The following is a 72,089-nucleotide window of genomic DNA, read 5'->3' on the forward strand; positions in this document are numbered from 1 at the left end:
AGTAAGCAGAGTGAGCTTGGACCTGGTAAAAAAAAAATACACAAAATATAGTGAACTTAAGTAATTTGAAAAAATAAAACATAATTTTGAAACATATATGCATCTCCCCCAAAGTCAAACCGTTTCTTCCAAAGAGATGAAACAATGCAGTATGGATATAAATATTAAAGTAAAATGTTTCTGATAGCAAATTCAATGACTGTACTAAATTTAAATATTAAGAGCAACTTGGGCATGTAAATCTACTTTTTCAACTTTAATATTATAAAATGTTCATATAAGAAAGTATTTGTTTTAAAATTTTAGTACCTAGGTCTTCCTAGGTCGCCCAGTGGTAAAGAATCTGCCTGCCAATGCAGGGGACTCAGGTTCAATCCCTGCCCCAGAAAGATACCTCATGCCATGGAGCAACTAAGCCCATGTACCACAACAATTGAGCCTGTGCTCTAGAACCCATGAGCCACAACTATTGAGCCCATGTGCAACAAACCACTGAAGACCATGTGCCTAGAACCCATGCTCTCCAACAAGAGAAGCCACCACAATGAGGAGCCTGTGCACCACTATGAAGAGTAGCCCTTGCTCGCCACAACTAGTGAAAGCCTGTGTGCAGCAACGAAGACCCAAGGCAGCCAATAAATAAGAAAACAATAAATAAATAAATTTATTAAAAATATATTAACCTTAAAAAATAAAAAATAAAACATTTAACACCTGAATTTAATGACAGTATGCATATAAAACACACAATGGATTTTTAAGGCTTAGTTTGAATAAAGGATATAGATAGCCTCATTTTTTTTATGTAGACTGAATGTTGAAATAGTATTTTTGATATATTAGTTGAAATACATTTAAAATTTAATTCCACATTTTCTTTCTACTTTTCAATGTGGCAAATAAAAATTAATATATGTAGGTACATTATATTTCTATTGGAATTCAATTATCTAAATTTTGTTGCTACCCAAATTGCTCAACATCTAACATTGTGTTTTCCACATTCTAAGACTACACCTCCAATTCCAATATTTCTTCTTATATACTTTTTGCACTGCTGCTATAGGACCTTCTAGAGCACTTGAATTGATTGCTTTCTAAGCTGTCACAGTCACAGTGTGGGTTTTCACTCTCCTTATCCCACACGCATATGAAATGGTTTGTTCATAACATTTCACCTTCAAAATTTCAAAACTCATAATCTCTCTTTGCTTCCCTTTCCTTCCCCTCCCTTCCCTTCACTTTTATTCTTTCCCTTTTTCTTCCCTTCTCTTCATTCTTCTTCCTTCCTTCCCTCCTTCCCTCTCATTTTTCCTTTCCTTTCATCTTGCCTTCTCATTTTCTCTTACCCACCTTCCAATTATCATACCTGGAAAATCTTCAATGCCACTTGAGCCTATCTACACATCTGCTCCTAATGTTTTTACCCAAAAGGTATAATCTACCTGACAACTGTGCTTTTGCATTTGGGGAAAGCTCAGTGACTTTTTTTCTGAAATGACTTTGTATCTTTTTTCACACATACTCAAAACCTTATATCATCACTTGCAAATGATGTATACTTATATTCACACTTACAAAAAAATCACTACATTATACTCATTCATCTCAACTTAATTGATATTTATAGGATATCCCATCCAAAAATGACAGAATACACTTTCTTCTTAAGTGCATGCAGAATATTTTCCAGGATAGATCACATCTTAGGTCACAAATCAAACCTCAGCAAATTCAAGAAAATTGAAATCATATCAAGCATCTTCTCAGACCACAACACCATGAGACTAGATATCAATTACAGGAAAAAACTGCAAAAAATACAAACACATGGAGGCTAAACAATTCACTCTTAAACAACCAAATATGATTAAAGAAATCAAAGAGGAAATCAAAAAATATCTAGAAACAAATGACAATGAAAACACAACAACCCAAAACCTATGGGATGGAGAAAAAGCAGTTCTAAGAGGAAAGTTTATAGCAATAAAATTCTCCCTTAAGAAACAAACAAAAAAATATTGAATAAACAATGTAACCTTACACCTAAAACAATTAGAGAAAGAAGAGCAAAGAAACCCCAAAGTGAGCAGAAGGAAAGAAATCATAAAGATCAGATCAGAAATAAATGAAAAAGAAAGGATGGAAACAATAGCAAAAATTAATAAAACTGAAAGCTGGTTCTTTGAGAAGATAAACAATATTGATAAACCATTAGCCAGACTCATCAAGAAAAAAAAGGGAGAAGATGCAAATCAACAGAATTAGAAATGAAAAAGAAGTAACAATGCATACCACAGAAATACGAAAGATCATGAGAGACTACTACAAGCAACTATATGCCAATAAATTGGATAATGTAGAAGAAATAGATACATTCTTAGAAAAATAAAAATCTTCCAAGACTGAACCAGGAAGAAAGAGAAAATATGAACATATCAATCACAAGTACAGAAATTGAGGCTGTGAATAAAAATCTCCCAACAAACAAAAACCCAGGGCCAGATGGATTCACAGACGAATTCTATCAAACATTTAGAGAAGAGCTAACATCTATCTTTCTCAAACTCTTCCAAAATATTGCAGAAGGAGGAACACTCCCAAACTCATTCTATGAGGCCACCATCACCTTGATACCGAAACCAGGCAAAGATGTCACAAAAAAAAAAGAAAATTACAGACCAATATCACTGATGAATATTGATGCAAAAATCCTCAACAAAATACTAGCTAACAGAATCCAACAGCACATTAAAAAGTCATACACCATGATCAAGAGGGGTTTATCCCTGGGATGCAAGGATTCTTCAATATACACAAATCAATCAATGGGGTACATCATATCAACAAATTGAAGGATAAAAACCATATGACCATCTCAATAGATGTGGAAAAAGCTTCTGACAAAATCCAACATCATTTATGATAAAAGCTCTCCAGAAAATGGGCATAGAAGGAAATTACCTCAACATAATGAAAGCCATAGATGAGAAACCAGAAGCCAGCATAATTCTTTAGAACGATAGTGAAACACTGAAAGAATTCCCTCTAAGGACAGGAAGAAGACAAGTATGTCCACTCTCACCATTATTATTCAACAGAGTTTTGGAAGTTTTAGCCACAGCAATCAGAGAAGAAAAAGAAATAATAGGAATCCAATTTGTAAAAGAAGAAATAAAATTGTCACTCTTTGCAGATGACATGATATTATATATAGAAAAACCTAAGGACTCTACCAGAAAACTGCTAGCACTAATTGATGAATTCAGTAAAGTAGCAGGATACAAAAATAATGCACAGAAATCTCTTGCATTGCTATACACTAACAATGTAAGAGCAGCAAGAGACATTAAGGAAACTCTCCCAATTACCAATGCAACAAAAATAATAAAATAACTAGGAATAAACCTGCCTAAGGAGGCAAAAGGTCTGTATGCAGAAAACTCTAAGACACTGATGAAAGAAATCAAAGATGACACAAACAGATGGAGGGACATACCATGTTCCTGGATTGGAAGAATCAACATTGTGAAAATGACTGTACTACCCAAAGCAATTTACAGATTCAATGCAATCCCGATCAAATTACCAATGGCATTTTTCACAGAACTAGAGCAAGAAATTTTATGATTTGTATGGAAATGCAAAAAACCCTGAATAGACAAACAATTTTGAGAAGGAAAGATGGAGTTGGTGGAATCAGGTTTCCTGACTTCAAACTATACTACAAGGCCACAGTGATCAAGACAGTATGGTACTGGCACAAAAGTAGAAAGGAAGATCAGTGGAACAGAATAGAGAACTCAGAGGTAGCCCAAGCACATATGGGCACCTTATCTTTGACAAAGGAGGCAAGAATATACAATGGAAAAAAGGCAGCCTCTTCAATAAGTGGTGCTGGGAAAATTGGACAGCAACATATAAAAGAATGAAATTAGAACACTTCCTAACACCATACACAAAAATAAACTCCAAATGGATGAAAGACCTAAATGTAAGGCCAGACAGTATAAAACTCCTAGAGGAAAACAGGAAGAACACTCTGTGACATTCATCAAAGCAAGATCCTTTTGGACCCACCTCTCAGAATAATGGAAATAAAATCAAGAATATACAATTGGGACCTAATGAAACTTAAAAGCTTTTGCACAGTGAAAGAAACCATAAACAAGAGAAGGCAACCCTCAGAATGGGAGAAAATACTTGCCAATGAAGCAACAGATAAAGGATTAACCTCCAAAATATACAAGCAGCTTGTGCAGCTTAATACCGAAAAAGCAAATAACCCTATCCACAAATGGGCAGAAGACCTAAATAGACATTTCACCAAAGAAGACATACAGATTGCCAACAAACACATGAAAAAATGTTCAACATCACTAATCATCAGAGAAATGCAAGTGAAAGCCACAATGAAGTATCACCTCACACCAGTCAGAATGGCCATCATCAAAAAATCTGGAAACAATAAATATTGGAGAGGATTTGGAGAAAAGGGAACTCTCCTGCAATGTTAGTGGGAATGTAAGTTGGTATAGCCTCTATGGCAAACAGTTTTGAGATTCCTTAAAAAACTAAAAATGGAACTACCATATAATACAGTAATCCTACTGCTGGGCATATACCCAGAGAAAACCATAATCCAAAAGAAAAAAAAAAAAAAATGTACCGTAATGTTCATTGCTGCACTATTTACAATAGCCAGGACATGGAAGCAACCTAAATGCCCATCAACAAATGAATGGATGAAGAAGATGTGTCATATATATATACAATGGAATATTACTCAGCTATAAAAAGGAATGAAATGGAGCTATATGTAATGAGTGGATAGACCTAGAATCTGTCATATAGAGTGAAGTAAGCCAGAAAGAGAAAAACAAATATTGTATGCTAACTCATATATGGAATCAAAACCAAAACAAAACAAAACAAAAATGGTACTGATGAACCCAGTGACAAGACAAGAATAAAGATTCAGATGCAGAAAATGGACTGGAGAACATGAGGTTGGGGTGGTGGTGGGTGAAGGGGAAGCTGGGACAAAGTAAGAATGTAGCATAGACATATACATACTACCAACTGTAAAATAGATAGCCAGTGGGAATTTGCTATATAACAAAGGGAGATTAACTCAATGATGGGTGATGCCTTAGAGGGCCGGGCCAGGGAGGGTGGGGGGGAGTCACGGGAGGGAGGGAATATGGGAATATGTGTATAAATACAGCTGATTGACTTTGGTGCGCCTCAAAAACTGGTATGAGTGTAAAGAAATTAAATTCCAATAAAGAGCCAAAAAAATTAAAAATTAGTAAAAACATAAAATAGATAGCCAACAAGGACCTACTGTATAGCACAGAGAACTCTGCTCAATAGTCTCTAATAACTTAAATGAGAAAAGAATTTGAAAAAGAATAGACACATGTATATGTATAACTGAATCATTGTGCTGTACACCTGAAACTAACACAACATTGTTAATCAACTATACTCCAAAAAATGTACAATGAAAAAAAAATAAAAACATAAATAAAAAATAAAACAAACAAACAAAAACAAAAAAAGAAAGAAACTACTAGCAGTGTTGTTACTACTACAGTGTCATTGCTTACAGTGTGACCAACAAAGTAAAAATACATGTGTATACACTAACATGTTTATTGACATGTTACTACACATATTCATTTATGCCTCCAGCCATATGTATATTACACTATGTGAGTTCATTCTAATGTCTCTAACTCTAATCTGTCCTCACTCAGATCATTCTAGCCTCTTCCCCTTGATACCTCCTTCCCTTGATTATCTGATTATCTATAAACTCCCACTCCAGAAAACTTCACACCATCCACCTTCCTTTAACCTAACATTCATGTCCAATGTACAAATATAGTATCAGAATTATTAACTATTATTCCTGCACAACTTTATCAACTAGAATATATGTGCTTGTGTAGTTACTTGCCATTAGTCTCACAGACTACACTCATTTCCAAAGTTACTTAAGCCATGACCTGATTTCCCTACTCCCTTCAGTTACATTTATAACATGTTGAATTTTTTTCACATTTTGTATGATGTCTTGTGACATAATTGAATACATTGATTCATTGTTTTTTATGTAATGATGTAGGCTCATGTACCCACTATTAGAATATATTACACAATAGTTTCATCTCTAAGAACTCATGGATTTTTATTTATTCATAATTTATAATCAATTATTTTTTTCATTTTGATCAAGAATCATGATTCATTTTTGCAGGGGATGGGATTTTGTTACCAAACACACTGTAGATCATGATTTTTTTTCATGATTTTAATTCCAAAATCATTGACCGCTGTTGCCTTCATCATTCAGTAAATAGCTGCTTAGTATCAGATACTTACCAGATTGCAGTTGTAATCAAAGTTGTTAAACACCTCCTTAAAACAGGCCAAAGTATTTTAGATTATTAAGATGGATCCAATATAATTACATGAGTTCTTTAAAAATAGAAGAGAAAATCAGAAGCGAGAAGTCACAGAAAGACGGACTTTGGAAAAGGTCAGAGCAATGTAATGTGAGAAGAATTCAGCAAGCCATTGTTGACTTTGAAGAGGGAGGAAGGGGAGCACAAGCAAAGGAATTTAATGGCCTAAATGTCAAAAATGGCCCTGAGGTGACAGCCGGACAAAAAAATGGGGACCTTAGTCCTTAATTAAAGGGAATTGATTCTGTTGTGATTCTGGCAACAATCCAAAAGAATAGGAAATGAATTCTCCCCTAAAGCCTCTAGAAAAGTGCACAGATTCACCTACATCTTGATTTTAATAAGACAAGACTTAAAAATTTCTGACCAACAGAATTGTGAAATAATAAATTTAGTGATTTCAGCCACTGAATTTGTAGAATTTGTTAGAGCAGCAATAGGAAACTATTTCAGTTATGGAGAATTTTAGCCCCAATGTTATTTAAAAGTTTTGAAGTAACAAATGTAATTCCTATAACAAATATTCAGATATTTTGCAATGTATTTGCTTACTGTATACTCTTTCTTCTCTCTTATTGCCTGTGTTTACATTTTCTTACTAGTGAAGTAAATCTTCTAACATTTCTTTCATGAAGTCTGTTGATTTTAAGCTATCAGAAAATTGTACCTGCTCAGTTGTACTACATTTTTGCTGTTTTTTCTTCAGCATTTTGAAGATATTATTTTGTTGTCTATTTTCCTCTGTTTTCTTTTAGATAATCATATTTTCTCTTTAGAAGCTTTAATAATTCTTTTTTATAATTCTTGATGGTTTGCAATTTTACTAGATATGGTTAGGTGAAGATTTAATTTTATGTTCCTTGCTTTTCACTTAGTGTGTAATTTCAGGCTAAAAATTCATGATTATAATGGGGGAAACTCAGCTTCTCTTTATTTTATTTATTATTTATTTACTTATTTACTTATTTATTTAATTTATTTTTTTACATTTTTATTATATTATGTCTATCATCCCTTGCATTATTCTCTTCTTTTAAAACATGTATGGGATGCTGAAGTTATCATCTCTCAAATCTCTTTATAACATATGGTTCTTTCATAATTTTTATCTCTCTATTGTTCATTATGCATAGTTGATATTTTAGCCTTTCTTTTAAGGTTTAATACATTTTGAGTAATGGTAGTGTTCATTTATGGTATTTCTAATCTTTATTTCTTTATACAAACTATTCTTGTTTATTTCTACCTAATTGTATTGTATCATGTTTTTCTTCTTTAAAGCATACAACAACTGCTATTATCTGAGATCCCTACATATATTTTAAAGTTGGTTTTCAAGTTGCTCTGTGTTTTTTTAATTTCAGTAAAAATTTGCCTGTGCACATGGATGCTCAGAATAATGAGTACCTATTTCAGCATCACTCATAAAGAGGTCTGGTTAGGTAACCATCTTAGGGTTCTCCAGAAAAACAGAATACACACACACACACACACACACAAACACACACACACACTATGAGGAATTTTCTTAGGTAATTATGGAGGCTGAGAGGTCCCATGTAATTCATTACAAGTCTGAAGGCCTGAGAAGCAAAATAGCTAATTGTGAAAATCCCAGCCCAAGAGCAGAAGATGAGATGAGATGACACACTTCAAGCAGTGAAGCAGGAAAAAGGGGGTAAATCACTCATTTCTTCACATATGTTCTATTCAGGCTCTCAGTAGATTTGGTGATGCCCACTCACATTGGGGAGAACAATTTACGTTAATGATTGATTTCTGTATTGAATGGAAGCAGCAAGAATGGTGTCATTTTCTTGTTCTTGAGTTTAGCAGGAAGTCCTTCAGCTATTCATTGTTGGGTATTATGTTGGCTGTGGGTTTGTCATACATGGCCTTTACTATGTAAAGCTATATTCCCTCTATACTCACTTTAATGAGAGTTTTTTTCATAATTGGATTTTGAATTTTGTCAAGTGATTTTCTGCTTCTATTGAGATGATCAAGTGCCTTTATCCTTCATTTTGTTAATGTGGTATATCACATTGATGAATTTTTGAATATGAAACCTCCCTGTGTCCCTGGAATAAATATAACTTGATCATGACATATGATCTTTTTTTGTATTGTTGAATTTGGTTGCTAATATTTTATTAAGGATTTTTACATCTATATTCATCAGATATATTGGTCTATGGTTTTCTTTTCTGTAGTGTCTTTGTCTGGTTTTGATATCAGGGTAATGGTGGCCTTGTAGAATGAGTTTGGGAGTGTTTTCACCTCTTCAATTTTTTGAAATAGTCTTAGAAGGACAGGTATTAGCTCTTCTTTAAATGTTTGGTAGAATTCTCCACTGAAGCCTGGATTTTTGTTTGCAGGGAGTTTATTTGTTTTTGTTTTTTATTTTTGTTTTGCTTTGTTTTGTTTGTTTTCTAATAGATTCTACTTTACTTCCCATGATCAATCTGTTTAAAGTGTCTGCTTCTTCTTAATTCAGTCTTGGCAGGCTGAATGTTTCTAGATATTTGTCCATTTCTTCTAGGTTGTCCAATTTATTGGCATGTATCTATTCATAGTATTCTCATGATTTTTTGTATCTCTCTGATGTTGGTTGCTATTTCTCCTCTTTCACGTCTTATTTTGCTTATTTGGGTCCTCTCTTCCTCATGGTGAGCCTGGCTAAAGGTTTATCAATTTTGTTTATATTTTCAAAAAACCAACTCTTGCTTTCATTAACTTTATTCTATTGCTTTTTTATCTCTATTTTATTTAATTCTTCTCTGATCTTTATTATTTCCTTTCCTCTGCTGACTTTGGGCTCTGTTTATTCTTCCTTTTCTAATTCTTTTAGGTTGTAGGTTAGGTTGTTTACTTGAGATACTTCTTGTTTCTTGAAGAAGGCTTGCATTGTTATAAACTTTCCTCTTAGAAATACTGTTTCTGCATCCTATAAATTTTGTATATTTGTGCTTTTATTTTTATGTGTATTGAGGTATTTTCTGATTTCCTTTTTGTTTTCATCATTGACCCTTTGGTTTTTTAGTAGCATGTTGTTTAGTCTCTACCTGTTTGGTTTTTTCTCATTTTTCTTTATGTGATTGGTTTTGGATTTTGCCATTTTGGTTGAAAAATATGCTTGATATAATTTCTATCTTCATAAATTTGTTGAGGCTTGTTTTGTGGCCTGGTATGTGGTCTATCCAGGAGAATGTTCCAGCATGCTTGAAAAAAATGTGTATTCTGCTCTTTTTTGGACATAGTGTACTGTAGCTATTAAGTCCAACTGCTTTTCTGTGTCATTTACTACCTTTGTCACCTTATTGATTTTCCATTTGGATGATCTGTCTTTTGATGTCAATGGTATGGTAAATTCCCCACTATTATTATATTTTTGTCAATTTCCTTCTATTCTAAATGATAACCTTGCTGGGTAGATTATCCTAGGTTCCAAGTTGTTCCCTTTCAAGACTTTGAATAAATCATGCCATTTCCTTTTTACCTGCAAAATTTCTGCAGAGAAATCAGCTAATTCTTTTGTATATGACATTTTTTCTCTTGCTGCCTGTAGAATTATCTTTATCTCTAATTTTTGCTATTTAAATGATGATTTGTCTTGGTATGGGTCTGTTTGGGTTCATTTCACTTGGGGAAATTTGTGATTCTTTTGCCTGGATATGTTTCCTTTTTTAGGTTTGGTATATTTTCAGCCATTATTTCTTCAAGTATGTGTTCAATGCCTTCTCTCCCTCTTCTTATGGAACACTTATTTTGTGTATGTTGGCATGTTTTATGTTATCCCATAGATCTTACATGTTGTTTTCCTTTTTTTTCCCTTTCATTTGCTTTTCTCTCTGTTTTTTGACTGGGTGATTTCCATTATTCTATCTTCCAAATCACTTTTGTGTTCTTCTGTGTCGTTTAGGTGTAGTTCCTCTGCCTTTTCATTTTACTTGTCTCTGTGAATTTCAGAGAAAAGTTTTCTATTGTGGTCTTGAACAGGTTTTTTTTTATGTGAGAGCATCTCTATGTATGTGCTCAGTATATTTGGTGTGAGAGTTGGATTTGATATGAACAAGAGCCATGACTTTCCTCAGGGTATGCTGACCACTATCACCTTTATTGTTGCTGTGCTTTGTCAACATTGAAGGAGTTTTGTCCACATAGGATTTGGGACAGCACTTTCTCTCTTCTCTATGGCTTTTGCTATCCTGACAAGGGTTGGGTCTGTTCTCCCATTGCTGAAGTTGAAACCCTGAGTGTTGGGCTAAAACAGGTTCTGTTCACTTTAAGTATTTTTCCTTCTACCTGTACTAGGGCCTTTGCTGCCAAGGAGGTGAGTGCTCATGTGCTCCCAGGGGTCTGATATGCTGCTTGTGTAGGTATATGCAGCTCTTCTCAAGTACCACCAAGATCACATTTTTACCACTGTTGTGGTCATCCCATATCTAGTGCAAGATGGTGGTGTGGAGTTGCTGGGACATGCACATTTGCTAAGCTGGGACTGGGTGGTAGGATGTTGTGGTCATAGAAATTAAAGTGGCTGTGTTATGGTCTTAAGTCGGTGCTGTTTCTGGGGTACTGTTTGAGTGTCAAAACTCTTTACTGTTGCTTCACCTCAACTAAATCCCAGCCTCCTGAGCTTTCTCTGTGTCCCCAGATTGAGTCTTCTCTCAGGATCTGTCAGCCCAGATTCAGCACCTGGCTGTGGCAAAGAGGGGAAGGGACTGCAACATTTGCTCAGCTGGTAGTAGGGACATTACTGTGTTGTTCATAGGGTTTCTAGTGGCTGCACTGCCACCAGAGGTCTGGGCTGTCTCTGTGACTCTGTTTAGGTAAGCATCAATGATGACTGCCACCATCCCACCCCACACCCCAGGCGCCCTGAGAGTCTCTGTGTTGCTAGATCAAGTCTTTTCACAGGACACAGCTGGCCCAGATCTAAAGCCAAGCCATGGCATGGAGTGAGTGGGTCCACAGTGTTTGCCTGGCTCAGATTAGGGAGTGTGGCAAGGTGGCAGCTACTAGTTCAGAGGTATTTCTGCCATATCTGTTGGCAAGCCAGCACCCTTTTATTCCTTTCAAGCAGTGTCTAGACTTATCCAATCCTTATATATGTCTCAGCAGTTCTCCCAGCAGTCAGGGGGCTTGTCTTTTCCACCTAAGACCCCAGGGGTGAGATGCCCAGTCTGAGCTCAATCTGCTTACTCCTCAGAGTGAGAGTCTCTGCCCATGAACACTTCCTTCTCCTGCTAGACTCCTCCCAGGGGCACAGGTCTTGACCCAATGCCTTTTTTTCCCACCCTACAAGGTTAAGTGGGAACCTTTCTTGTAGCCTTGATTGTATAAGATTCTTCTATCAGTTTCTTGTTAGTTTTCCATAAGAATTGTTCCACATGTAGGTATATTTTTGATGTATTTATGGTGCAGGTGAGCTCTGTGTCCTCTTACTCCTCCATTTTGATCCCTCTCCTCTAGATCCACATTTCATTTATGTTAATAATCAACTTTCAGTAGTCACCTGATGAGTTATATTGGAAAAGTGTATAATAAGAGTTAGGACAATAAGAGGTCTTATTTGGTATATAGTGTTTAATTTTTGAATTTAGGGTTGGAAGTGAATTTGAATATTTCAGAGAAATACCATAAAGTCTATGAGAGAAGTGAAATGAAGATGGTACCAGAGGGCAGAAGGGAAAGATGAGCTATATATACCTTCACTGAAGACAGTATGCGTGATGGCAGACTTACATCTAAAAGATAAATGGAAAGAAAAGAACAAAATGGAGAAAAAATAAAAAAAAGAAACAAAAAATAAAGATCGATTCTCAATTAACAAGCAAGGAAGGTTGATAAAAGTTTTATTAGAAGCTCAAGGATGAAATCATCAAATAGAATGCATTTTAAATAAGGGGATTGCTTCCATTTGTATTAAGGAAAATATAAGGATATAGCAGAAAAGAGATACGACAACCGTTTTTTTTTTTTTTTTTTTTTTTTTTTTTTGAAACACCCAACAACCAAGGCAACCTTTCAAATACTGGCCTTAATATATATATATATATATATATATAGTAGAAAAATAATTAATCCCAAGAATTCTGAGGGAGGGAGAGAAGATGGCAGCAAAGTAGAGAGATGTGGAGTGCATCCCTCTCCACAGATGCATTGGGAATGCACGGAAGGACACAGTAATTCCCACAGAGAACCAGCTGAACACCAGCAGACGGCCTCAGACACCAGAAAGGACCGAGGGGAGCCCGATATAGCCAGTAGGGAGGCATCTATGAAGGCTCAAAGAGGGTGAAGTGGTGGAGCTGTGGCAGACAGGAGGGAGTGAGAAACATACGGAGGGTCCGCAGCGCAGCTCAGCATTCCCAGACCGAGACGTCAATCTGCGACTGAACGGAGGGTCCAGGAGGGGAACGTAGGAACCAGAGAGCTGGTTCAGGGTGAGAAACATTGTTGCCGGTAGGGTGACGGACCGAGAGGACAGGAGGGAGGAGGTCTGCAGAGAGGAGTGCCCGTCCCAGAGAGCTGCCTGGCCATGATGGCGGCTGGAGGCTGCAGGCTCACGGGCGGGGGGGAGGAGCCAAGCACATAGCCTCTCTCTCTCTTTCGGCGTCTCTGCAACAGGCAGTGGAGAGACGCCCTGTGGGCCAACTAAGGCGCTCAGGGATAAAAAGCACCCTCAGGCACTCGGGCGGGGCTAGATTAAAACCCCTTGCAACACCAGCAGCAGGGAGGCTGCTGAGAGAAAAAAAACAAAAAAACAAAAAAACAGCAAAAAAAAAAAAAAAACCGAGAGAGGCCCAACTCTAAGACTTTCTGTGTATGCCTGAGTCACCAGTGTCCCTCTGCAACAGGCACCTCCAAGCCTGACTGAAACAACAGTGCACCACTGCTGACTCACTCCCAGGAGAAGGAGCCACTATTGTACCCTCTCCCTCCCTACACACCGACGCTTACAGACAAACAATAAAGGAACCCCTGCTGGTCACAGAATAATGCAAAAAAACCCAAGGCAAGGAGAAGGACACTTACAGCTGAGACGCTAAGGAAACAGAAATAGTACTTTCAATACTTATTGAACTGGTCATTCTGGGATCAGTTCTGGATTTCTTTTTTTTTTTTTTCTCTCTCTCTCTCTTTGTTTTTTTTTTTTTTTTTCTTTATTAAATACGATCTTAGCCCTAAGGTATCTACAAGTTTTATAACATGATTTTTTAATGATATTTTTTATTCTTTTTTTTTTTTTGCCTTTTTATATACTTCTATATCTAGCTAAGTTTTTGGTAGTACGGACAACATATCTCTCATACTTTCCTTTCATCCCTATCTTTTATACACTTCTATTCCTTTCTTTTTATTTGCATATTTCCAACCACATTACACTCTTCTATTCCCCTTTCTTCCAGCCATTTTAAGTTTATTTTATCTTAACATACTTATAAGCAACACTATCGGTCTGCTCAGACTCCTTGCTCTCTTCTCCAGATGACGCACTGCCTTCTTATTTAATATTAGGCTTTTGCCTTTATCTTAGTTCTTAGTACAGTTGTCTAATTACATTCTGAGAATCTCCATTCTCTCTGGTGGTACTCTGGCTCTTTTCTATATTTGATCCTAGCTTACAAAATCTCCCTGGATTGATGTTTGTATGTGTAGGGTGTTATTTGTTGTTTGTTTGCGTTTGCTTTTGTCTCTGATTTCTTCTGTTTCAGTTGTCAATTTCTGTTGGATTTCTCTTTCAAAATCTGATAGCACACTGGGGTTCTGTCAGGTCTTTCTAGAGCCTTATGTCTTAATGGATTCAGTAATTGTGTGCCTTATACATGTATGTGTTTCCTAGACTTAATATTCATTTAATCCAATACTTGAACATTAGTCTGAGGCTTGGACAGTCTTCTATAAACACCTCTATCGCCAGGACAAGCAACCCCAAAAGTTTGGACAACCATGAGGAAACAAAGAAACACCATGCAGGCAAAGGAAGAGGAAAAACAACCCACAAGACCAAATAAATGTAGAGGAAATAGGAAAAATGCCTGGAAAAGAATTTAGAGTAATGATAGTAAAAATGATACAAAATCTTGATAACAAAATAGAAAGTACAAGAAACAGTTCATAAGAACTCAGAAAAACAAACAGCAATGGATAACAAAATAACTGAATTTAAAAATACTCTAGATGCTATAACCAGCAGAATGACTCAGGCAGAAGAACGGATAAGTGAGTTGGAAGATAGAATGGGGGAAATAAATGCCACAGAGCAGGAAAAACAAAAAAAGAATAAAAAAAATAGAAGACAGTCTCAGAGACCTCAGTGATAACAATAAGCATATCAACATTCGAATTATAGGCATCCCAGAAGAAGAAGAAAACAAGAAAGGGTCTGAGAAAATATTTGAAGAGGTTAGAGTGGAAAACTTCCCCAACATGGGAAAGGAAATAATTCACCAAGTCCAAGAAGCACAGAGAGTCCCATACAGAATAAACCCAAGGAGAAATACACCAAGACACATACTAATCAAACTAATGACAATTAAAAACAAAGAAAAAATATTAAAAGCAGCAAGAGAAAAGCAACAAACAACATATAAGGGAAAACCCATCAGGATAAGAGCTGACCTTTCTACAGAAACTCTGCAGGCCAGAAGGGAATGGCAGGATATACTGAAAGTCCTGAAAGAGAGAAACCTACAGCCAAGAATACTCTACCCAGCAAGAATCTCATTCAGATTTGAGGGACACATCAAAAGCTTTCCAGACAAGCAAAAGTTAAGAGAATTCAGCACCACCAAACCAGCCTTACAACAAGTGCTAAAGGAACTTCTCTAAGTAGGACACACAAGAAAAGGAAAACACCTACAAACACAAACTGAAAACAATTCAGAAAATGGTAATTGGAACACACATGTCAATAATCACTTTAAATGTAAATGGATTAAATGCTCCAACCAAAAGACACAGACTGGCTGAATGGATACAAAAACAAGACCCTTCTATATGCTGCCTACAAGAAACCCACTTCAGACCAAGGGATACATATAGACTGAAAGTGAAGGGATGGAAAAAGATATTCCATGCAAATGGAAGTCAAAAGAAAGCTGGAGTAGCAATACTCATATCAGACAAATTAGACTTGAGAGTAAAGACTATTAAAAGAGACAAGGAAGGACACTACATAATGATCAAGGGATCCATCCAAGAAGAACATATCACAATGGTAAATATCTATGCCCCCAACATAGGAGCACCTCAATACATAAGGCAAATGCTAAGAGCTATAAAAGGGGACATCGACAGGAACACAATAATAGTGGGAGACTTGAACACCCCACTTACATCAATGGACAGATCATCCAAAGAGAAAATAAATAAAGACACACAAGCTTTAATTGACACATTAGACCATCTCGACTTAATTGATATTTATAGGACATTCCATCCAAAAACTACAGACTACACTTTCTTCTCAAGTGCACATGGAACATTTTCCAGGATAGATCACATCTTGGGTCACAAATCAAACCTCAGCAAATTCAAGAAAATTGAAATCATATCAAGCATCTTCTCAGACCACAACACCATGAGACTAGATATCAATTACAGGGAAAAAACTGCAAAAAATACAAACATATGGAGGCTAAACAATTCACTCTTAAACAACCAAGGAATCACTACAGAAATCAAAGAGGAAATCAAAAAATATCTAGAAACAAATGACAACGAAAACACAACAACCCAAAACCTATGGGACGCAGCAAAAGCAGTTCTAAGAGGGAAGTTTATAGCAAAACAGTCCTACCTTAAGAAACAAGAAAATGATCGAATAAACAACCTAACCTTACACCTCAAACAACTAGAGAAAGAATAACAAAGAAACCCCAAAGTGAGCAGAAGGAAAGAAATCATAAAGATCAGAGCAGAAATAAATGAAAAAGAAAGGAAAGAAACCATAAGAAAAATAAATGAAATTAAAAGCTGGTTCTTTGAGAAGATTAACAAAATTGATAAACCATTAGCCAGACTCATCAAGAAAAAAAGGGAGAAGATGCAAATGAACAGAATTAGAAATGAAAAAGGAGAAGTAACAATGGACACCTCAGAAATACAAAACATCATGAGAGACTACTACAAGCAACTACATGCCAATCAATTAGATAACCTGGAAGAAAAGGATACATTCTTAGAAAATTACAATCTTCCAAGACTGAACCAGGAAGAAATAGAAACCATGAACAGACCAATCACAAGTATGGAAATTGAGGCAGTGATTAAAAATCTCCCAACACACAAAAGCCCAGGACCAGATGGGTTCACGGGCGAATTCTATCAAACATTTCGAGAAGAGTTAAAACCTATCCTTCTCAAACTCTTCCAAAATATTGCAGAAGGCGGAGCACTCCCAAACTCATTCTACGAGGCTACCATCACCCTGATACCAAAACCAGGCAAAGATGTCACAAAAAAAGAAAACTACAGACCAATATCACTGATGAATATAGATGCAAAAATCCTCAACAAAATACTAGCTAACAGACTGCAACAGCACATTAAAAAAATCATACACCATGATCAAGTGGGGTTTATCCCTGGGATGCAAGGGTTCTTCAATATATGCAAATCAATCAACGTGATACATCATATCAACAACTTGAAGGATAAAAACCATATGGTCATCTCAGTAGATGCAGAAAAAGCTTTTGACAAAGTTCAACATCCATTTATGATAAAAGCTCTCCAGAAAATGGGCATAGAAGGAAATTACCTCAACATAATAAAAGCCATATATGAAAAACCAAAAGCCAACATCGTTCTAAATGGGGAAAAACTGGAAGAATTCCCTCTAAGAGCAGGAACAAGACAAGGGTGTCCACTCTCACCACTATTATTGAACATAGTTTTGGAAGTTTTAGCCACAGCAATCAGAGAAGAAAAAGAAATAAAAGGAATCTACATTGGAAAAGAAGAAGTAAAATTGTCACTCTTTGCAGATGACATGATGTTACATATAGAAAACCCTAAAGACTCTACCAGAAAACTGCTAGCACTAAGTGATGAGTTTAGTAAAGTAGCAGGATACAAAATTAATGCTCAAAAATATCTTGCATTCCTATACACTAACCATGGAAGAGCAGAAAGAGAAATTAAGGAAACTCTCCCATTCACCATTGCAACCAAAAGAATAAAATACCTAGGAATAAACCTGCCTAAGGAGGCAAAAATCTGTATTCAGAAAACTTTAATACATTGCTGAAAGAAATCAAAGATGACACAAACAGATGGAGGGACATACCATGTTCCTGGATTGGAAGAAACAACATCGTGAAAATGACTGTACTACCCAAAGCAATTTACAGATACAATGCAATCCCGATCAAATTACCAATGGCATTTTTCACAGAACTAGAGCAAGAAATCTTACGATTTGTATCGAAATGCAAAAGATGCCGAATAGCGAAAGCAATCTTGAGAAGGAAAGATGGAGTTGGTGGAATCAGGCTTCCTGACTTCAAACTATACTACAAGGCCATAGTGATTAAGACAGTATGGTACTGGCACAAAAATAGAATAGACAATCAATGGAATACAATAGAGAACTCAGAAATAAGTGCAAACACATATGGGCACCTTATCTTTGACAAAGGACGCACGAGTATGCAATGGAAAAAAGACAGCCTCTTCAATAAGTGGTGCTGGGAAAATTGGATAGCTACATGGAAAAGAATGAAATTAGAACACTTCCTAACACCATACACAAAAAGAAACTCCAAATGGATTAAAGACCTACATGGAAGGCCAGACACTATAAAACTCCTAGAGGAAAACGTTGGCAGAACACTCTATGACATCCATCAAAGCAAGATCCTTTTGGACCCACCTCCTAGAATCATGGAAATAAAATCAAGAATCAACAAATGGGACCTCATGAAACTTAAAAGTTTTTGCACAGCAAAGGAAACCATAAACAAGACTAAAAGGCAACCCTCAGAATGGGAAAACATAATTGCCTATGAAACAATGGACAAAGGATTAACCTCTAAAATATACAAGCAGCTCATGCAGCTTAATACCGAAAAAGCAAATAACCCAATCCACAAATGGGCAGAAGACCTAAATAGACATTTCTCCAAAGAAGACATACAGATGGCCAGCAAACACATGAAAAGATGCTCAACATCACTCATCATCAGAGAAATGCAAGTGAAAGCCACAATGAGGTAACACCTCACACCAGTCAGAATGGCCATCATCACAAAATCTGGAAACCGCAAATGTTGGAGAGGGTGTGGAGAAAAGGGAACTCTCCTGCACTGTTGGTGGGACTGTAAGTTGGTATAGCCACTATGGAAAACAATTTGGAGGTTCCTTAAAAAACTACAAATAGAACTACCATATGATCCAGTCATCCCACTCCCGGGCATATACCCAAAGAAAACCATAATCCCAAAAGAAACTTGTACCTTAATGTTTATTGCAGCACTATTTACAATAGTCTGGACATGGAAGCAACCTAAATGCCCATCAACAAATGAATGAATACAGAAGATGTGGCATATATATACAATGGAATATTACTCAGCTATAAAAAGGGATGAGATGGAGCTATATGTAATGAGGTGGATAGAACTACAATCTGTCATACAGAGTGAAGTAAGTCAGAAAGAGAAGGACAAATATTGTATGCTAACTCACATATACGGAATCTAAAAATGGTACTGATGAACTCAGTGACAAGAACAAGGATGCAGATGCAGAGAATGGACTGGAGAACTCGAGGTATGGGAGGGGACGGGGGGTGAAGGGGAAACTGAGAAGAAGCAAGAGAGTAGCACAGACATATATATATATACTACCAGCTATAAAATAGTCAGTGGGAAGTTGTATAACAAAGGGAGTCCAACTCGAGGATGGAAGATGCCTTAGAGGACTGGGGCAGGGAGGGTGGGGGGGACTCGAGGTGGGGGAGTCAAGGAAGGGAGAGAATATGGGGATATGTGTATAAAAACAGATGATTGAAGCTGGTGTACCCCCAAAAAAATAAAAAAAAATTAAAAAAAAAAGAATTCTGAGATTGAGAGATTGACAATGTATTCAGGAAAAATAATCAATATGTATAAAGGCAAGGAAGCAAAGAATGTATTCTGAGAAATGTGAAACAATGACTGATATAGAAATCTCAGATTTTAAATATGGATAACATTATTGCAAACACTATTTATTATCATATTTTTATCTAAGAAAGTGTCATTCAAAATATGGACTTCTCATTACTAGAAAGCAGATTTTATTGTATTTTAACTGCCTTTTACTTGTTGATTTTCTTCTTTGCCATTTCTCCATTTCTTCTTTGTCCTTGTCCTTATCCTTCTTGTCCTGGTGGTCAGTGTGGTCCTCCTCCTTCTTCTTAGGGTTATTGTTTTTGTTATTATTCTTATTTACTCTTTCTCATTGATGTCATTTTAATTATGTTTGCATAATTAACTTTCTGATGGTAAAATGATAAATAAGCCCTATTTACTGAAATAGATAATTTAAGTTTAAGAATAAATAGTGAAAATAATTGGATATAGCATATCTTAGTAGAACAGAACAATAGCTTTGAAATCGTATTTATTACTGGTCATTGACTTACTAGTCAGTGTTATTGGCCTGTTTACCTCATTTTCCTAACCTCAATGGATAAAGTTTATACAGAGAAGATGTTTTGCATGCTGGTAGAGAACTGATGATAATAAATATAGAGCACATATAATATTATGACTATGCTTAATAGATATATTTTATGCAAAAATTAAGCTTACCTTATAATATAGCATAACAAAATAAAGTTAGTAGAGTGAACAAATAAAAAAATACTAAACAGCAAAAGCAAAATCTAATTTGAAAATACAATAAAGCAGTGAGATAACTAATGAAATTGCTATGCTTGCAAATATCTGGGAATTTATCTTAAAAATCAAAATTTTAAGTGAATAAATTGTTTCAGACTTTCACTATGTTCATTATGTACTCAATAAAATAGTCTCAACAAAGTAAAAAATTATGGTTAATTTTAACTTGATTCTAAACAATTCACAGCTTTTCATCTAATTCAAGCCAATTATGCTGATCATGTACTAAAGGCTTTCCAGTTATATACTATATTACTTTGAGGACATAGAGATATTACTTACAGAGCTCAATCTCATCCTTTGGTACACGTATTAAAATTATTCTACTCAAATAAAAACAAAATAAACTAATTGCCAGAAAGTATATGCTATAATGTGTCAGTAAATTCTAAAATTAATTTGCTCTTGCAAAACAGGAAATGGATTCTGTAAATGAGAAAACTTATAATAAAATTGTGCACCTTCTCCAAGTATTAAAAACTTGACAGAGATAGATAAACATCTGGCAAAATACCCAATGCATCACACATTTCTACTTAGGCTTCAAGTTAGGTGGATTCATAAGGTGTAAACAAAATGTTAATGCTGGGATTCCAAAACACCATGGCACTTAATGATTAATTGGGGTTAACAAAACTGGTGTCAGAAAAAAAAAAAAAAGGAGAGAACAAATATCTTTTCTTCAAACACAGTCTAGTAAATCTTTTAGACAGAATTTCCTTTGTGAAAAATTTATAAATTCCACACTCCCCTTTAAAACAGCAGGTGTCCCTTATATGATCTATAACTCTTGCATAATTGGGTGTTCCAGGATTCTTTGCAAATTTTTTAAAACAGGCATAATTTTTCAGGCATACATCTGCCCTAAGTGAAAAAAAAAATGATAAATCTTGGAACAATTATCTTTGAGAACTAAATTATGAGACATGCAATGAAAATAATTTCACTATAGAATCCTTGCCTCATGGTGTTGTGTCTGTGTGTGTTTGTGTAAAGGGAGCACAATCTTGCATTTTCATCCCTTGTTGAAAATAATGGGCATAGGTTAATTTTTTTCCAGTCTCTTATTCTTATGCTAATTTATCCATGATAGTAAAGAAAGTTCTGAATGTAAACTGGACAGTATGAAGTTACTGCTCTTGATATAATTTATTTATTTTTAAATTTTTTAAATTATGTTACCTTTTATTATTTTACAATATATTTCAAAAAATGCCATAACAGTTGCCTTAACTGCTCTATAAGACCTGGAATTGAAGAACACTAAGAATTAGAACACACAAATATCAAGCTGTAATGTGCTGAACCATTACTACCAAAAAGATGTTGTTTTTTTAAATAAGCAGATGTGTGGCAATGAAAAATAAAATACAAACTTGTTAAAACACAACAGTAAACTTTGTTTCAATGGCTATAGAAAGGAGGTGGTTTTGTTTTGTTTTGTTTTGTTTTGTTTTCCCAACACATCTGGTCTGGCAGCAAGTTGTATTATCCATTTAAAGCAATACATGCCCTGAAAGCTTATATCTTCAGTGGTGCACATCACCTGAATCAGAGCCCAGATGAAAATATCTTACTTTCCATACCCTCAACATCCCTCCCTCCGTAAGGTCACAATGTTCTTGAACTCAAGATTCTTGCTGGTGAAGTATTTTGCAATATTTTTTCTCCAGTGACACTGTATGCTTTTAGTTTTGTCTTAAAGAGAAGCGATGAAAATGCAAGGAAACCCTCCAGGGTCCAATTTTCACTTCACATTCTCCAAGAAGTAAAATAGCAGCTCTACAGGTTGGTGAAGAAAGTTTACAATTTCCTCCTATTAGTTTTTAATCATATTAGCATTAAAATTTATCTGGAATTGGGTTGGATTTCCCAAAGACAATGTTTAGTTGCCAAATATTTCAGAAACTTAATAAAGCATGACATATATGTAATTAGCTCTTATCTACTAAAACTATATATGTATATATATATATATTTATTTATCTTACCTTTGCTGAAGTCTTTTTTTTTTTTTTTTCCTAGCTGAACATGAGAAACAAGTTTAAGTGGATGGATGAATGCTGGCTTTATTTCTTTATAAGCAATAATTTGAGCCTTTTTTCTTTTCATTCAATATGACTGCTTGTCCATAATAAATTCACAAAAGGCAATACAAGGAAACACCTACTGAATAGGCATCTGCCACACAATTCATGTTTCAAAGTTAGACTCTAGAGAATAGCACTACCACATTTTAGGCATTCCATTTTTGCTTTCTTTTTTTCAAGTCTGTCAGTTCTTTACTACTATTTTTTTTCTTCCTAGCAGAGGATACTGTGTAATCACAAAGTAAAGCCTAGAGACCGTTTAGAGTAACTCCAAATATTAGGTGGACATAATTCTCAAGAGCTGATATAAACCAAACTGAACAGCAGTCAACTAGAACCACATTTGGTCACATTCAAATAGTCTCCAGTAACACTTTGCTGACACACGTTTCCTTCTCGACTGATTTTGTGTTAATCTTTCAAAAATTATAATAAATAAGATTGCCAAGTTTTCATAGATTTGTATTTTTAGGGGACTATTACGTTCCAATGAATACATTTTAATTCACAAAATGTCATTAATAACATCCTTTCTGTAAACATGGTTGGCAAAATAAAAAAGGCACAAAAGAGGAATAATGAAAATTTCTTTCAAATTTCAATGAAGAGTACCAAAGCAAGTATCTTTCACGAGAAAAGGCAGAGAAAAGTTTTCAGTAATTCATGAGCAACTTGAGCTTAAAAAAACAAAACAAACAAAACTTCTCTTCAGATAGATCCTGAGGCTTTAGAAAATGTTTTCCTAATCACATGCTTCGTGTAAAATAAAATGTAAAGCTGCACAAATACATGTTTGGTTAAAACTGGACCCATGTTTTTTAAAACGTGAGGCAATTAAAGGAAAACAAAACCAAAATACTTTCACAAACAAAGCAACTCCACCTGTTGCCTCTGTCCTTTTTACCAGTGAGTGGGGTAAAATGTCCAATAAAATGTAAAATGCAGCATTTTCAATCATGTAATCTAGAAATTTTTCATGATAACTTTTTTGCAAATTGCACTTGACAGTTCACCACAACAATGGAAAACTGGCCCCTTGTTTGTTTATACAGTCCTTGAGCCCCATACTGAAGTCACCAGTAAAACGATCTGGATAAAAAGTTTGCCGCTGTGCTCAGCCAGCTAGCTCCACCCTCCGAGTGTGAGCCCACCCAGGACACTGCTTTGTCCTGCTCCTTTGTGGGACTCTCGTCCTCAGGCAGGTAATTGGGCAGCTCTGTATTCTGTTCTACTTCCACAGGCGTGTCTTAGAACAGGAACAGCATCTATCCTCCACTTTCGCTTTTCACAACATGCTGAGCCTTCTTAACCTTGGTTGATGCTATCACTGATGCCAAAGCCTCGGCTTTCAGGTCTGAATGGATTCATACCACACATCTTTGAAAGGCCATTTGAAAAGTAAAGCTAATAACGCCTTTAATTTTTAAGAAAGCCTTTTCATACAGGTTTCTCCAAGACGTATCAACAAAAGCATCTATATGCAAAACCACTGCTTTGGCACCTTTGTTTGTGGTTCCTAGAAAAAACTGAGCTTTCCTTCGTCATGAATTCTCTTCATTGAAACTATAACCATCTGTCATATTGGAAGACTGAAAAATATCATAGGTTTCAGAGGCCAGCAATTTTGTTTCTCCAGGAGTTGTAGTCTTCTGTATAACATTTTGCAAGTTTAACATCATACCCAGCTCTGCTTTCACCTTTTCTCTATTAGCATGGCACTCAGCCAAGTATTGAAGTGTGAGCAAAGCCGAGTGGATGACAAGGGGGTTGGGATGGTCCATAAATAAAATAAGGCCGGGCAGACAGCCCTGACCCTGGACGATGGCTCTGCGGTTTAATGGATCTGCTGCTAGATCTCGGAGCTGGTTAACTACCGAGAGAGCATCAGGTTTTTCATTCATGGTGGAGGAGGATGAATTCACCTTCTATGCCATATACGTGAACAAAATCTCCTTAAATTCACTCCAGCGCTCTAGGAATCCAGAGCCTGTTGCAGCGTCAGGCTCACACCAATAGATGAGGTAGAGGAACCCAGGAGATGAGGAGCTTGTCCCTCCATTCACAGACATGGCCTCAATGATGAAAAACTACCAGGCTGACTTTACGAGCCAAAAAATGAGGACGCTGGCTGGGAAAGGCTCTACAGACTCTGCCCCATGACCTAGTCACCTCCACCAGTTCTGCCCTCCCCATTCTTGATATAATGTAAAATAACCACTCTTTAAAACTTCAGTTTTACATAAAGCTATAATGTAAACCCCGGACAATTTCTATAACAAATAGCACATATCGCATGATTACTGAGTCATTCCCTGCTTATTATTTTCCTTCCATCATTATTATGTTGTTATAGCCATTGTTTGTGGCCTGTATTTTCCCACAAAGTGTAGTTTCAAAATAGAAAAAAAAAAAAACTTATTCCAAGTTACTGTTTAGAAATTAAATAATGTATTTATCAAATTTCAATTATTTGAAGGAAACAAAGCATTAATTTATTTGCTTCCTTATTTAGTCAAACTAATTTGTTAAACAGCTGCTATAGAACAGCTGTACATACACATAAACTTCTCACAGAAAAAGAGTCTGGTGTAGCCAAAATGTATTAAATGATAAAATAATTAGACACTAAGATAGGTGCCACTGAGGTGAGTGCTTTGGAGGAGAGTCTTACATAGTTCTAAGGCTTCCTTCAAGAAATAGTATTGAGCCAGGAACTTTAAAAAAAAAAGAATAAGAAATATTGAGAACTATGGGGAGAGATGAAGTTATTCTAAGCATATCCTATGAGGCAAATTCTGAGGCATAATGGAAACTGGAATTGAAAATTACTGTTTAAAGCACAGGTAGTAGAGAGGCACATATGCGTATTGGAGTAAGAAAATGGAAAGTATTCACATCATATTGGAGAACACAGGCCATGCAAAGTATGCTGTACTTTATGCAAAGATAAGAACGAATGCAGTGCAGGGTTTCAAGGAAAGGAATCATATGATCAGTTTTGCATTTTAACAATTTCACTTCTTCTGGTTAGCATGGTTTACAGAAACTTCAAAGTTAATGCATAGAGTAATTTGTAGGCTATAACAGAGACCATGGAAAAGAAAAATAAGAGACTGATTATATTTAGGAAACAAAATAAAGAGTGTGATTGTGGTTTAGAATATAAAGAATGAGAGAAGAATGTGTCCAGGTTGACTCATAGGACTATGGATATAATGATTGTATAGATTGTAGTACAGAAAAATAATTCAAGAAATTTTAAGGGAAGAGCAATTGTAAAATAAGCAAAATGAGTTGGAGGTTTTAATTAAGGAGTGATGCTACACTAATGAGACAGTTAACCTAAACAGCATACTCATTTGTTTGGAAAGGTCTCTTTTCAGCAAATAGAATGTGTAACCTATCCAGTTGGAAATATAAATTAAGGCAACATCCTTAAAGGATGCCTCTTTTGTAACTATCTAACTTCGAGGGCCAGAGCCTATAAAGAAATTATAAATTGATATACACTAGACAACATATTGAGATTCCATTAAATGGGACTGTATATAAGACATGAATTATTAAGAAAAGTAATGAATACACAATATCAGAGACAAAAAGGAACTTAACATTTCATCTAGAGTGAAGTATAAAATATAATGGAAGAATGCTATGAAATATTTTACAATACAATTTTAAGCTTAGAATAAATTAAAAAAGTATTATATAAACTACTGAAAATGACCAGCCAAAATAGTAATCCAAAATTCTGTAATATACTTTATTTTTTTATTTTTTATTGGAATATAATTGCTTTACACTCTTGTACCAGTTTTTGAGGTACACCAAATTTGTAATATGCTTTAAAAAATTCAAGTTTAAATTATTATCCTCTACTTCAAAAAAGAAACACCATCTTCCCAAATTATTGTAAAAATAAGCAAATATAGTAACAACACATATCCCTATTTGCACACAATGTTACTTAGATTAAAAAAGGAATTAATATGAATGATAATATTATGTTGAAACCAAAAAAACAATAGGCAAGGAATCAATGGAATAGAAAAATTACAGATCAATCTCCCTTATGAGCATAAATGAAAAAAATCTTTATCTAAATAGAAGAAAACTTAATCCTGCAGTATTTCACACACACACACACACACACACACACACACACACACACACACAGATGAATCATATATACATCTATTAGTACTGAAAAAATGTAAGTCAGTACTCATGAAAGAAAAAAAAAATGTCATTCATAGAGGAAGGCTTACTTCCACGAAGACTTAATTTTGTTCACTGATAAGCAAGCTGGCTGAAAACTGTCAGAGAACAGTGTACCCTGGAGCAGACCAAAAACAATTACCAAGGAAGTCAATTGCAGTTTTTTATGGGTTTTCTATGAAACTTTACAATTTCTACTCTTTCTGAAGCTAGTATGTTTATCTCTGGGTAAGAAATCCTGTTGTACATCTTTTTGCATCACCAGCTTTGTTAAACCAGTGCTGCCCATCTCCCTTATTTTAATTACTCAGGTCCATCTCACTCCTAGAGGAGTCGTATTGTCTCCAACAGCTTGTCTTTTGTTCATGCAGTACTACAAGTTGAATGTCAGTTTATAATCATAACTATGTTGAAAATTTTAAGCACTATGGTGAAAATTTTCACCTATGTTGAAAACTTTAAGCATCATAACTATGTTGAAATGGTGGAAGAAGGCAAAACAAACTAACAAACAAACAAAAACACAAAGGAAAATACTAATGTCATAGCAAATAATTGGAAAACATCTTTTATTCAGTTTCCAGTTGTACTAGGTCTAATCAAGAAAATGAGCCTGGGTACAATAGCAGTGAATTTTTTCTCTTGATTGATTTTCCACTTTTACTGATGTGTTGAAGCAGAAACTATTATACATTACACTTTACCTTGGCTAACCAATACATAATCAAAAGCAGTATGGTTATCTAAGTGTATTCTAATCAACAAATGGGTGCTGTTTTTTAAGTACCTAAAACTAGAGCTGTTTCATTTACTATTTGGGATATAGTCATGGATAAATTGCAGGTCAACACATTAGTCTTGGGTAGAAATCTTTCTATGACATGATATTCAGTGTCTTCAATTATATCTGGTACCTTACCACAACAGATTGTTAATAAAAGTGAAGGACTTGTTTTGAATATTTGGAAAGCCTAGATGATCATGACAAAAATAAATGTCTGGTATCAGTTACATTATGAATTTAATTGGCTTTGTCATGGAAGCAAAATTGACTTTAAAGTTTGAGAGAAATAATGAAATGATGCCTGGATGGCTTTATAAAAATTTTTCACCCATATCTTCCATCATTAATCCCAGGACCTTTTTTGTTGTTTCTGACAATCTCTGAGTCCCTCCAAGGTTCTAGGATGTATGAGAAATATAAGAATTCACTGTATTTTGGGTTCTTATATTCACTTCAGACATAAGTTACAGATGATACACATTAGAGGTTTTAGAGCCAGATGACAAATTCAGTAGTTACAATATTGGCAATTGATGATTTTATATTAGGAAGATTAAAGGCTTCAGGGAAAACAAAGTTGCAAAGAGAAAGTCGATGAAAGACAAGCAAAGACATTTTAACAGTCAAATATTTTGAGCCAATATAAGGAAAAAAAATCACAAGGTTTAAGAGAAAGAGTAAAAGACAAATAATTAAATATAAGCCTTTTGTCCCAATTGGGGATATGATTCCAAGATCTTGGGGGGAATCTGCTTATACCTGATGTCATATTTTGATCTGTAAAATCTAGAGACAGCTATATTTTAATTTCATTTATTTATTCATGTATTTATATATGTATGTGTATATATATGCATATATGTCAGTATGTATGTATTTTAATTTATGTAATGCTTCTTAAGCAATAAATTGGAATTCTCAAGGTAACCTCAGAGTTAGATCACCAATATGCCTGGAAATCTAAATTATCTTTTAAAAAATGTACTGTTCAATATAAATCTATAAATACATAACCTTTGGCTTAAAAATAATGCTCAAAATAACTGATTTAGTCCTTTCTAACTAGACTCAAAGACTGATCTTTGTTAATGTCATTTCTAGTATACATAGTCACATCAAGTATCACCTAATGTACCCAAGAGTACCTCCCAGTTGTCGAAGTGCTCATAACTTCCAGTTGGTCCTCCACACCTGTGGTTTGTGCAACACAGATGGCATGGTAATGTAATACAAAAAAGTCTGTGTATAAGTGGACTGAACAATTCAAACCTGTGTTGTTTGAGTCAACTGTATTTGTAAATTTGGAAAATCTCCATTATGGAGGGAGATTTTATGTAACATAAGTACTAATGGACTAGAGATTGACTTAGTTATCATCAAGTGATTGTGTTGACAATGCCAAAATTTGTTACTCTACATAAGAAACATTTTACATATAAATATATTTTTGAAGTAGATTCAGATTGCTATATTTACAAAATTTCTTTTGAATTTGTGACATTGGGTTGTGCCTATGTCATTATAATATGCATAGGGATAAAATCCCTTCTTGGTAGCATACTGTAAGGCAATACTTTTAGCTTCTAAAATATTATATTTATACAGGCTCTGATATTAGTAAGTAAGATGTTTCCTGTGATATTTGATTACTTCTAATAAAGTATTATTTTTATTTATTATTTTATTTCATTTCAGTATTTAAAAAATAATGATTGTATTTTATGTTTTGGTTAGTGTTTAAGGAAGTTAGAAACATTATTTCTTCAGAGGAAACTCCAAAGAATTTGGTGAGTTTGATCCTCTATCAGAGTCTATGCACATCCAGAAGTATTATCGCTTGATTTTAAAGATATGTCATCCACAAATAATATAAACCATATAATATGTCAGAGTTGTTGAAGGAACAGCAGTCAATGATAGGGTAGGCTTAAAGTTTGTACAGCTAATTAAACAGACCTTTACCAGAAAGTTAAAGTTGCTGGATTTATATAGGAGCAACACCCCAAGTTATGTGAAAAGAAGTCAATAAATATATTTAATGGTAATATTTCATTTGTCCAAGGAGTATTGAGGCTTTTTGCAGAGATTTAAGGCTTCTTCATATTGGAGATACTATGTAATGAAAGGTGAGACTGACAATCTACTGCTAAGGCTCAATTAATTTAGCAGTCACCTTTACTATGTGCACACATGATGAATAATCCCAGCTATTAGGTTAAAGGAAATTCTAATGTATACAACAGAATTATCAGTCACAGCAAACCTGGCAGCCTCTGGGGCAGATCTCTCTCTGCACTGCCTCCAGGTCAAGTCAGAGCATGGGCACAGTCTTTGTGAGTGAAGTTCCTCCTTCCCACATTCCTCCTGTTTGTCCCAGTGCTTCTCAAACTAGTCAGTGGGGCTCATCTTCCCCATGTTAGGACCCCAGGACTGGGGTGACCCATCTGTGGCTCTCATTGCTCACTCCCCAGGGTGTGTGTCCACCCATGTATTATCCCTTTTCCTTTCTGTACCTACCCAGGAGCATAGATCCTGATAACTTTTCTTCCCTTCCTACCTGATTATGTATCTTTCTTACAGGCTTGGTTGCAGATGATTCCTGCTGCCAGTATTATATATACAGTATTATATAACACAGAAGTTGGCAAGGATATAAACATGAAATAATCATATACTGCTGGTAGAAATGTAAAACAGTGCCAACACTTTGGGAAACAGTCTGGTAGTTCCTCAAATGGTTAAATATAGAGTTACTGTGAGATCCACCATCTCTACTCCTAGGTATATGCCCAGAAGAAATAAAAACATGTTCATGAAAAAAACTGTATAATGTTCACAGCAGCATTATTCATAATAGCCAAATATAGCAACAACTCAAATTGCCATCAACTCATAGATAAATACAATGTTATTTTAATACAATAAAATACTTGGAATTAAAAGAAATACTACAACATGGATGAACCTTGAGAACGTTCCAAGTGAAAGAAGCCAGTAATGAAGCTTCATATATTTATAATTCCCTTAAATGAAATGTCCAGAATTGGCACATCTATAGATGCAGAAATTGTAGGGTAAGAGCTATGGCTTTCTTTTTTGGGATTATAAAAACATTCTAAAATTGATTTTGGTGATTGACGTACAATTCTGAGAATACACTAAAAGCCATTGACTTTTATACTATAAAAGGATGAATTGTATGATATGCTGATTATATCTCAATAAAGCTGTTTAAAAAAATAAAATTGAGCCAAAAGCAATCCTTTCTATTTCACCTTTGTAGTCTAACTCCAACAGATATTTAGTCTCACCTGCACAGTTGTAGCACAAATAATTAAAGTCATTGTTTTCATTTTACAAAATAATTTTCAAAATAGAAATAGAAAATACAAAATAGAAAATACTATACATTTCACTCCCTTTTGACAATAAATCTATTTGAATTGTGTGACTCTTATAGTATGTATATTTGACAAATTCTTATGATTAATTAGTTTCCAAAAGTTTTAAAAGAGCTGTGTATGTAGAGGAAAGGACCATAATTGTAAATGCAGCATTAGAAATGTTAATTTATTTTCTTTTAGAATAGCATAGAAACACTCCCCCCCCCACTTACACATTTATAGACAAAGAGAAAGCCATCAAAAAAAATAGTTTGAATAGACTTTAAAAATAATTTTTCAAGCCAGTCACTTCATATTTTCCAAATCAGTGAATGAGTAAAAATTAAAAAATCATTATTCTTTCTTAAAAAGTTAGGAGACATATACTATAAATAAATAAGCACAAAATGAATACTTATATTTTTAATTTAAAATTCTCATGCCTTGTTGATTTGTGTGTGTTTCAAAAGTGAAGTGAATCTTTCAGGACCAAAGATTTTCACTGAATATTCACAAAAGAATTCTTCCCAAATTACAAGTGTTTTCTAAATCAGATTTCCTAAGCCTGGAATTGTATGAGGACAATCTCAAGAGTGATTATAGTCAGTCCTCATGTCCACAAATGTGAAACTGTGGACCCAGAGGGTTGACTATGAGACTTGTGCATTTGTGCATTTTGGTATTGGTGGCAGGTCTTGGAACCAATCCTCTGCTGATACCAAGTGACAACTGTATTTGTAATCCATCAATAAGAAACACAGTGTGAGTGTCAAGAACATGGACTCTGGATTTAGTCTCATAGAATTTTATACCTGCTCTAATAATTTTTAGCATTTTAACATTTCTGTGTGTCATTTTTATCTTCTGCAAAATCAAGATTAAATAATAGTACCTACCTTGTTGGTTAGTGTGAGGACTAAACAACTGTGCATGTGTACAATGCTTACCAACATACTTGATGCTTGCTATTTTTATTTATAAATAATAAAAATAAATTACAATGTAGAAAGACATAAATATAATTAGAATTCTTAAATTTTAGAACCACTGTAGACATTAATCACACATTTCCATTAAGCATCTGAAAATATTTCAGTTTTTCACCTTTTCCTCAGTAATTAAATAATGTTAGCATAAATATTCTAACAATCATGAATAGTTTTCATAAAGCACATGTTTGTGTAAAATATTTTACATGGGATAGATTTAATAATACAAGATCTTCAGTTCAGATGCTAATAGAAGAGACTGTGAAACTAGAATCACCTTGAGTTTGATGTCTCAAATATGCTTATGTTCTAGTTTTCACAGTTCTCAAGGGAAAACAAGTTTATTAAAGAGCATTTTATAAAATGGTTTGGAAAGTAAATTAATGCACATATTTTGTGAAGCAAAAATAAAACTGTATTTTTCATTTTTTAACCTTTTTCTAATTTAATGCATCTTTTTTTCTATCATATTTAAACAGTATTTTTCCCCTAAGCAAACACCAAATACTGTAGTGAGCATAGGTAGAATTTCTAGGTTCTTTAACTAAAGCATCTTTCCAGATAAAACTTATGAATCCAAATAAATTGACACAATTATTTTTATAAATCTTTATACATTTATCTCACAATCAAGACAGACAGTATTATTTCAAATCATGTAGAAGCTGATTAATGGCCTACAGTTAGTGTACTTGAATCTTCTTTACCTTATCCATAATTATCCAGCATCTGAATTTTGAAGCCTTTCTATGAAAAACTCTAATCACAAAATTAGTTACAGCTAGGAAAATAAGGATTTGACTACATAACTTGGTGTTCAAATTAAAGATAAAATTATGGGTTCTTATTATTTGAAGTGGAAACTATTCACAGATATCCATCAGAAAAGCAAGATCAGGCTATTTATTGGTATAATGACTTTACATTATCTTACTCTTTCTCTGTAGGGAGCTATGTTTATATATCTATCTATGACTCATCTTTCTTTTTTTTCAATCTATACATGTATGTTCACATCTATAGAAACAATAACACATGCCAAAAATGTATACAATTCTGAATTAATCCTGGCAACATCTTGAAATAATACACATTGTTATGCCCATTTCATCAATAAAAAAAAAGTTTGAATTTTTAATATGCCCAGACTTCATCAAGTCTATATAAGCAGATTTGCAATTCAAACTCAGTTGTTTAAATTTTAGATCTGTAACTCCTTCTGTTAGCAGGTATCTATGAATACCATACAATTAAACAATATATTGATATTTTACACTAAATAAATGTTGTTGGTTTTTCTCATTTTTGCATATGGCAAAAAATAATACATCAATATAAACACCTTTTCAGCTTACAAGTATACTGGTCAAGAATTTTGGCAAAACTCCACTGGGTAGATTTTTATTGGGTCAGCTGGGCTGATTCATATGGTTAGTGAGGTTGACTATTGACTGGTTTAGCTTGGCTTCAGTTAGAAGGATTTTGGCTAATTGGTTTGTCTATATATATCCCTCAACCTCCAGTAGCCTAGTCCAAGCATGGTCCCTTGATGATTTCAATAGAGAAGATTTATTTTCCATTAAATACCATAATTGAAGTGCCTATTTATTTAAGATATCTTTCTTTTTTCTCTTTGTAATTTTATAATATTCTCCAAAGAGATACAACACATTTTAAGTTCCTTTCTTTCTTTTCTTGTTTTATTGCTAATAAAATTTACCCCACTACTATATATTCATATTATTGTTTTGTTTTAAAAATCTTTGTTTACTTTTATAAATGAATGTTATGTTTAGAAATGTCATTTGTTAATATTGAACCATCAAAGCATTGGAATGGCCAATGTGGGAAGAAGTCTGAGTGATGGATTAGAAAGGTAAGGACTACTAACCACTGTACAAAATTACTTTGCTTTGATTCAAGACAAAATCCATGATGAGAAATTTTAGGATGGCAAACTGAATCATCACAGCATATCACTTAAAGAAATAGAAGAAACTTAATCCAATATTTGGCATTTGATAGGATTAGAAACTCTCACATATATTTTTAGATAATAGTAAAAATTACATATAATGTTATTAGACATGTGCTATGTTAAAAGTGTCCCTTACACATACCAACTAATTTAATTCTGGTAGTATCCCCCATGAACTACTATTATTTTACTGGCTTTCCAAGTAAGGAAACACTAGCCCATAAAGGACTATAACCAAGATCACATTGTTGCAAAGAATGTGCCTTTGAACTTAGAAAATGTGCCTTCTAGTTCCTTAAAAGAAGTGACCCCTTTCCAAGGAAAGTGTCTGTAACTACATAATGTGATCCAGTAAGCAGCAAGTGATAACAGGGAAACTGAATAAGATCCAGTTGTTTCCCACAGGGTATTCAATATTAAATTATAAATTATTTTTGATCTTGCCAGCTGGTGAGGCTTTGGTTTCTGATCTTCTCTATATTAATTCATATTTACATCAGACTTTTCTGCTGGAAACTATTAATCTTTCCATGCTGCTGGTGGTAGTATATGGGGGGAATATCTATATGTCTCTATCTCTATCTATCTATCTATCTATCTATCTATTATCTTTCTATCTATCCTGAGTTTCTCTATAACACCATAAACTTTCATGACTCTTTTCCTTTATTACTTGACTTTCCAACTTTCTGGAATATTCTATCAATTTTTTTTTCTTGAAAACCTCTGATTTATTATTCAGATTCAGATCAAACAGCACTTATTCACCAAAACTTTCCCTTATTATCAAGGAAGAATAAGTTGATCATCTGTGATCCTGTAATAGTCAAACCATATATTTTTGCTTACTGTGATATGTTTCAACATCTATTTGTATCTGTCCTCTCTGGCAGTTCCTTCTTTTCCTAATCTCCTTATCAGTTTTGTAAAGTACAGATTTCTTTAACTGGAGGTCAAAATGAGTTAATAAGGGACACTGAGGAGTTTTTGTCTGGCAAAAGTTACTATCAGAAAGTTACTATGGGAACACATATTAATAAATTAACTTTTATTTTGCACATCCTTTTATTTATCATGTTAGAAATTATTAAATTACATTGCTTATAATTACCTTGAGAGAAAACAATCCTGCCTTGTAACTGCTCTGTTGATTATAAATTCCATACTCAGAAATATGTTAAAATGTTAGTATTACCTCACACCATAGGAAATTTTTTCCACTCATTTTCTCAATAGCTTTACCAGAAGAAATAGCAGATTCTGAACAACTCCCTTCTGTTTGGTACTTCTCAATTAATTAACTTCTGAATGTGTAAAGAATAATTTTTCAAACAATATCAATGACTTTCAAATACTTTTTTCCCTATTGAACATATAGTATGCTTATTCATCTCACACATTTAGGCAGTCCCAGGCATTTGCAGAAACAGATGTTCCTAGAAATATATCAGCACACAGACATCAATATTATGCTTATCTCCTATACGGAGCCTTAGTTTCTAAGCTACTACCTAAATCAACATCACAGAATGTTTCACTGATTTATGTAGTCCTTCATTTCAGTAAACTAGAAAATGGTTCTCAAAAGCAGCCAGCCATATAACAGAGCTAGAAATGCAGAAAAACCACCAATGGATTTGTCAAAAGACCAGATGCTGTCTTTGGGAGAAAATTTCCCATCTTGGCATCAGGAGCTTACAGTGTCATCCAAATGATTCCTCCACACTTCGAAAGAAAATATTTTCAAACAACCTACGCACACAAAAACCCACTTGAATAGCACTAAAGCTAAAACATAATTAGTCTTTGAGTAGATTAAGGTGTACAAAATGCACCTTAGTAACTGTGCTATTTTTTTAAGTTTAGTTTTGAAAAATAGCAAATAACTTTACACGTGCTTTAAATGAATTTATGGTAGAGAATTGTTTCCCTAGAACTAATTAACACAATTGGTTCTGAAGAACCAAGTGTGTGTTACTACCAACCTTCAAAGTACATAAAATTACTTTCCAAGGCTGTTACACTTGTGGGGTATGACAAAAACAAAATCAGAGGGGTAGCGTTACTAGGGAATTGCTTCAGATAAGCCTGTGTGTGTGTTTTATGTTTTTTATTGTGTTTTTGTTTTTTGATCATTATTCCAAAAACCTGATAAAATCAGTAAAGCTTAGTTTACTATATTTTAAAGTAAAAAGCTAGAATATACAAGAGGAATGTATAGCACAAAAGAAAATATGGGCCTGAAAAGAAACATTAAGTGAGGTTTTTATTTATTTTGAATACAAAACCAGGTAACAGTTAAATATTTAAGACTCTTATTTTTCCTGAACTGTTACTACTAGTATTACTAGTAATATTGACCCTTAATTTCTTACTTGTTCAGTGTTGAAACCTTTTGAAAATATTTTTATATTGCACACTTTTATGTTGTTCCTAATTTTAAATAAATTTTAATTTGTTTTTTCCTAAAAAATATTTACTAAATTAAAACATTCCAGTAAAAATTTGGATGAAAGTTTTCTGCATTTATTTATGTTTGTAAATGCATGTAAACATACTTCTTACTATAATAAGAATCACTTGAATTTAATCAGATCTGACAAAGTGAACTGAGTCAATATTTGATATGTGTTGTAATTTTGGAATATACTTCCTGTATCTTCAACAGTGATATATATATGATTTTCTAATAATAGGAAAAATAAATCCTTTCAGAATATAGTTGCCTGGTATTTGATTTCTCAATTAAGGGAATACAAATTAATTAATATCCTAGTACTGAAAAGAATGTGGTTTACAGCAATTAATTTTTGAAGCCACGTGAAAAGGATCATCCAAAGACACAGAGAATTAACTTGGGATTATGTTAGTGTGCTTTATATCCTATTTTTACTTCTACATGACAATTGCAGAAGGTTTTTATTTAGGGTGCTTTCATTAAATAGGATCAAATTCCTGTGGATATAGACTATCAGTGGAGCAAAGATGACACATTCCCAGGGTCAAGACTTTTCAACTACTTTATCAATAGCTGATTTCCTCAGCAGGTCATTAGAGCCTGATACAAATATCTGAGCACATTTAGCAGTGAAATCATCAGACCAAATGCTCCCAGCCAAGTATCAAACTAAGACAGCATCCAAGAGCTTTGCACAAACACAGATGTTAATGCTAAAAATTGTATTCAAGACATTGGCATCTGTGTTACTCATCTGTCAAATATCTCCTTCGTGTGGCTCAGCTGATGGCTCTGTGATGGGGTATAAGGGAGACAGGAGTGTGGGAAAAGAATATGAGTTACATTAATCTTTTCTGTAAATGTACTGCCATAGTTTGGTAATTTTATTTTCTGTCTTGTTAAATAATGAGGAATAGAAATATTTCATAATTAAGAACTTCTGTATTGAAGGCAAAATTCTGATTTAAAGAGAACATATAAATAAATCGGGTATGCATTTCTGACATTACTATAATGTGGTCAGAGACGTCTTAATTGCCACCAGCTTCTCAAGACCAAGAAATTTTTAAAAGACCATCATATTTAAAAACTTGAAATATGTTCTTCAAAGAATAAATATAAGCCCTTTTTTCTCAAGAAAGGTTATAATTTTGAAGTGTAAATGATGAATATATTTATATCACAAAAATTTAACATAGCAGATTAAGTAGCAAACATATAACATATTTTTGACTAATATAATGATGTCTTTCTTGGTATTCATTTAGTTTACAAATCTCACTTTGTTTTATAATGTCATATCTCCTGGATTCAATGTTCCTTATTCACTGCCAGAGTCATTATGCTAACCCTCTTTTCAGCCAGATACCAGTAAATTAACAGTGGATAAACAAGTCTTCATTAATGATCATTTCTTATGTTAAAAAAATTGCATAGGAAGAACTCATTCCTAATTATTGCAATTTATAGCTATAGGGATATAAGATGGACAATTTTGCTAACCAGAAGCAAAATGAACTGATGTATTCTTTCCCCTCCTAGCAATGATAATCTTCAAGGAAGCAAATTATTGCAGTTGATGTATATGGTGGCATTTTCAGCAGTTAATAGGTATGAGTATTAACAATGTTTGTCTGCATTGTTCCCATGCATTACTATAATAGAAAGGCAACATAAGGCAGCCAGAATAAATGTGAGATGAAGGGCATGTAGGAGTAAAATAATTAAATTTTGTTCAGCACTTAATTATGTGGCAGACACTGTCTTTAAGCATTATACATATGTATATATAATGTTTTATATATTATATAAAATTAATTATATTTACATATATAACATATATATAATTACATACATCTACCATAAACTCTATTTTTAAAAGAGTTATAACTTTATTATTACAATAGTCTATCAGAATTGAATTTCTTAATTTCTAAATTTAACAGCCTAGAGTGTTAAGTATGTTACATTTTTCCCTTTAAGGAAAAGGAGACCTTGAGGTGTTAAGTGATGTGGCAAAATCAACCCAGCTTCCAAGTGGCAGAACTTGACTACAAAGCTATGGCCTATGACTCCAAATTCTAAGCTCGATCATGGTTCTATTCAATTGTGAGTAGGTAAATGTTTAACAAACTTATCAGTTAGCGAATGGAAGAGCCATGATCTCTAGAATTTCCTAATTATTGTGTAAATGCCTCTACTATGGTTGATTTTAAAATACCACCAACATCATATGATATTGGGAAGAGATGCACAATTAGCACTGGAGAATCAGTGCATGTAGGCTTTATAACACCAGTGCAACTTATGGTAATTTAGTCCTTTTTGAAGTTTATCAACTGGATAGAACATACATCTACCATGAACTACGTTTTTAAAAGAGTTATAACCTTATAATTACAATAGTCTATCAGAATTGAATTTCTTAATTTCTAAATTTAACAGTGTAAATTATATTTTAAATATTTGAAATCAAGCTGTGTTTAAAGTGAATTTTTCATGCAAGTCTGGTGGCAATACTTAATAAAGTCTTCATACTTTAATCTATTATTTCAGTGAAGCTTGCACTTATCTTTGAACCTGGAGTCACATTTTGGGCTAAAAGTAAATTGTGGAGTTCACATTCTTTAGCAATCCACTTTGGAACTTACTAAACTGTCTTTATAATTCTTCTTTCCTGTTTGAGAGTTATGCACTTTATTGATGATAATTTAAATATGATAAACCTAAAACATTCTCAACCTATGGTAATTATATCCATATTACAAAGCAAAAAAAATCTAGGGAATGTCTGAGTTATAAATACATATCACAGTATATTGACTATTAGTTATAATTACATACTAATTATAAAAATATTTTTAAAATAAAGTTTCTTCATCAAACAGTTATTTTATCTAGAATAGATATACAAAATGAATAATATGTTTTGGTCAATTGTGATAGAAAGGTATCTTTGACAAACTATAACTCTAAACTTTGTGTAATGTATACACATCTCAATAAGAATATATTATTTGATTTTTTTCCCATGTGTCTTACATCTCCAGGCACATTAATGAAGCCATTATATTTTAAGAATATATATAAGTAAACCATAAACAAGATGAAAAGACAGCACTTTGCACAACCTCAAATGAAGCAAATATTAATCTCCAAAATATACAAACAGCTCATGCAGCTCAATATCAAAAAAACAAACAAACCAATCAAAAAATGTGCAGAAGACCTAAAAAGACATTTCACCAAGAAGCACATGAAAAGATGCTCAACATCATTAACTACTAGAGAAAAGCAAATCAAGACTATAATGAAGTATCACCTCACACTGGTCAGAATGGCTATCATCAAAAATATCTACAAACAATAAATAATGGAGAATGTGTAGAGAAAAGGGAACCCTCTTTGCTGTTGGTGGGAATGAAAATAGATACAACCACTATGGAGAACAGTATGGAAGTTCCTTAAAAAACTAAAAATAGAACTACCATATGACCCAGCAATCCCACTACTGGGCATATATACCCAGAGAAAACCATAATTCAAAAAGACACCTGCACCCAATGTTCATTTCAGCACTATTTACATTAGCCAGAACATGGAAGAAATTTAAATGTCCATCAACAGATGAATGGATAAAGAAGATATGGTACATATATACAATGTATTACTCAGCCATTAAAAGGAATCAAATTGGTTTATTTTTAAGAGACATGGATGGACTTAGAGACTGTCATACGGAGTGAAGTAAGTCAGAAAGAGAAAAACAAGTACGCAAGCATCATATACTAACACATATATGTGGAATCTAAAAAAATGGTATAGATGATCTCATTTGCAAAGCAAAAATAGAGACACAGACATAGAGAACAAATGTATGGATATCAAGGTGGAAGGGATGGGTGGGATTAATTGGGAGATGGGGATTGACATATATACAGTATTGATACTGTGTATAAAATGGATAATTAATAAGAACCTACTATATAGCACAGGGAACTCTACTCAACACTCTGCGGTGACCTAAATGGGAAGGAAATCCAAAAAAGATGGGATATATGTATACGTAGAGCTGATTCACTTTGCTGTAGAGTAGAAACTAACACAACATTGTAAAGTAAATATAATAAAGAAAATACATGAGATTCCATAAAGTCTTCCAAAAATTCCATGCATCTGGCAGCACAATTAATCTTTTCCAAAATGGAATATTACTGTATAACACTAGAAATTTGATATCATGACTCAAAAATACATTTTGGAGAAACTGTCACATGCACCCTTTGGAGTCCTCTATTTAATACATGGACTACAAATCATTGAATCAATTCCCCACTGATATAAATTTAGGCAATTTATTGGGTTCTGTTATTGCAAAGAAAGTTGTTTTGTTGAATTTTATACATATGTGTTTTTATAAGTTTATTCAGATGATAAAATCTTATCAGTATATTGCAAGTTTACATTTTGACATGCATTATGTAATTATTCATTAAAAGATTTTCATCAATTATACCAGTCTGATTCTAGAGACATGATTCCTAGATTCTGACCCAGGTTCTATTCTACCCTTTACTAGCTGCAAAACTTTGGACCATGGCTTCCACTGTAAAATGGGGTGATAATTGCAAAAGCACTCATGGATTATGTGATCATTAAGTTCATTACAAAAAAAATGTATAATACCTAATGTGTGATAAGTGTTATTTCAGTAAAAATTACCGGGATGCTATAAAAGAGTCATTTCTTAGTGTGTTTTCTCCAAAAAAATCCTGAAAATTATTGCTCTAGCACATGTTTATCCCATATATCATGAAGCAGAGGATTACTGCTACCAAGAACAATTACAAAAGCTTGACAAAGTACAAAAATATGTTTGGAGAAATTTAAAAGTTTCTCAGGAAATTCCACAACCAATATGAGCCTAAGGAGATAACTATGACTAAATGTTATATGATTTCCTGAATAAGATACAGGCACATAAAAAAATGCATTAGGTAAAAACTAAGAAATAAATTATGGATTTTAGTTAATAATGGTAATAATGTTCACTAATTGTTACAAATGTACCTTAATAATTTAGGATGTTGGAAGAGGAAAGATGGTGGTGAAGTAGAAGGATGTGGAGTGAATCTCTCTCCACAGATGTACCAGGAATACATCAAAAGAAGCAATAATTTCCACAGAAAATTGGCTGAACACTAACAGAGGACATTGTACACAAGAAAGGACTACAAAAATCCCAGCATAACTGGGTAGGATGGGGAAAAAATGAGAAAGGGAAGGAAAAAAAGAAGGAGAAAATAAAAAGGGACAGGTCCTACACCATGGGGCAGGGGGAGCTGAAACAAAGGAGAGATTACCGAATCTGGGAAAAACCCCCCTTATCTAATGGGGAAAACCCTTCTCCAATGGGGAATTTGATTGGGTCAGAAGGGAGGCATTTGTGACTGTCCAAAGAGGGTGAAGTAGCTGACCTGTGGCAGATGGAAAAGAGTGAGAAATACACAGAGTGTCTGTATCATGGCCCTATGTATCCCAGACTGAGATGTGGGTTCACAGCTGTACACAGGGTCTGGGAGATAGAACATGGGGACCGGAGAACTGGCCCAGGGTGAGAACCACTCTTGGCTATGGGGAGATGGACTGAGGGGACAGGAGGGAAGAAATCCACAGCAGGGAATGCTTACCCTGGAAGGCTGGGCTTCCATGGTAGCAGGGTGCTACAGCTGACTCACAAGCAGGGGGGAGGAGTCACTGTGGGCCTGGGTTTTGAGCACCAGTTGATAAGGGATAGAAGAAGGCCCCTTGGGGGCTGGCCTTGGTGTGTCTGCTTCTGAGAGCCAGAAGAAGTTGGCAGAGAGGGCCATCTCTGGAGACATTCCTATTACACTTGAGCCTGCTGGCTTCCCTGTGCACTAGGCACCATCACTGCCACCAGGGCTACAGCAACCCAGGCAGGGTACTACTGCTGACTCACACACAGGGGAAGGAGCCACTATTGTACCCTCTCTCTCCCCACACATCAGCATCTACAGATGAACAATAAGGAAGCTCCTCCAGTAGCAGAGTAATGCAAAAAGCTCCAGAGTACTGGCCTTCATGTGCCTTATGCCAGGCACCAGAAAAGAACCACACTAAGGCCAGATTTCCTATACCCATGGCCACCAGTATTCTTGCACATTCAACGTCACCCCTGGGGCTCCAGTGATCCAAGCAGGGTGCTACAGCTGAGTCACATGCAGGGAGAGAAGGCACTATCAAAACCTCTCTCTCCCCACACAACAGTGTCTGCATATAAACAATAAAGGAAACCCTCACTGAGGCAGACCCAAGAGCTCCACGGCAGCCTCAGGACCAGACTCCAGTGGTTGGACCACACACAGAAGTGGGGATAAAGCAAAAGCTGAATGCCAGGGACAGGGAGACTAAGGAAGAGGTTCTAAATCTTTCCATCAGATATACAAGCTACAGACTAAAACCTTGTGATCAGCTACATGAACCCTATGCCTTTGGAATGTCTGAGTACTGAATGAATGTTCCCACAAATGAAAAAGGTCCAACTCTGGCAGCTGTGGACTTTGGGAGCAAGCACACATAGGAATTGGGCCAGATCAGAGCCTAAGTGGACCCCATAGGACCCAGAAGGTCCAGAGTCAAAACCAGAGGCAGAAGAGTGCCTTTTGGGGAGGCAAAGGTGGCCTGAGGCTTAAGGCATGTACAAGGACATTTAAAGCTGAGACGTCAAGGAAACAGAATTATTATTATTAATTTTATAGATTTGATCCATTCTGTTTCAGTTCTTGCATTTTTTTAAATTACAATCAATCCTAAGGGATCTTCACATTTTATAATATAGCTTTTTTAATTTTATTTTTTACTTTTAATTTTATTTTTATCCTTTCTATATATTTCTATTTCTACTTATCTTTTCTGTAGAGTTGAATGTTTCTCCCCTATCTTCTTTTCTTCTTTATCTTTAATACATTTCTATTTTATTTTTTTATATTTCTGGTTATACTATGCTCTTCTGTTGCTCTATGCTTAACCCCTTATTTTATTTTATCTTATTATATTTTTAATCAATATTATTGGTCTGCTCTTCTACCTTGCTTTATTCTTCACATGACACACTGCATTGGTTTCTGTTTTTAGCTTTTGTATTTATCTTAGATCAAATTATAATTGTTTGATTTTGTTTTGAGGATCTTCAGCCTATCTGGCTGTTCTCTTGCTCTTTGTTACATTTGATCCTTGTTTCTATTTGGTCCCTGTTATAGTTAGTCCTCTTTTTCACAATTCCTGTGTTTTTTTTCTTTTTTCTTTATTTGTTTATTGATTTACCATGCTTGTCAGTTTGTTTTGTTTCTTGCATCAGTCCTTAGTTGGCACTCTACTTACGTTTTTTTCTTTTTTTTTTTTTTTGTTTTTTGTTTTTTGTTTTGTTTTTGAATGTTTGTTGGTAGTCTCTTCAATTGTCTGATTGTGCTCTGGGGTTTTTCTATCTGGTTGTTTTAGTGCTTTATGCTTTATTGGATTCTGTTTTTTGTTTTTCATATGCCTGGACATGTTTACTTGATTTAGTATTTATTTGTTTGAATTAACCTTTTACCATTAGCCTGGGGCTTGGATAGTCTTTTTTGATCCCCTTTATTGATGGGAAAATCAACCTCTAGAGTCTGGATTCCTCAATCAGAAGTCAAGTCAGATGCTCTGGTGAGGGAGCACTGACTCCAGGACACTAGACCATTAGAGTGTCCTCAGTCACAGGGAATATTAATTGCAGAGAACTCTCAAGGAGGACTCTATCAGAGTCTAAGACCTGGCTTCACCAGACTGCCTGCAACTGTCAGTGCTGTATACCTCACAACAAGCTACAAACAAGACAGGAACACAAACTACCTAAAGCACACAGACTACCTAAAGCCATACAAAGCTCACAGATACCCTAAAACACACCACCTGACACAGCCCTGTTCATCAAAGGGAAAAGACTCAGGTTCACACAACAGAAAGTAGGCATCAAAACCTCCCATCAGGAAGCCTACACAAAACACTGGACCAACCCCACCACAGGGGACAGAGAACAGAAACAAGAGGAATTACTTCTAGGCAAAATATGGAAAGGAGACAGCAAATCCTATAAATTAGAGAAAATGAGAAAACAAAGAAACACCTTACAGGCAAAGAAGGAAGATAAAAAGCCACAAGACCAAAAAAATGTAGAATAAATAGGCAAATTGCCTGAAAAAGAATTCAGAGTAATGATAGTAAATATGACCCAAAATCTCAAAAACAAAATAGAGAAAATACAAGAAACACTTAATAAGAACCTAGAAGAAATAAAGAGCAAACAAAAAGTAATGAACAACACAATAACTGAAGTTAAAAACACTCTAGATAGACTCAACAGCAGAATAACTGAGGCAGAAGAATGAGTCAATGACCTGGAATCTAAAATGGTGGAAATAACTGCCACAGAAGAGGGAAAAGAATGAAAAGAATAGAAGATGAGTCTCAGAGACCTCGGGGACAACATTAAGCACACCAATATTTGTATCATAGGCATCCCAGAAGAAGGAGAAGAAAAGAAAAGTTCTGAGAAAATATTTGAAGAGATTATAGTCAAAAACTTCCCTGTGTAAGGAAATAGTCAATCAAGTCCAAGAGGCACAGATTTTCCCATACAGAACAAACCCAAGGAGAAACACACTGAGGCACATTTTAATCAAACTAATGAAAATTAAACACAAAGAAAAAATATTAAAAGAGCAAAAGAAAAGCAACAAATGACATGTAAGGGAAAACCCTGTGAGGATAACAGCTGATCTTTCTGCAGAAACTCTGCAGGCCAGAAGGGAGTGGCAGGATATACTTAAAATAATGAAAGAGAAAATAATGACAGCCAAAAATACTCTACCCAGCAAGAATCTCATTCAGATTCAAGGGAGAAATCAAAAGCTTTAAGACAAGCAACAGTTAAGAGAATTCAGCACCACCAAACCAGCCTTACAACAATTGCTAAGGGAAGTTCTCTAGGCAGGAAACTCAAGAGAAGGAAAAGACCTACAAAAACAAACCCAAAACACTTACAAAAATGGTAATAGGAACATGCATGTCAATAATTACCTTAAATGTAAATGGATTAAATGTTGCAACCAAAAGACACAGAAACAAAAATAAGAGCCTTATATATGCAGTCTACAAGAAATCCACTTCAGACCTAGGGACACATACAGACTGAGAGTAAGGGGACGGAAAAATATATTCCATACAAAAGGAAGTCAAAAGAAAGCTGGAGTAGCAATACTTATATCAGCAACTAGACTTTAAAATATAGACTATTACAAGAGACAATGAAGGACACTACATAATGATTAAGGGATCAATCCAAGAAGAAAATAAAATAATTGTAAATATCTATGCCCCCAGCATAGAAGGACCTCAATACATAAGGCAAATGCTAACAGCCATAAAAGGGGAAATCAACAGTAACAGAATAATAGTAGGAGATTTAACACCTCACATACACCAATGGACAGATTATCCAAACAGAAAATAAATAAGGAAACACAAGCTTTAAATGACACATTAGACCATCTAGACTTAATTGATATTTATAGGACATTCCATACCCAAACTACAGAATACACTTTCTTCTCAAGTGCACACAGAATATTCACTAGGATAGATCACACCTTGGGTTACAGATCAAGCCTCAGTAAATTCAAGCAAATTGAAATCATCTCACACATCTCTAACTGCAACACCATGAAACTAGATATCAAATACAGGGAAAAAAAGATGTAAAAATTATGAACACATGGAGGCTAAACATGAACCATGAAATCACTGAAGAAATCAAGGAGGAAATCAAAAAATACTTAGAAACAAATGGCAATGAAAACACAATGACATAAAATCTATGGGATGCAGGAAAAGCAGTTCTAAGCTGGAAGTTTATAGCAATACAATGCTAGCTCAAGAAAGAAGAAAAATCTCAAATAAACAACCTAACCTTAAACCTAAAACAATTAGAGAAAGAAGAACAAAAAAGACCTCAAAATGAGCAGCAGGAAAGAAATCATAAAGATCAGACTGGAAATAAACAAATAAAAAAAATGAAAGGAACAATAGCAAAGAACAATACTAAAAGCGGGTTCTTTGAGAAGACAAAATTGATAAACCATTAGCCAGACTCATCAGGAAAAAAAGGGAGAAGATGGAAATCAACAGAATTAGAAATGAAGAAGTGAAGTAACAACTGGTACCACAGAAATACAAAATATCATGAGAGACTACTACAAGCAACTATATGCCAATAAATTGGATAACCTGAAAGACATGGATACATTCTTAGAAAACTACAATCTTCCAAGACTGAACCAGGAAGAAATAGAAAATATGAACAGAACAATCGCAAACACTGAAATTGAGACTGTGATCAAAAAATCTCCCAACAAATCATCCCAACAAGATGACTTTACTGGCAAGTTCCATCAAACATTTAGAGAAGAGCTAACACCTATCCTTCACAGACTCTTCCAAAATATAGCAGAAGGAGGAACACTCCCAAACTCATTCTACAAGGCTACCATCACCCTGATACTGAAACAAGACAAAGATGTCATAAGAAAAGAAAATTACAAGCCAATATCATAGATGAATATAGATACAAAAATCATCAACAAAATACTAGCAAACAGAATCCAACAGCACATTTAAAAGATACATCATGATCAAGTGGGGTTTATCCCTGGAATGCAAGGATTCTTCAATATATGAAAATCAATCAATGTGATACATCATATTAACAAACTGAAGCATAAAAACCATATGATCATCTCAATAGATATAGAAAAAGCTTTTGACAAAACTCAACATCCACTTTTGATAAAAATTCTCCAGAATGTGGACATAGAAGGAAATTACCTCAACATATTAACACTCACATATGACAAACCAACAGCCAACATCATGCTAAGTGGTGAAAAACTGAAAGCATTCCTTCTAAGGACAGGAACAAGACAAGTGTGCCCACTCACACCACTATTATTCAACGTGGTTTTGGAAGAGTTAGCTACAGCAATCACAGAAGAAAATGAAATAAGTTTCCAATACAAATTGGAAAAGAAGTAAATTTTTCATTCTTTGCAGATGACATGATAGCATACATAGAAAGCCCTAAAGATGCTATCAGAAAACTGTTAACACTAATTGATGAATTTAGTAAAGTAGCAGGATATAAAATTAACGCAGAGAAATATCTTGCAGTTGTATACACTAACAACAAAAAATCAAAAAGAGATATTAAGGAAATAATCCCATTTACCATTCCAAGAAAAAAAGAATAAAATACCTAGGAATAAACCTACCTAAGGAGGCAAAAGACCTGTATGCAGAAAACTATAAGACACTGATGAAAGAAATCAAAGGCGACACAAACAGGTGGAGGGACATACCATATTCCTGGATTGGAAGAATCAACATTGTGAAAATGACTATACTACCCAAAGCAATTTACAGATTCAATGCAATCCCTATCAAAGTACCAATGGCATTTTTCACAGAACTAGAGCAAGAAATTTTACAGTTTGTATGGAAATGCAAAAGACCCCAAATAACCAGAGCAATCTTGAGAAGGAAAGACAGAGCTGGAGGAATCAGGCTCCCTGACTTCAAACTATACTACAAGGCTACAGTGATCAAGACAGTATAGTACTGGCACAAAAACAGAAATATAGATCAATGGAACAGAATAAAGAGGCCAGAGATAAACCCACACACATATGGGCACCTTATATTTGACAAAGGAAGCAAGGATATACAATGGAGAAAAGATACCCTCTTCAATAAGTGGTGCTGGGAAAATTGGACAGCTACAGTTAAAAGAACAAAATTAGAACACTTCCTAATAACATACACAAAAATAAACTCAGAATGGATGAAAGACCTAAATGTAAGGTTAGGCACTATAAAACTCTTGCAGGAAAACTTAGGCAGAACACTCTATCACATACATCAAAGCAAGATCATTTTTGACCCACCTCTTAGAATAATGGAAATAAAATAAAAAATAAACAAATGGGACCTAATGAAACTTAAAAGCTTCTGCACAGCAAAAGAAACCATAAACAAGACCAGAAGACAACCCTCAGAATGGGAGAAAATATTTGCCAATGATGCAACTGACAAAGGATTAATTTCCAAAATATACAAGCGGCTCATGCAGCTCAATATCAAAAATGCAAATAACCCAATCCAAAAATATGCAGATGACCTAAATAGACATTCTCCAAAAAAAGACATGCAGATGTTTACCAAACACATGAAAAGATGCTCAACATCACTAATCATTAGAAAAATGCAAGTCAAAGCTGCAATGAGGTATTACCTCACACAGTCAGAATGACCATCATCAAAAACTCTAGAAACTCTAAATGCTGGAGAGGGTGTGAAGAAAAGGGAACTCTCCTGTACTGTTATGGGAATGTAAATTGATACAGCCACTATAGAAAATAGTATGGAGTTTCCTTAAAAAATTAAAAATCAAACTACTGCATGACCCAGCATTCACACTACTGGGCATATACCTTGAGAAAACCATAATCCAAAAAGTAACAGGCACCACAATGTTCATTGCAGAACTATTTACAGTTGCCAGGACATGGAAGCAATCTAAATGCCCATCAACAGACAAATGGATAAAGAAGATGTGGCACATATATACAATGGAATAATTCTCAGCCATAAAAAGGAATGAAATTAAGTTATTTGTAGTGAGGTGGGTGGATTTAGAGACTGTCATATAGAGTGAAGTAAGCCAGAAAGAGAAAAACAAATACTGTATGCTAACTCATATATATGGAATCTAAAATAATGGTACTGATGAACCAAGTGACAGGGCAAGAATAAAGATACAGATGTAGAGAACAGATTTGAGGACTCAGGGTATGGGGTCAAAGGGGAAACAAAGTGAGAGAGTATCATTGATGTATATACACTACCAAATGTAAAATAGATAGCTGGTGGGAAGCTGCTGCATAACACAGGGAGATCAACTCTATGATTGGTGATGACTTAGAGGGCTGGGATAGGGAGTGTGGGAAGGAGCCATGGAGGGTGGGGATATGGGAATATATGTATAAATACAGCTGATTCACTTTGTTGTACAGCAGAAACTGGCACAATAATGTAAAGTAATTATATTCCAATAAACAGCTTGGAAAAAAATAATTTGGGATGTGAATAACAGGGGAAAATGACCTGAAACTGAAAAACTTGTAAAAGAAAACTTAGGGGGAAAGCTCATTGACATTGTTCTTGGCAATGATACTTTCTTTTTGATATGACACCAAAAGAGCAAGCAAGAAAAGCAAAAGAAAATAAGTGGGATTACATCAAACTAAAAATATTCTGTACAGCAAAAGAAGCATTAAAAAAAAATCAAAAGGCAATCTATGAAATGGGAGAAAACACTTGCAAACCATCTATCTTTACATATTTTCTAAGAGGTTAATATCCAAAACATAGAAAGAACTCATACAACTAAATAACAGATAAAAAATCCAATCAAAACATAGGCAGAGGACGTGAATGGACATTTTTCTAAAGACGACATCCAAATGGCCAAGAAGTACAGGAAAATATGCTCATAATCACTAATCATTAGGGAAATGCAAATTGAAACCATGAGATATCTCCTCACACCTGTTAGAGTGGCTATTATCATAAAGATGATATAACAAGTGTTGGGAAGGATGTAAAGAAAAGGAAACATTTGTGTAGTGTTTGTGGGAATGTTAAATTAGTGCAGCCACTATGGAAAACAGTATGGAGATTCCTCAAAAAATTCAAAATAGAACTATGATATAATCCAGAAGTCTCTTTCCTGGGTAAAAATCCAAAGAAAATGAAAATATATCTGCACATCTATGCTTACTGTGGCATTATTCACAATAGCCAACATATGGAAACAACCTAAGTGCCCACCAAAAAGTGAATGGATAAAAAAGATGAGCATCTATATACAGTGAAAAGTTATTCAGCCATGAGAAAAGTTGAAATCCTACCATTTATGTAACAGGAATAGACCTTGAGTGTATTATGCTAAGTGAGATAATCCAAAAATAAATTATCTCAAATAGAGATAAGAAAAATTCTGTATAGTATCCTGTATATGTGGAACCTAAAAATGGCAAACCCATAGAAACAATGTAGAATGGTTGTTGCCATGGACTAGGGGCTGGGGCAAATAGGAAGACGTTGGTAAAATAGTACAAACTTAGAAGATGAATAAATCCTCAGCATCTAATGTATAGCATTTTGGTTATAGATAATGATACTGTACTCTATACTTAAAAGTTGCTAAGAGAGTAGATCATAAAATTTCTCACAACAAAACATAAATTGTAATTATGTGATGTGAAGGAGATGTTAACTAAACTAATCATAGTGCAATATGTAAGTGTATCAAATCAACATGTTGTACACCTTAAACTTACATAATGTCAATTATGTCTCAATAGATCTGGAAAAAATAATAGGAGAATTTTTGGTTATGAGATATATGGGAGTCTCTGTACTCTTAAAAGTTTCTCTGTAAACTTTAAACAGTTAAAAATTTAAAAATTTATTAAGTAGGCAAGGAGGAGTCAAGAAAAGATTTCTTGAAAAGAAAAAGGAAGTCTTTGAGGTGATTGGTCTTCAAATAAACAACTCCTTATATGTGTACTAACATACAGTATTTGTTTTTCTCTTTCTGACTTACTTCACTCTCTATGACACACTCTAGGTCCATCCACCTCACTACAGATAACTCAATTACATTCATTTTTATGGCTGAGTAATATTCCATTGTACATATGTGCCACATCTTCTTTATCCATTCATCTGTTGATGGACATTTAGTGGGAAGCAACTGCATAACACAGGGAGATCAACTGGATTATTGGTGATGACTTAGAGGGTTGGGATAGGGAGAGTGGGAGGGAGGCTCAAAAGGGAGGGGTTATGTGGATATATGTATAAATACATCTGATTCATTTTGTTGTACAGTGGAAACTAGTACAACAGTGTAAAGCAATTATATACCAAAAAATATCTGGAAAAATTAAATCAAATTAAATTTAAATTAAATTAAAAAAAAAAACACTCCAAAGAAGAATGACTGACAGACATGAGCAAACATCCTGCTTTGATATTTTTCCTTAGTACATTTGCTGATTGTTTGCAAGGGGCAAAAATGTGAAGACAGGTGAAGTGTCAGAGAGCAATCTCATAGTGCAGAGAAACAAGGTAAGCTTTTGGTAGCTGCACAGAGCTAAAATGATAAGTAGGCCATAGATGAATAGATAGATGATAGATGGATAGATAGAGGCAGATAGATAGTATGAATGTCAAAGTCTTGGTGAAAAATGATTGAGAAAAAGGGCCAGCATAAATCAACTCTGCCAATTTTCCCATCTACACATTTTCCATATACTTTCAGGGCAGAAGGTGGAAAATCTAAGCTCAAAGATTCTTCTTGGTTTTCACATGCTGAGAAGACCATGAAAAAGTGTTGACTAGGCTCTCAGTTATAAATCTAAACAAGAGCTAAACCCTGTGAGAAGTGTAAACCAATATCAAAACTGTCAAAACACTAGCCAGTTCAGACTCTGACTGAACTAAGGTGATTATCTGCCACCCTAACTACCTGGGCGGGGTGGGGGGGCAGGGAAGGAAATGGAAATGAATCCTCTATGAAGGCGTAGGAAATCAAAGTCCTCTAAGCTTTTGAGTTTTATATAGTAAAATAAAAAAATTACTAAAAATGTGGAGGGAAATGATTAAATAATTGAAAATCAAGCACTTAACTAGCATCAGGAGGAATTTAAAGAATACAATTAACATAACCAGTAAAATAGGAATAAAAGAGAAATATAATAAATACAAAGGTGAAGATCTCTAAAAGAATAATCTATAAAAAGAATGTAATGGATATTCTAAGACTAAAATATATAGCAACTGAATGTGATAACCCAATATAGATTTAACGGCAGCTTATACATAGGAAAAAAATAGAAAGCTTAAATACATTTAAAGAGAAAATATCTAGACTAAAGGAAATAAAATTGAAAATACAGAGCAAAGTATATAAAGTATTTATATGTAATTTGAATCCTGAAAGAAGTGAGACATGAGGCAGAAGTAGTGCTTCAAGAGATGATTGCTGAGAATTTTCCATGATGAAAGACACCAATCTGTAGATTTAAAAAGCCCTGCAACTCCACAGAATGCAAGCTAAAAATTAAAAAAGGAAGGAAGGAAGGAAGGGAGGGAAGGAGGGAGGAAGAAAGAAATAAAGGGAGAAAGAGAGAGGGAGGGAGAGAGAGTAGGAGGAAAGAAAAGCTGCACCTATGCATACTATAGTAAAACTGCTGAAGAGAAAAAGTTTGAAAGGAGTCAGGAAGAAAAGCATACATTATCTTCAAAGGAATAATAATAAGATTTAAAACCAACATTTCAAATGGTCAAGGAAAGCTAGAAGATGATAGAATGACTTAAAGAACTACATATTAAAGTATGAAAGAAAAACTTATAACATAGAACTCTAACCAATAAACAATTTATGAAAAGTGAAGTTGAAATTAAAATATTTGCAAAATAAAATGAAAAGGATATTTATCAACTATATTAGAAATATTAAAGAGAGAGAGTTTTTCAGGCAAAAGAAAAGAGAACCCAAATGGAATCACAGAAAGACAGGAAGCTAGAAGAGCAATGGAAGTGGAAACAGATTTTATAATGTCTTGATTATTATTACTTAACTAATTTTCTATCTGGCCTTCAGAATTATAATTTCTACTAAGGATCTGTCCCTGTTCTGTTTCTCCCCTCAGTAATTTATGTAACCATTTGGCAATCTTTTCTTATAATTTATATATTAATGTTCTTTATCATACTTTCCCTTATTTAGCTCCATGCTATGGCAAACAGTTAAAACTAACGAAATACCCAAGTGTTTCGCTCTCTTTGTCCGACTTTCTTGGAATGAGATTGAGATCATATGACTAGTATTGTTTAATGAACTATGAGCCTAATGATTTTTTCCAACTTTTGGTCAGAGGCTGTTAATTGTTTATTTGCCCCTGCTATGCCTCTTCCCCAGCTGAAAACTTGAAGGGCATTGTTTCCAGATGGCATAGATTTGAGATAGATGAGGGCTGTACAGCTCACCTCAGGACTGGCCTGGCTGAGAAATAAATTTTTAGTATGTAAAACCACTATGGTTTCGAGTTTGTTAATAATAACAGCATGCCCTAACACACTGCTAGTTATGTGTGTATGATCTCTGTCTCCAGCTCTGTCTATCTGTCTCTGTTTCTCTCTGAAATTTCATTTCAAAGGTACACATAATGGTACATTGAACACCTTCTGAACATAACAGAAAGTTTTCCTCAAACTAGCAAAATGTGTTATTCCTATAGTCTATAAATTTTGAAGTAAGAATAGCTATTTAAACACTGAAGAATCATTAGTAACCATCCCAAGATTTTGATATATAGTTCTGCTTTTAAGGTTTATTGTATGTTAACACATTTTTATACTGTAGTCTTTTTATGTTATGGTAAACAAAAAATTCTATTACACAGTGTGGAAAGTCCATACAGCAACAGGACAAAGATAGTTTACCAATTGTGAGGTGATGAGGTGATGACATTTTATTGATGTTATTAATTATGTAAATAATTTTGTAACATGTAAAATAAATGAAGTACAAATATATACTGTATTCAAACTCCACATGGCAGTATAAGAGGTATGGCTATAAAGTAATGACAATGATTTTACATATTTTTATGGAAGCAGAGTTAATAATTATACTTATTAATTACCTACCTATTGTCTATCCAGTTATGTATACATATCTAACTATAGATATGCTAATTTTATTAGTAATGATTAATTAATTTTACAAATGATTAATTAAAATCAAAAGTTTATGCACTATGAGGCATAATTACAACTTATTGAAGACATAGAAGTTTCAAGTATAAAAATAGTAAATTTATAGAGTACTAAAAATGTTGAATCCTGCAACAACAAATAGTCCCATAACTCTCAATTACTTAATAAAAGGGCAATGAGTAAATGATGATAAAATAGTGTCATTATAAAATGTCACACAGCCTGTTTAAGCTGCAAGGTCATCATTGCTACAGAGTTTAAAGAACACTGATTTAGCATTCTTTATTTTCCCAGTGATATGCTAAGTATTCCGTGGATACTGAAGGTGCTAAATGCAAAAGAAAAAACTGTAGTCTCCATAATTTAAAAAAAACTGTTGAGTACAAGATGCAGAAAAATATTATAGCTTTTATTTTATTTCAAAATAACATATGCTTATAAAAAATAAAAATTCCTAATATGCATAAGTAAGGGTTTCTCTCCCCTAATATTCCATCCCAGGGTCCAGAAGCAAACACTGTTGATAGTTTAGCAAACTTTTCAGATCTTCTGCAATGTGTTTGAAGCATAAACAGGGACACAGGTAATTAAAATACACTACACTGAATGCTGTATATTACTCTCTCACTTGAAATATATCATGAACATTCTTTTTCTATTTTTGAATATACAAAACTTTGTTTGATAAATACTGCATATTATTCCATAGTCTGGGATTATTATGACTCAAAGATTCCTCAGTTGATAGACATTTAAAAAGCCTATATTTTCTCTCTCTTGCAAATATTGCACTGTTTGATATGTTATATTTATTTCCTTGCCTATCTGTGTATTTCTGAAGGGTGTTTTTAAGATCAATTAATGTGCAATCTAAGTTTTTGTTATATACTAACAAAACTCTTCCCCAAATTTTCCACTATATATGGTCCTTTCCAAGACCTTACAGGACTCCTTTGGCCTATCCTAGAACCCATTTCTAGTATAAACTATTCCCACAGTATATTACTTACGTCTGGTGTCCTTAGTGGCTTGGTATCTTATAAGGAAGTCCTCAGTTATGTTTTTTTTTTATTTTTAAAATATTTTGCCTATCAAACTTTATGATAAACTTATCAGCATCCATAAAACTTTCTCAATGGTATGCCAGTTCAAAAACTGATCATTATCTTGTGAAATTGAAAATTCACTTTTGGGAATTCCTAACTTAAACATGGGCGTGAGATCTGGAGGTAGAGTAGATATCTTGTCCAAATAAAGTAGATAAACATGATAATGAAAGTCAACTTGATAATAATGGAGAAAAAAAAAACAAAGCAGAAAACTGTGGGTGTCTGATGGCATCATTTACAGCTAAACTTACCCAGAAACTAGTTACTGTCAGAATTCTGTTTACATGAGCAAAATGCTCCTTGTCATATATATATATTTAATTTGTAATCAGACATTTTCTTAACACATAAAAGAGGTAAGAAATCTCTCTCTGAGGTGGTGGAATTTGAACAGACAACTTGAATAAAGTGACAGAATATGCAAATATCAACAGATGGCAAATACAAATATTCTAATGAATGAGTTGTGTGTCTTCAGTGCCTTTGATCAAATTGAGTGCCTTCAGTGCCTTAGATCAAAAAAAAGGCCTTTGGGAATGAGAAGGAACAACTGAGGAGGTATATAGGAAGGACAAAATAGACAAGAGCCTATTTTAGCCATTTGGTGTAGTTTTTAATTAGCTAGAAACCTTTGGAAAGTTTTGAGCAGATGAGAAATTGATCAAATTTTCATTTTTATGATTATATTGTGCTTCTCTGAAGACAGCTCTCTGAAGGATATAGAAATAAAAACAGCAGATCAGGTTTTTTTTTTTTTTTTATCTTTTTTTAACAAGGTTTTTTTCTAGTAATCTCAACAGCAGTTGATGTTGGGTGGGTCTGGGTGTCTGCTGAGGTATTGAGAAGTGATGGAGTTCAGGATATATTCTTCAACAGGATCAGATGAGGAATTGGAGTAAAAGGTGTGACTAAAAGAGGGACTGGCTGTACCAAGACTTAAAATTTTGGTTTCAAGCATCTAAATAAATGATGAAAAAAATCTGGAAATATATTTGTGGTATAAGGATGAAATAAAGTAATATGAAGTTTGCAAAAACATAGAGAAGTTTGATATACCTTTTTGACACTCAAGTGAAGATGATGCGTAAGCTACTGGATACATGAGTCTGGAATTCAGGAGTAAAGTCATTTAAAGGCATGTGCTTTCTTATATCTCATAGGCAGTGGCATTAGATACAGAATAGAAGCAAGCACAGCCAAGAGATAGCTATTTTTTAGAGTTCAAGAAGAGACACAAAAAGAAAGGATTCATTAAGGAGAATGATAAAAAGCAACCATGTCTGCAGAAAAAAAAATGCATTTAATTAAAAAACAAACAAAAACAGCAAAAAACAAAAAACAAAAACCTTGCCATGAAAAATTTATTTAGCACGATATAAGAAAAACAACAATAAAGTTTTCAACTTATTGGTTACCTCTTAGAACATATTCTAAATATTTAATTGTCTAAACTGAAGACAGCATGTGGATCTGCCTTCTAAAGCTGTTCAACATCAGACTCCAGCACTGGAGTTGTAAGAGTAGGAACCAAACATATCCTTTTCCAAATTTAATTATGTTAAACATTAAGAAAGAAGGACATGAGAGCTAAAAGTAAGATACATTAATAAATTAGTGGCAAGGAAAAAGTTTGATATTTGAAAGAAGCTTGAAGATACCTGAAGTATGATACCTCATGAAATGTAAAATAATAGCTAAATTATATAGCTTAAATACATAACTCAAAATACATCATCTATTCCAAAGATTTGAATTTACTAATTTTCCAAATGACAAGAAATTAGAATGAGTTAACAAAGATTTTTTTCTTTGTAAGAAAATTAAGAGAAAAATGAATGTTCAAAATAGAGTAACTCATTTTAAGGTATTCTTCAAATAAGAATTCTTAAAATAAGTAGTCTCAGTCAAGGTTCTTTGTTGGAAAATACACACCTTACTTTGTAAGTTATATGTAATAATAATGATAAGATACATATTCATTATTAGAATTATAACTATTTATAAGAAGGCTATTGGGAGCCAACAAAATCCTCAGAAACCTGAAGATCTGAAATATATGCTGGGAAAAAAATAATTCTGAAAGGTTTTACACACAGCTGTTATTACAAAGGGCCACCTCTGGAACAGCTTAATCCACCATCACTCAAAAATCCAAAATTTCCTGAATCATTTCCCATCGCCTTAGACTCAAACATTTGTGCTCCTCCCAGGTTGTGCCAGAGCAGGGAGAAGGGTAATCATCCCCCTGTGTTTCTGCAGTGCAAGGCAATGCTCTCCTCCTAAAAATACCATCCCACTCCAATGGAATAAAGATTGGTATAGAAAGGAATTTAGGATTTGATTGATGGATAGCCAAAAAATTACAAATATCTTCTACAAGCATTCAGACAGAGGAGAGAGAAGTATATGCATAAGTGTAAGTCATGGAGGACTTATAATTCAGTAACAATAGCAAAAAAAAAAAAATCTTATTTCTCATATATTGCTGAAAATCACTGTAAAAGTGATTTTCCTGCAGGAATCTAGGCTTATGGAGTGCTCATCATGTGGAATATTGCCAATCAGCATTTAAGACAGTATACTTACTATAAAGGACTGATAATAGTAAGAGTATAAAAGATTAAAATTCTTGAAACAAGAAATATTTTTGAACCTTTTTTTTCCCTGTAAACAATGTCTTGGAAGAGTAAATGCAGGATTTTAAATTTCAGCATTACAAAGGAAGTAAAGATTGTAGTTTTAATTTTATCTTTCTATTTTGATATTTTATAAAGGCAGAGTTTTAAGTTAAAGAATGTGAAATTCAATTGAAAAAATAATAAATCTCTAATGATTTTTAAAAAAAATTATCATGATGGCCATGTTTCTTATGGTGTCATCCATAGATCACGTGCCTCACAATAACCATTTATCATTTGAATGTGTATATTAATGAGCCTAACTTTAAAACTAGTTAAATCATATTCCTCCAGGAGTCTGCATTTTTAACAAGCTGTCCAGATAATTCTTAAACTGAATAAATTCAGCTTAAGAAATTCCCTTTAAGAGGTTCATTTAATTAAAAAGTTTGTAGTATGAGTTACAGAGTATTTATACATGCCAAATGAAAGAGAAATCAATAAATAATGATATTAATTATTTATTAATAAATAATAATATTAATTATTTATTAATAAATAATAAATGTTATCTATTACAAATGCCATCGTCTTTCAAAAAGAGTATTCTTTTTGGAGCAACTTTAGGTTCACAGCAAAATTGAGAGGAAGGTACCGAGATTTCCCATATTCCCCCTGCCTTCATGCATGCATAGGTCCCCCATTATAATCATCCCTCACCAAACTGGTACATTTGTCACAATTGATGAACCTACAATGAAATATCATACTCAGCCAAAGTCCATAGTTTATGCTAGAGTTCACTCTTGTCTTGATGTTGTACATTTTATGGGTTTTGATATGTGTGTTATAGCATATATCCATCATTATGGTACCATACAGGATATTTTCACTGCCCTAAAAAATCCTCTGTTCTTTGCTTATTCATTTATGCCACTGAACCAAAACCCTGGCAACTGATTTTCCTTGTCTATAGTTTTGTCTTTATCAGAGGGTAATATAGTTGGATTCATTCAATATTTAACCTTTTCAGATTGGCTTCTTTCATTTAGTATTATGTGTTTGTCTCCTGCATATTTTTTCAGGACTTGATAGCTCATGCCTTTGCAACATTGATAATATTCCATTGTCTAGATATACACACAAGTTATTTATCCAATCATCTACTGAAGGACACCTTGGTTGCTCTCAAGTTCCATCAGGTTTTCAGGAACAACAAAGACACCTGTGGAAGTAGAGATGTGATGCTGGAGGGTTGTCTGAGTTTTGGATCTCTGTGACCTGGCAAAAAGGGCTATGGTATAATTGTTAGGAGTTCAGATCAGTAGTTATGATAATGCTAGTCAAATTGGTCCTTATATTTATTAACTTATTACAGTGGAACCTTTGTTTAAGCTATTTGAGCCTTGGCTGCTTTATCTGAAAAATGCAGAAAATATTAGCATTTTTATCTTCTGTGGTTCTTTGAGAATGAAGTAAGATTATTGCTTAGAATAACATCTCATGCCTTTGTTAATGCCTTTTATTATACAGTTATTATTAATATTTTTATCAACTCTTGCTCCTAATAGTTAAATATAAACCCTGCCTTTATGGCAAGCATTTTCCTTTGTTAACACTGACTTGAGTGCCAAAAATGGACATTTAAGCCAGAATAAACCTGTTAGACTCTGTGTGTTGGACTTAGTACTTCGTTTCTATTCTTTTTGCTGTTATTTTATTATTTTATATTTTCAGTATGCACCTCCAGCAGATCAAGCTCTTAGATTTTAACTACTTAATTTCCCACATAAACTGGAGATTATTCTCTGCTGAAGTTATTTCTTACACAGCTGTGTAGTACATTTCCTAGTACACATAGTTTTAAAAGGATTAATTATCATTATGTCACCAATTGCATGCTGTTGCTGATAAGAATTGGTAAAATTATTAAAAGAAAATAACTGCATGTTGAATGAGAAGATAAAAAGCTCATAACTATAAAGAGTTGGCAACTCTTTCTTCTTATTGCCTTCATTTAAAAGGAACAATATATTCCAATTTATAGATATTTTTCCAAGCTAATCTTTTAGTAGATGCTGAATTCAAAGTCATTTCAGTAATGTGAGTTCAGATGGAAATTTAGAATTTATTTTGCTAGGGAAACCCTTTTCATTTAATCATAAATATATTTGAGATTACACAGTCACTGAGAGCATGAGTTATTCAGCTTTAATCCTTTAATTTCCAGTTGTCAGGCATGTTAAACAAAAATTGCTATGAATCCTATCATATTAAATAATTTTAACATAATTTGCCAGTTGATGCATCCATTTTAAAGGATACTAGTGACCTGTATCTGCATTATAGCTGCCATATTCTGGTACTGCACAAGGAAACATGATTGGCCTCTATACTTCCTAAACTACTTTGTCATATATGTTGACAATTATGTGCAATAAAGCAGTATAGCAAACAATGACATAGAGTTCATAGATGCTTATCAGTCTAAACAAGACAGATTTTATGGCAGTAGGCCTCTTAGAAGCCAGTAAAAATCATGTGAAGTGTCAAAATATATATATATTGTTCAATAATGAAATATTCCTCTACAATCACTTCATGTGAAAGTAATCCCTAGGATGGTATTAATTTAAAGGGCAAACTCTAATGGAGGAGTGACGCTGCTTCAGCTGAGATATATACATATATTTTAGAGGATCTAATTATAACTGAAGGGGCATGAATCTGATAGAACATAATCTTCAAATATCTCTAGATTGCATGGCCAGATTTCCTCGTAGGTTAAGTTATAAAGTATGTATGTTCCAAAGGAATCATAATCTGCAGGTTGTTTCAGCAATGCTTTTTTAAAATTTGTTTTCTAAATTTATAATTTAAAAAAATATGTGTTTTAAAAACTGATTTCAAATAGTTCACTCTTAATTAGTTGCTACGTACCCAAGTGTGGGCCAGTAGCCATTCTACTGCACAGAAATGAATTTGCACCTCAGTGAGGATTCACACCTGCTTAGTCAGGCAAGATTAAATGGATTTTGCCCCAGAGATGGAAAGACAGTTATTACCCTGTTGAATCTGTTCCTACTGTTTGAATATGAATATGAATCAGGAAACTAATAAGGGACACCTGAGAATGTCCAAGAACTGACAGATTCTTTTGCTGTATATGCTTATGTTGGCATTTAAAATGAGTGTCCCCCCAAAAGAAGAAAGATGAAAAGAAATAAAAAATAAATAAAATGACTGTCCATGTTTTATAGTTTTCTTTTCTTTCCTTCTCCCCTTGGTGTTAACTTAAATTTCTAACAATGATATTCCTAATGGGTAAGAGCTTATGTGTAAAGTTAATTTATGGCTGTAAATTCCCCAATAACCATTCTGTTTTTTCTATGTCAAATTAAAAAAAAAAACAAAAAAAAAAAAACTTGGGTAAAGGGAGACTTTCTTTGAAAAGATTATTGCAAAAAAGGAAGGGAGACTATTTCAATAGTGGAAGGGAGGATATGGCAATAGGAAAATCTTTGACCGTGAGATCTACAAATCATCACAAAGGTCAGGCAGGCAGGACTTTTTCTTTTACAGGCGGTGGTAAACAAGTCTAGAAAGAACCAGACTCAGATAAATGATCAGGACAAGTTTTTCTTTTTGTCTGCCTATTTAACAGAGGGGCAATAAAGGAAGGGTTGTTCCATGTTCAATACTTGCTTAGACTGAGCCAGGACCAAAGTTCAAAGAACTGGAAGAAAAAAAGTCTGAATAAAGTTTGGTCAAATAATATTAGTGAACGTTTTTTCCTGATGGGTCAGTGAGGACAAACTAATAATCTGTTTAGTTAATAATTTACAAGGCAAAGAATGGGAATTTGGAGGGCCTGTGTCTGGCATTGTCAAAAGTAATCAAGGAGCAGGGCAGGGACATCCATTAGTCCTATTTAAACCACAAGGAAGATGATGATTTTTTGCATTAAGCCATTTTTCAGAACTCAAAATTGTGGAGGACTTAAGAAAGTCACATTATAGTCACTGTATCCCAGGAGCTCATGGTTCATGTAACATTAACATTGTCTTCCCCTAGTTTTCCATGTTTTCCAACCGTAGTCTCTTCTCCAATTTTAGTGTATAATCTTTACACTACAGATACTGTAATTTGTAATATAACCTCTATATTATAGCATTTAGTATAACTTTTGTCTTTAGTAATAAAATTAGTCTGTAATTTCTGAAACTGTTTTAAGAGCGCTATTACAATGGTAACTCTACTTCTTAACTGCCCCTATTGCCCTCTTCCTCTTTGTCTCTCATCTCTGTATCTCCCTGCTCCTCAATCCTTTTCATGCTGTGTATCCAAAGGTCAAATTTATATTTCTGAAATGCAAAAACTTCCATGTAATATCATGGCCTAAAACAACTTAATGGCTCCTAAGCATGGCTGGATAAAATCCAAGTCCTTCTAAATTATATAATTGATTATTTCAGATGTGATCCATCTCAAGCTTTTCAGTATCCTCTTCTTTATTACCTGCAGCTTACATTCTGGGTGCCACTATAATAAAATACTACAATCTTTGAACATGCGAAACCGTTCTGTTACTTTTGCATGTAGCACTCACTTGTCCTATAATGATTTCCTCTCTCATGGAGAATTTCTGTGCTTCTTTTAAATGTGACTTAAGTTTCATCTCATTTGCAAACCTTGTCTGGAGAGTTCCATGACATTTAGAGGCTTCTTCTGTACTCTCATCTCACTTTGAGACAGACTATCATTAAATCAATTTTCATTCTATATTGTAATATCTCAAGAAATTCTAAGTACATTAACATCAGAAGCAATGTCTATTTATTTCTATATTCAAGAGAATATTCAATATAATTGAAAATCAATTCATATGTTTTTTTTAATTAAGGAAAGATTTCAGCTTCCCTTTTAAAACAGGAAAAAAATAAAGGTCACACAGAAGAAATGTCTATATTTTCCCTGAAGATTATCAAAGACAGATCTTTAACAATTTCTCCCAATATAACATTTTTATAGTGCATAAAGAAACATAACAAATAATCTTCATTGTGCCCAAACAAATTATTTCCTTCTCTAATTTTCTATTGTTCACCTGCATGAAAATTGAGAGTGGCTATGGGGAATGCTCTTATTCACAAAAATAAAAATAAAAAAATAATTTAGTATTAGCATTTAAAATTTTTTTATTCTATGCTAACTCCCACTTTTTATCCCTCACAATTCTATTGACTACTACTTTAAACTTTTGGTCTCCATATCTCATGAACATTTAGTAAAATGTACAAATACATTTGTATTATTTTGACTAATGAAGACTGTTTCAGAAAGATTAGTGCCAAATCTTTGAAATGTCCCAAAGGTCATTTTTTTTCATGATTATAAAATGATAATTTTTCTCCACCACATTAAATTTTTCTTCACCTGTGTTTCAAGTAAATTGCTATTCTACTTTGACCAATCTTTTTCATGTCATGTATAAATTATATTCGCTCCTGAATTCTATCAATTTTCATTTGTCGTGTTGAAATCGCATACTGACATAAGTACTTTCATTTATGAAATTTATCTTATAAATATGGAATATCATTTTGTGATATAGATTCTAATCAACTTTAATTTCCAACCATTACAAATTTGAGAAAATATGTTTATCACTTAGAAATATAATGAAAAGAATAGATCCCATTTATTAATAAGAAAATGAAAATACAAATTCCTTCAATGTAAGACTGTGCTGTGTGATTCATACTAGCATTGATTATGTGACTTATATGTTAAATTAATGAAAACATCATGTGGATTAGTCCAGCAAACATTAAAATTATGTTTTGTCTTCTCTACAATAGTTTTATAGTTACATGAAGTTAGTTTGATGTAATAAATAAGTTTTATGTCAATATTTAGAGGAAAAATTTAAGCCATCATAACTAGTTTTTTCTTCTTAACATATCTTTTGATCAAGAATAGTAACTGGTATGTTAAAAGGGAAAAATATTTACCTCACTTCTTTTACATTGAGACTGCAACTACATGGTCAAAACTCATGATAAGTTTTTAAATTTCCTTATAGGCCTCTGACAGTAAATGTGAAATATGAATATATTCTTAAAATTAGTGTAGCATAACTATTTCTTTAAACATTTGAAACTGGTTTAAAATATGTGCGTGATAAAGAATTTGCTGTTGTCTAGGAAGATGTGTTTAGGAAGTTGTTTAGGTAGTTGCAGTGTGTTGTTTAGTTGTTTAGGAAGATGTAGTGTGTTTTTAGAAATAATAAATATTTTGATATTGTGACGAGGTAGAAATAATTTTTATAATAGAAAAGGAAAAACTATGCAATATGTCTAAAAATAGTCAAAATTACAGAGTGTGTTTTTTTTTCATACTTGCAGTGTCTTTTGTTTTATTTTGTATTTACCTTTAGCACAGATTGGCAAGTATTTTGTCATATGAACAAATTTGAACAACAGATGTATAAAAGCAGAAGCTGTAAATTGCTTTTTAAAATAGCACCATCTATGATACACACAAAAGGTAAGAATAAACCAAGAGAGTAAACTATTCATCCCTATTGTTATGTATTCAACATGTATTTATTGTGTGCCTTCTAACTTCTGAGTAGTATGCTGGACAGCAGGTGTAAAAGTTGAATAATGCAAGGATTACACACACAAGTTATTATGGTAACATAAAATAAATATGCTACCCATTTGGGAGGTTGGAGAAAGGTTCACAGGAACAGTTTTTTTGGAGTTCATTTATGAAGCATCAAAAGGAGACAACTAAGACTTCCTAGGTGGTGCAGTGGTAAAGAATCCACCTGCCAATGCAGGGGACACGGGTTCGAGCCCTGCCCTGGGAAGATTCCACATGCCACGGAGCAACTAAGCCCGTGAGCCACAAAAAAAAAAAAAAAAAAAAAAAAGAAAAAAAAAAAAAGGAGACAACTATATATGGAGAGGATAGAAAATCATTCAGAGTAGGTAGAACAGAATGTACAAACTCTTGCTAATGTGAAATATCCTGATCCAAGCTGGTAATTCATCAGTTCCCTATCAGTGGAGTGCATCATGCAAGAACAGGGCAAATGAGGCTAAAGACCAGACTGTGAAGAATGGTAATTGCTAAGTTTAGGTATTAAAAAATTATTCCTAAATTTATTAGTGTTTGACTCTTGTAGTCAGATTAGCCTTGAAGAAGAACATATGGCTTTATTTAGGGGACAGACTTGAAAGGAATAAATTGAAGATAGAGAGATGATTTAGGAAGTTCTTACACTAATAAATGTGACAAGTAATACTCACATGAAGTAATTGCATTCCATGGGAAGAGAGAGGGAAGAAGGATATGAGACATGTTAAAGTAGTAAGACCCCTTGAACTTGACTGATTGGTTAGGGGATCTGTGATTGACAGAGAAAATCATAGTTGTATTGACTTCTAATTTTCTGGAGCTGGTGACTGGGCAAATGGAAGTGTTACAAGGACAGAGGACATTGAAAAAGGACTTGGGAAACAGATGATTTTTATATTTTTATTTTATTTATTTATTTATTTATTCATTTTCTTTATTATTATTATTATTTTTTGAGGTACACAAAGTTCAATCATCTGTATTTATACACATATCCCCATATTCCCTCCCTCCTTCTACTCCCGCCCAGCCTCCCCATCCCAGACCTCTAAGGCATCATCCAACCTCGAGTTGAACTCCCTTTGTTATATAACAACTTCCCACTGGCTATCTATTTTACAGTTGGTACTATATATATGTCTATGCTACTCTCTCACTTTGTCTAAGCTTCCCCTTCACCCTCTGCCCCCACAAACCTCGAGTTCTCCAGTCCATTCTCTGCATGTGTCTTTTTTCCTGTCTTGCCGTTGAGTTCATCAGTACCATTTTTAGATTCTGTATATGTGAGTTAGCATACAATATTTGTCCTTCTCTTTCTGACTTACTTCACTCCGTGTGACAGACTCTAGGTCTAGCCACCTCATTACATATAGCTCCATTTCATTCCTTCTTATAGCTGAGTAATATTCCATTGTATATATATGACACATCTTCTTTATCCATTCATTTGTTGATGGGCACTTAGGCTGCTTCCATGTCCTGGGTATTGGAAACAGTGCTGCAATAAACATTATGGTACAAGTTTCTTTTGGGATTATGGTTTTCTTTGGGTATATGGCCAGTAGTGGGATTACTGGATCATATGGTAGTTCTATTTGTAGTTTTTTAGGAACCTCCAAATTGTTTTCCATAGTGGCTGTACCAACTTATATTCCCACCAACAATGCAGGAGAGTTCCCTTTTCTCCACACCCTCTCCAACATCTGTTGTTTCCAAATTTTGTGATGATGACCATTCAGATCAGTGTGAGGTGATACCTCATTGTGGCTTTGACTTGCATTTCTCTGATGATGAGTGATGTTGAGCATCTTTTCATGTGTTTGTTGGCCATCTGTATGTCTTCTTTGGAGAAGTGTCTCTTTAAGTCTTCCACCCATTTGTGGATTGGGTTATTTGCTTTTTTGGTATTATGCTGCATGAGCGGCTTGTATATTTTGGAGGTTAATCCTTTGTCCATTGTTTCATTGGCAACTATTTTTTCCCATTCTGAGGGTTGTCTTCTTGTCTGGTTTATGGTTTCTTTCACTGTGCAAAAGTTTTTTAAGTTTCATGAGGTCCCATTTGTTTATTCTTGATTTCATTTCCATTATTCTAGGAGATGGGTCCAAAAGGATCTTGCTTTGATGTATGTTGTACAATGTTATGCCTATGTTTTCCTCTAGGAGTTTTATAGTGTTTGGCCTTACATTTAGGTCTTTCATACATTTGGAGTTTATTTTTGTGTAAGGTGTTAGGAAGTGTTCTAATTTCATTCTTTTACATGTAGTTGTCCAATTTTTCCAGCACCACTTATTGAAGAGGCTGTCTTTTTTCCATTGTATATTCATGCCTCCTTTGCCAAAGATAACGTGCCCATATGTGTTTCGGCTTAGCTCTGAGTTCTCTATTCTATTCCATTGATCTTCCTTTCTATCTTTGTGCCAGTACCATACTGTCTTGATCACTGTGGCCTTGTAGTATAGTTTGAATTCAGGAAGCCTAATTCCACCAACTCCATTTTTCCTTCTCAAGATTGCTTTGGCTATTCAGCATCTTTTGCATTTCCATACAAATCATAAAATTTCTTGCTCTAGTTCTGTGAAAAATGCCATTGGTAATTTGATAGGGATTGTGTTGAATCTGTAGATTGCTTTGGGTAGTACAGTCATTTTCACTATGTTGATTCTTCCAATCCAGGAACATGGTATGTCCCCCATCTGTTTGCATCGCCTGTGATTTCTTTCATCAGCGTCTTAAAGTTTTCTGCATACAAATCTTTTGCCTCCTTAGGCAGGTTTATTCCTAAGTATTTTATTCTTTTTGTTGCAATGATAAATAGGAGAGTTTCCTTAAGTTTTATTTCTGGTCTTCCGTTGACAGCGTATAGGAATGCAAGTGATTTCTTTGCATTAAATTTGTATCCTGCTACTTTACTATGCTCATCAATTAGGGTTAGCAGTTTTCTGGTAGAGTCTTTAGGGTTTTCTATGTATAATATCATGTCATCTGCAAAGAGTGACAATTTTACTTCTTCTTTTCCAATTTGGATTCCTTTTATTTCTTTTTCTTCTCTGATTGCTGTGGCTAAAACTTCCAAAACTATGTTGAATAATAATGGTGAGAGTGGACACCCTTGTCTTGTTCCTTTTCTTAGAGGGAATGCTTTCAGTTTTTCCCCATTTAGAACAATGTTAGCTTTTGGTTTCTCATATATGACTTTTATTATGTTGAGGTAATTTCCTTCTATGCCCATTTTCTGGAGAGCTTTTATGATAAATGAATGTTGAATTTTTTCAAAAGCTTTTTCTGCATCTATTGAGATGATCATATGGTTTTTATCCTTCAATTTGTTGATGTGATGTATCATGTTGATTGATTTGCAAATATTGAAGGATCCTTGCATCCCAGGGATAAACCCCAATTGATCATGGTGTAAAATTTTTTTAATGTGCTGTTGGATTCTGTTAGCCAGTATTTTGTTGAGGATTTTTGCATCTATATTCATCAGTGATATTGGCCTGTAATTTTCAATTTTTTATGACACTCTTGCCTGGTTTTGGTATCAAGGTGATGGTGGCCTCATAGAATGAGTTTGGGAGTGTTCCTCCTTCTGCTATATTTTGGAAGAGTTTGAGAAGTTTAGGTGTTAGCTCTTCTCTAAATGTGTGATAGAATACTCCCATGAATCCATCTGGCCCTGGGCTTTTGTTTGTTTGGAGATTTTTAATCATTGCCTTAATTTCTGTACTTTTGATTGGTCTGTTCATAGTTTCTATTTCTTCCTGGTTCAGTCTTGGAAGATTGTATTTTTTTAAGAATTTATCCATTTCTTCTAGGTTATCCAATTTATTGGCATATAGTTGCTTGAAGTAGTCTCTCATGATGTTTTGTATTTCTGTGGTGTCCGTTGTTACTTCTCCTTTTTCATTTCTAATTCTGTTGATTTGCATCTTCTCCCTTTTTTTCTTGGTGAGTCTGGCTAATGGTTTGTGAATTTTGTTAATCTTCTCAAAGAACCAGCTTTCAGTTTTATTAATTTTTGCTATTGCTTCCTTCCTTTCTTTTTCATTTATTTCTGCTCTGATCTTTATGATTTCTTTCCTTCTGCTCACTTTGGGGTTTCTTTGTTCTTCTTTCTCTAATTGTTTTAGGTGTAAGGTTAGGTTGTTTATTTGATATTTTTCTTGTTTCTTAAGGTAGGACTGTATTGCTATAAACTTCCCTCTTAGAACTACTTTCTCTGCATCCCATAGGTTTTGGGTTGTTGTATTTTCATTGTCATTTGTTTCTAGATATCTTTTGATTTCCTCTTTGATTTCTTTAATGATTTCTTGGTTCTTTAATAGAGAATTGTTTAGCCTCCATGTGTTTGTATTTTTTGCAGTTTTTTTCCTGTAATTGATATCTAGTCTCATAGCATTGTGGTCTGAGAAGATGCTTGATATGATTTCAATTTTCTTGAACATGCCGAGGTTTGTTTTGTGACCCAAGATGTGATCTATCCTAGAAAATGTTCCAAATGCACTTGAGAAGAAAGTGTATTCTGTCATTTTTGGATGGAATCTTCTATAAATATTGATTAATTTGAGATGGTCTAATATGTCATTTAAAGTTGTGTGTCTTTATTTTCTATTTGGATGATCTGTCCATTGATGTAAGTGGGGTGATCAATTGTCCCACTCTTATTGTGTTGCTGTTGATGTCCCCTTTTATGGCTGTTAGCATTTGCCTTATGTATTGAGGTGCTCCTATGTTGGTGGCATAGATATTTACCATTGTGATATGTTCTTCTTGGATGGATCCCTTGATCATTATGGAGTGTTCTTCCTTTTCTCTTTTAAAAATCTTTACTTTAAAGTCAAATTTGTCTGATATGAGTATTGCTACTCCAGCTTTCTTTTGACTTCCATTTGCATGGAATACCTTTTTCCACCCCTTTACTTTCAGTCAATATGTATCCCTTGGTCTGAAGTGGGTTCCTTCTAGGCAGCATATAGAAGGGTCTTGTTTTTGTATCCATTCAGCCAGTCTGTGTCTTTTGGCTGGAGCATTTAATCCATTTACATTTAAGGTGATTATTGACATGTGTGTTCCTATTACAGTTTTCTTAATTGTTTTGTGTTTGTTTTTGTAGGTGTTTTCCTTTTCTTGTGTTTCCTACTTAGAGAAGTTTGGTTTGGTGGTGCTGAATTCTCTTAACTTTTGCTTGTCTGTAAACCTTTTGATTTTTCTGTTGAATCTGAATGAAATTCTTGCTGGGTAGAGTATTCTTGGCTGTAGGTTTCTCTCTTTCAGGACTTTTAGTATATACTGCCATTCCTCTCTCGCCTGCAGAGTTTCTGTAGAAAGGTCAGCTCTTATCCTGATGGGTTTTCCCTTATATGTTATTTGTTGCTTTTCTCTTGCTGCTTTTAATATTTTTTTCTTTGTGTTTCATTGTCGTTAGTTTGATTAATATGTGCCTTGGTGTATTTCTCCTTGAGTTTGTTCTGTATCGGACTCTGTGCTTCTTGGACTTGGTGAATTATTTCATTTCCCATGGTGGGGAAGTTTTACACTATTATCTCTTCAAATATTTTCTCAAGCCCTTTCTTTTTTTCTTCTTCTTCTGGGATGCCTATAATTCGAATGCTGGTACACTTAATGTTATCACTGAGGTCTCTGAGACTGTCTTCTAATCTTTTTATTCTTTTTTCTTTTTCCTGCTCTGTGGCAGTTATTTCCCCCATTCTATCTTCCAACTCACTTATTCATTCTTCTGCCTCAGTCATTCTGCTGGTTATACCATCTGGAGTATTTTTCATTTCAGTTATTTTGTTATCCATTGTTGTTTGTTTTCCTGATTTCTTATGAACTGTTTCTTGTACTGTATTTTGTTATCGAGATTTTGTATCATTTTTACTATGATTACTCTGAATTCTTTTTCAGGCATTTTTCCTATTTCCTCATTATTTATTTGTCTTCTGGGTTTTTTTTTTTTCCCTGCTTCTTTGCCTGCATGGTGTTTCTTTGTTTCCTCATGGTAGTCCACTCTTCTAGGGTTGCTTGTCTTGGTGATAGAGGGATGTATAGAAGACTGTCCAAGCCCCAGACTAATGTCTGAGTGTTGGGTAAAACAAATACTGAGTCTAGGAAACACATACATGTATAAGACACACAATTACTGAATCCGTTAGGACATAAGGCTCTGGAAAGACCTGACAGAAGAACCCCAGTATGCTATCAGATATTTAGAGAGAAACCCAACAGAAGTTGAAAACCAAAACAGAACAAAACAGAAACAGAAACAAAACCAAACAAACAAATAACACCTTACTCATATAAACACTAATCCAGGGAGATATTGTAAGCTTGGATCAAATATATAAAAGAGCTAAAATACCACCAGACAGAATGGAGATTCTCAGAATGAAATTAGCCAATTGTACTAAGAGCTAAGATGAAGACAAAAAGCTAATATTAAATACCAAGGCAGTGTGTCATCTGGAGAATAGAGCAAGGAGCCTGAGCAGATTGATAGTGTTGCTTATAAGTATGTTAAGATAAAATAAACTAAAAATGGATGGAAGACAGGGGAATAGAACAGCATAGTATGACTGGAAATATGCAAATAAAAAGAACAGAATAGAAGTGTATAAAAGATAGAGATGAAAGGAAGGTAGGAGAGATATATAGTCTGTACTACCAAAAACTTAGCTAGTAATAGAAGTATATACAAAGGCAAAAAAAATGGAATAAAAAATGGAATTAAAAACATATGTTATAAAACTTGTAGATCCCTTAGCAGTAAGATCGTAATTAATAAAGGGAAGAAAAGAAAAAAGAAAAAAAAAAAAAAAAAACAGAACTGATCCCAGAATGGACCAGTTCAATAGAATTGATACTAATATTTCTGTTTCCTTAGAGTCTCAGCTGTAAGTGTCCTTCTACTCGCCTTGGGTTTTTTTGTATTATTCTGTGACCAGCAGAGCTTCCTTTATTGTTCATCTGTAAGCGTTGGTGTGTGGGGAGGGAGAGGGTACAATAGTGGCTCCTTCTCCTGGGAGTGAGTGAGCAGTGGCGCACTGTTGTTTCAGTCAGGTTTGGAGATGACTGTTGCAGAGGGAGGCTGGTGGCTCAGGTGTAAACAGAAAGTCTCAGAGTTGGGCCTCTCTTTGTTTTTTTGTTTTTGTTTTTTTTCTCAGCAGCCTCCCTGCTGCTAGTTATTCAAGGGGTTTTAAGCTAGCCCCACCCGAGGGCCTGAGGGTCCCAGTTATCCCTGAGCAGCTTAGGTGGCCCACAGGTGGTCCCTCCATTGCCCACTGCAGGCTCCAAAAGAGAGAGGCTATGCCCACATCTCCTCCCCCCTGTCAGTAAGCCTGCAGCATCCAGCCGCCATCATGGCTGGGCAGCTCTCAGGGGCAGGCACTCCTCACCGAGGACCTCTTCCCTCCTGTCCTCTCAGTCCATCACCTTACTGGCAACAATTTTTCTCACCCTGAACCAGCTCTCTGGTTCCCACACCTCTGCTCC

At 34.3% G+C, this 72,089-nt stretch overlaps 1 pseudogene; it reads right to left on the bottom strand.

The window, feature by feature from the left end:
• Positions 1 to 23,534: 23,534 nt before the first annotated feature.
• LOC130835568 (armadillo repeat-containing protein 1-like) lies at positions 23,535 to 42,153 on the bottom strand (annotated as a pseudogene).
• Between the last annotated feature and the right edge of the window lie 29,936 nt (positions 42,154 to 72,089).

Source organism: Hippopotamus amphibius, chromosome 14 (assembly GCF_030028045.1).
Source record: "Hippopotamus amphibius kiboko isolate mHipAmp2 chromosome 14, mHipAmp2.hap2, whole genome shotgun sequence".
NCBI classification, from domain to species: domain Eukaryota; kingdom Metazoa; phylum Chordata; class Mammalia; order Artiodactyla; family Hippopotamidae; genus Hippopotamus; species Hippopotamus amphibius.